The sequence below is a fragment of the Carassius auratus genome, chromosome 11 (genome assembly GCF_003368295.1).
Source record: "Carassius auratus strain Wakin chromosome 11, ASM336829v1, whole genome shotgun sequence".
NCBI classification, from domain to species: domain Eukaryota; kingdom Metazoa; phylum Chordata; class Actinopteri; order Cypriniformes; family Cyprinidae; genus Carassius; species Carassius auratus.
In genome coordinates, this window is record NC_039253.1 from 11,594,424 (window position 1) to 11,650,747 (window position 56,324).

General features: G+C 35.7%; 1 protein-coding gene across 1 annotated transcript; it reads right to left on the bottom strand.

Annotated features, from left to right (window-relative positions):
• Positions 1-2,366: 2,366 nt before the first annotated feature.
• Positions 2,367-47,155, bottom strand: LOC113111022 (succinate--CoA ligase [GDP-forming] subunit beta, mitochondrial-like). Its single transcript, XM_026275393.1, has 6 exons — positions 47,016-47,155; positions 29,632-29,773; positions 9,650-9,749; positions 6,333-6,423; positions 3,263-3,415; positions 2,367-2,502 (listed from the first exon to the last, which is right to left on the bottom strand). Exons 1-6 carry the CDS (start codon positions 47,097-47,099, stop codon positions 2,395-2,397), a joined length of 678 nt encoding a protein of 225 aa, XP_026131178.1. The 5' UTR covers positions 47,100-47,155; the 3' UTR covers positions 2,367-2,394.
• Positions 47,156-56,324: the final 9,169 nt, after the last annotated feature.

Sequence of the window (56,324 nt, forward strand, 5' to 3'; positions counted from 1 at the left end):
TTGGCTTTCTTAACTAAATTTTGCAGTGCCATCATATGTTAGTATTTGTAATAGTTTTGTAGATTCTGATATTTAATAATTTTGCAACACTTTTATGAAGATTATATAATGATTTATTCAGTACTTTGTAACACGTCTTACCGTTCCTGTAACAAATTCTAAATTTTAATAAAATGTGATTTTTCAAAATACATATTTGCTATATTTTCAGGTCTATTTCTTTGAACAACATTTTTTGAACAAATTACTTTTTTAAATCTGTGGTTTACTTATAGCGATGGACATGGTGGCTTTTATGCAATCAATCAACAACAATCAATCAATCAATTAATCTCTCTCTATCTCTCTCTCCCCCAAAATATAAAAAGTAAATGGTAAATGTTATTATTTGTAAAGCGTCAAATCTATTTATTTTTGTCATTCATTTCATTACTGAAGGTGGCATCTGGATCGGTTTACCACAGCTAAGGTTTGACGAGAGCTGAAGACAGGAAAGATAATCGACTGCTTATTGCTCTACACTTTGCTATATCATGTGCTTTCTGAAAGCATGTCATCCTAACAAATTCTACTTTCAAAAGCGCTTAAGAGCTCAAATGACATCTCCCTTTCCCGTAGCCAATGGAAGCGCTTTTGATAATGAGCGCATGCTGACAGAAAACATTGTAGCGCTGCTCTCATCAGCACGCAGAGGCGAGCGCCGGCTCTTTGTCATATCGCTGCACTTCAAAGTGCTGAAGCTGAGTTAACGCTATACTGCATCCCAAACATTCTAATTAGCATTGACTCAAATAGATGCTCGCAAAAGATGCACTGTGAAAGCATGACTTTAGAAGAGCCAAACTGACAAGCCAGACATTTAATAGTCATTTCCATAATGCCAAGCTTCTCCAGTGTCTGTACAGACAAAATCCTACATTTGTATACACAGATAAACAATGTTGAGAGATTCTATAAGTTAACATGATTTAATAATGGCATGAACTACTGCAGATCCCTTTAAACTGCTTTCATAACACTTACGAATCCTTTCATTAGATTCTTTTTAACAAGAACTGTCAAACAATTAATTGTGATTAATCACATCCAAAATAAAAGTTTATATTAAAATAATATGTGTGTTTACTGTATATATTTGTTATGAATAATATATAAATACACACAAATTAATGTGTATATTTAAGAAAAATGTAATGTCTATATATTAAATACATGTATATGTATATATATATATATATATATATATATATATATATATATATATATATATATACACACAAATGAAAATACAAATGATAATGAATATAACTATATACATTTATATATTTTCAAAATATATACTGTATGTGTTTGTATTTATATACAGCTAATAACTATAGCTAAAATTTGCACCACACATACATTATGTAAACAAAAACTTTAATAGTGATTCATCGTTTAATAGCACTATTTTAACATGTAATCATATTTTAACTTTCTGTAAAAAAGGTATAATAGTTGTCTTTTTGTAATACCTAGAATATAATTTTTGATACTTTAGTATTTCATAGTTTTGCAACACTTAATACAGTCATATTTCATAAATTTCATATTCTCGCAAAACCTTTGTAGATTAGGAAAAACAGTCTTTCATTAACGTTTTGTAGATTTCTCAGATATTTCATGTGTTTGTAATACTTCTGTATATTGTAATATTTTTTATGATTTCATAATGCTGTCACAAAAAAATCTAAATATTTCGACCTCCTGGAACAATTTAGTAGAGTTTGTAATGCTTTCATATTTCATACATTGGTAATACAAAAAATTTGTAATTCCTACTTTTGTAACACTTATAGAAGACTAGATAATGATTTATACAGTATTCATATTTTGACTTTCCGAATCATTTCCATAGATTTGCATGTTCTTAAATTCCCTCCTAAATTCCCAAATATATAAAGAGCAATGGGTAAATGTTAAGTGTCCATAAAAATGTGTACCCTCCATTTATAAATAAGAAAAAATGCACATTTTGTTAAAAAGAGGAAGCAGGAGTCACTCAGAGACCCTGTATGAGGCCTTGGTATAAATGTCATTAAATCTTACAGATTCAAACTTGTGCTTATCGTTTACGGTGAAGATAGTCACAGAAAATCTGCGACCGGTTTATAGGTGGCAGTTTATGTGAACGATGTACAAGCACGAACTGTTGACGACCGGTGATCTCTGCTGAGGCCTAAACGATACAAGAAATGTTTAATGACTGTATTGGCAGAGTCATCATGTCCATTACTCTCGCTTTGTCCATGAGGAAAAATGGAGACATAGAGGACGGTTGGGGGAGGTGATGTAAGTTGGGGGCCACTGTGCTTAACGACACCACTCTAATGGCAAAATCTCTTTGGCAGCGATTCAGTCCAAACCCATTACCTGTCTCTCCAACGGTCCTTTGAATCCCAAATTAGCTGCCATACGTAGTGCCTGGTCGTCTCGGACCCCCTCGCAAATATCTATGACTTCCTGAGGCAAGAGACGGGAGAGAGAAAGCAAGAGAAAAGCAACCATCAGCTAAAATTTGACACAAAGTGGATGATGTCTGTATTAAAATCAAGAGAGCTGCAACTAAGCGCTGGCATGCAGCCAGACTGAAACGAGGAAAAAAAAAACGAGAGCTGGAAAACAACGGCTTTGCAATTATAAGGCCATCTCGAAAAGATCACTCATATAACGAGATAGACACACGAGAGCGATAATGCATGAAACCAACATCAAAACACGTCTTAATATGAGTTTATCTGTAAAAGAAGTCCATCAAAGGGAAAAAAAACAGAATTGTGGTTCACTTTTAATGGTGGACAAGGCTACATTGTGAATATCTGTGTTTGCAATGTGTATTTCTTTTTTGAAAATGTATTGTAATGTGTTGAATATTATGTATTTATGATGCAGCGGGTCTCTAATCTAAGAACATTTCTCCCAAAATCTTAACCTACCTGTATATCAGAGACATTTATTATTGACATTAGCACAACTTTTAATATATGGCATTTCCATGCATTTTCCAGCTCAATTTAGCCATTCTTATAAGCTGACTTTTTAAACTGTACTAAAAAAAAATAAGTAAATACATACTTCTGCTTCTATATTTTGTTTGTAACAACTTATACATCTTATATTTATTGCTAGTTCATATCGAAACATAACAAAAAGAGACCCCTTTAACAGAAAATCACAAAGTAACTCACTCCTACACCTTTTCAATCAGAAACAACTGAGATACCTTGAAGATGAGCTCTGGCGTGGTGGCAGCCACTTCTTCTATGTCCACACCGCCCTGAGGACTGCCCACTATCACGGGTCCATTACAGGAACGGTCCATCAGGATGGCAAAATACGTTTCCCTGGAGATATCCAGAGCTTCAGCAACCATCACCTGCTCAGCACAAACACCAGGTGAGACGGGATTCATCATTACGTGTTATCTATTCATTATGGTGTATTAACAGACTTATTTCTGAAGCACAGGTTTACTGGCTGCAGGTCCTACAGCTACTTCTAAGACTGGATAATCAACCATCATGAAGCTCAATGAGACATGGCAAGTGGATAAAGACAGAACAACCAATAACTGGGCTGAAATAACAACTAATAAAAAGGTGATGGAAGAGAAGTCACACAAAAGAGGATGAGGGAAGGAACCAGGAAGAAAAGCAAGGGGAGACTAAGGTTTGGTGCCAGTGTTTGTGTACTTGACATGTTCCATAACACTCAATAGAGCCATAACAATCAACTGGATTGTGTAGGTTTGAATCTCGCCTGCAACATACCTCGATTCTATTTCTCTCCATTAGGTGTTAGTGTTCCATTTTCACTGACAAAAAAAAATGATACAAAGGCTACAAAACAAAACAAAACACACAAATAAGAAAAAAGAAAACAAAAATAAATATAAAAAAATAAAATAAAATAAAATAAAATAAATAAAACAAAACAAAAAAAACAAAACAAAACAAAAAATAAAGGCTAGGCCTATTTGTAAATTTTTAACATTCAATAACAGACTACTCTCCTCTCTTCAATGTAAACGAAAAACCTCAAAGCAAAATAAAACAAACAACACACACAAAAATAAGTCATAAATAAAATACCTCAAACAAAACACACAAACACAAATAAATCAATCAATACATAAAACAAAAACAATGAATATAAACACACACAAATACAATAAAATAAAAAGTAGGGGAGACCAGGTGTATCAGTAACATTTTTACATTCAATAACAGACTACTGTCCCCTCTTCACTGTTAAATAACACTCATGCATGCATACACACACACTCACAGATATATATGTACTACACACATGGATGGACGGATGGATAGAGCTATCAATTAGTAACAGTCTACATGAATCTGAAGTGTCATTCATATCTGTCATTCATGGTAACATTTAACCAACAAACTAGAAAATAAAATCATCATCAAAACTTATATTTTGGCAATTTTATATAAAATATATTTTTAGTTGAACATTTCACACCAAAAGGGGGAATCGCACTCAGGATGGAAAAGAATGCTACTGAACATGTGTTAAATAAGTGTCATCACTCTTGTTTAAGACTGAAGAAATGTAGAGTGTTTCAATTGCCCCGGTCTCACCTACACTCCAATCTCCAGCACCCGAGTCCATTCTTATCCCTTTCAGCTTGTGAAGAAAGCCAAACGTTTGCACCCCTGTTCATTCAATTTCCAGCATTGTCCTTCCATCTATTTTATCCTTTCCTCTATCTCCTCACTTCACAGTCTATTACAGCAGAAAAGAAAGAGAGAAGGCCAACGAGACAGACTGCGCTAACATAGTTGGGTAAAAAACGGCACATTAACGGCACACTGACAGCTCACAAGCAGCATTCCTCTCCGAGACTGACAACACAATTACATCCTTTTAACACCACTCATATTCAAACCCTCATCCATATTCAATCCCCTCTAGGGTTGAGGGCTATAAAGAGTACAAAATCAAATCTATTCAATACATATTTATGTATTTATTTCAACCGAACAGCCAACAGCCATTGACCTACATATAATTTTTACTTATAAAAAAAACAACAACAACAACAAAACAATTATTCATACACACGCTACCATTCTGAAGTTAGGAGGTGGTAAGATTTTATAATGTTTTTGAAGGATGGACTCTCATATGTTCACTTAGGATGCATTTATTTGCATACTGTTACACTGTACAGAAATATTATTTTTTTTACATTTATTTTAAATCGCAATTTGGTAAAGCTTAAGTTTTAGCATCATTCTATGTAAATTTTTCCACATGAACAATTTTTTGCTCATATATTATATGCATCATATATCCAGGTCAACATCTTCTGAAGGCTTAAAGGAGGACACGATTCCACAAAACATACTTTTCTTTTTTCCTCTCAATAAACCGATACTACTGTATATTCTGAATTCATGAGGAAAACCTCATTATACAATAACGCATCCATGTGCGAAGGAAACCAGAGGGCTCTTGAATAGCAAATGTGACACTCTCTCAAATGCAGCGTGAGAAGTTTGTGGGGAGATGCCACACGCTCGAGTTGGCATTTCTAAAGCATTTATTTATTTTCGCTTATATCCCACCACTGTTCCTCCTCACCACCTCCCTTTATGAAACCTTTATGAATATGCCCCCCCCCCAACCACCTCTCCCCGTAGCGGTTTCTCGAGCAGGAAAAAAATGACAAAAATCGGATGGCGTCATCTTGCAAAAAGTTTCGGGGCAGTCGCGTGAGGGGAAGCTGGCGGGAATAAAAGCGGATGATAATGTGGAGCTCTAGGCCGCATTTAAAGATGAGAGGACAAACACGAGCTAAGTGCAGGAAGCCATCATTACCTCCTGAGGGGGAGAGAGATAAACAGTGATAAACATACGGGGTGGATGTATGAGAATGGTGGTCTGTGTGGGAGTCAGACACAGAGAGAAGCACAGAAAGAGGGAGGAAAACCATAATTCGGCTTGTTAGTGACACATGGAAATGGCTGTTTACCAACATTCCCTGCACAATGAGGTCTGACTCACACGATGTATTCATCTCAATGACCTACGACACCTAACTCAGCTAACAGCAAAATAATATTTCTTAAAAAAAATGACAAAAGGAAAAAAAAAGCATTTTAAATGGTATTATACAGCTTTCTCCTGCAGCCAGGAAGATCGGGAGAATGGAGAGATAGAGAGAATGTAATTTCCAAGTGCGAAAGCGATTATTTATTCAAAGGAACGACATTAAAAAAAGAGAGATGATATGCCAGAGATAAACAAAGTGCTCTCTTTAATACCGTTTTCACTTTCACTCCTTCCTTAGGGGTCTGTTTGGTGGTCAGACTGAAGCCGAGCATCTTTCCGGCCAACTCTCCAACAACAGCAGGACTGAAAGAGAAACATATTTTTATGCTTTTCATTTATGGTGACTTTCAAATAACCAATTGCTTTACTAATATAGAAATTAATGTATGTCTCCCAAACTAAGATTCACTTAACAGTTGATCCAGTTGGATCATGATTTTTGTATAGAGTGTTTCTGCATTTTTTATTAATTATAGAATACTATTCATTTATACATCAAAACTCTGTTGTAAGTATGTATCTTTAATTACAGTAGCTTTAGTTGTCATATGAACAACTAACCTGTAACAAACTCACACAAACCTAAAATATACATCACAGTAAACAATCTCAGTTCATTTTAAATTGACTCGGCTCAGTGAGGCAGTCAGTTGTGAACTCAAAGGAATGAAAGAGGAATGATTTTAGTATACACTACATGACTTCATGCCTGATCTTTGCTCACTGACAGTTTTCTGGAGATCGCAGACACATAACTGATGATACGTGGTGTGAATTATCAAAGACAGGTATTGATGCCGGAGAAATATTCCCCAGGCTTAACATCTGAACGTGTCTGTGATGAGTTTTGACTGGAAACGACATCGGTGATGACATACAGCCAATGAGAGAGAACCATAGAAGATGGGAAATTTCAGGTGGAGGACTCGTAGTTTCACGAGTGTACCTTCATGATTTCTCGCGCATGCATTTTGTAAATGAAAAAATGTCAGGGATTCTTCCAAGGTAAATATTGTGCAATGTGACCCACAGTCACCGATCCATCCTGTAATGTGCAAACCACAGAAACTTCAAGATACCCAAAACAATCATTTAGTGTAATAGCGCAAGGGTTGCATAAATGAGTGAGTTTGTTTCTAATCGCTAACTCATGAACAAGCTTTACTGTTTTTGTGAATTCTTTTCGACCAGAAGTATCAATTCGTTGGAGTCATTTTTTTTTCCAGATCAGACAATGCGGCTCACGCTGTATATACTTTGTTGTGTACAGATAGGGCTGGGTGATAATATTATAGTTATTGCAATATAATTCTTTGATAAAATGATACCTTGAGTTTTATAAATGTGAAAAAAAAAGCGTTACGAAGAAGCACTACTCATTTGAACCACGCCACTAGGACCATTTATCGACTCAATTCAAAGTTTAAATGGCAGCGCAGCACGAGTTTACTAGAGCAGATGCGTTTACTTGCTGATAAGTAAATGCACTCGCTGTAAAATCCAGTGTGAAGCACTTGAATTTAGTGAACAACTCCCAAATGGCTCGATAATTTCAACTAATTTGAAGTCAGATGAAACAGCGCTGACAAACAGGAGAAACACTGTGTGCAACGATGAAGTCAGAAGACTTTTCAATCAAATCACCATCATTTACCATGAATTTACTGTAGTAACACTAACTGCACCATGGTATTATTGCAAAAATCTAGAATATTCATATAGAATTGTATTATATTATTAATGTAGACATGTATTAAAGGAGTAATGGAATATAGATATGTTTTGTGTATTTACACTGTACTAAGTGTACTGTACTAAGACTACTGTTTTTCATACAAATAACTAGAAACCATACAGTTGCATATTTAACATGGCATTGAGATGCTATATGTGTGCATTGGTAACATCGGTTATCATGATCTAAATGATGTTTTGGGAGTCCCCTACAACAGGTCGACATGCATGCAAGGTAAAATTTTCATTGTCTTAAAATATGCATTTATTTTTACCTTTTTTACTCAATGACTCTCAAACAATTCATTTTTCCAAACCCCTCATTTGCATGACTGTATTCTGCTGTGATTGGTCTGATTGGTCGAATAATGACTAATAAAGTGAACAACTAGGTGGCAGAAAATAAATGAGCATTTTAATTCAGGCCATTGCAAAAAAACCAACAAGTTGCTGGGCAATATGCTAATGTTTCATGTTGACGTCAACATGAAACAGCTTGGGATTAATTTTAAAAATAACTAACGTCAATGATTCCGTGTCAACTCTTTCTTTTTAGAGGCAATAACTTTATACACGGTGCACTTTCAGATTTAAAACTTTTCAGTTATTTTTTCCTTCACTTAGAGCTGTGTTACACACTGAATGAAAGGTAATGATCAAAAATCCATAATAGGGGCATTTTAAGATAGTTATTTTGTTAAAGAAATAATGACTGGAAAAAGTGTAAAGAATTCAAAAATATGAAGTGTTTGTCATGTTCTGATCATAAAGAGTAGTTTAAAACCATAAATAATTGTTTGGTGTCTACAACTTTCACTTCGGAGCAAAGATTCTGCCTTTAAACTTAAAAGAAATAAAGATTTGAAATGTATCGTGATAATTAACGATATCAACTGATATGAACATTTTTATCATGATATTTGTTTTGGCAACATCACCCAGCCCTATGTGCAAGAAACACTGATACAAGATGATACAGTACCTGATCAAACCGCGTGTGGACACAAGTTTTCCCAGACTATTGTGTATTTTTCACAACATGATTATTTTATTCATTTAATGCATGTGTGCTATAAAGAGCTGTGGAGCTAATACTAGTAATGCATGTTTAAATTGGGCAAATTTACTGATCACTTATTCCTCTCTCTCTCCCTTCCTCTATCTTACAAATAACAAGGCTGCAGGCAAATAACAACAAAAAATAAGTTTTAGTTTAAGAAACACATACTAGCAAACTCTCAGTATTCTCTGGCCGATTCTCTTCATCCCAAATGCCAAAGTACACTACGTGACAGTGATACAAGACGCAGGCATTCAGTCATAAATCAGCCCCTACTTGAGGAAAACTCGTGGGTTTTCTGCTAAAGTTTTCAGAGATTGCTATATTTGAGTATTATAACTATATATAGTTTCTGTAACACTTATAATTTGTTCATCTAATCCACCTTCAATACCACGACTGAAGTGCCCTTGAGTATAAATGGCTGCTCCGGGTGTATGTGTGTGTTCACGGTGTGTGTGTGGATGGGTTAAATGCAGAGCACGAATTCCAGGTATGGGTCAACGTAGTCAGCTGTATGTCACGTCACTTTCAATTTCACTTAAGGAATCCATCATTCCATATTACAAATGAGTTTTAAGGACATCACAAATGCTGAGGGGTAGCGAGATATTCTGCTCTATTTTCTTAGTGAGAAATACAAGGTGTCAATAATGACAGGGGTTTAAAGAGGAATGAAGGAACGGAAAACAGTCTCTATTCTTTCTCAGAAAATGGGTCTAGACAGGTACTCACTCTTTTGTTAAATGCACCCCTCCTTTCAGGCCGCTGTCGAACACTCCTTTGCCTCTTCCTCCCGCTAAAATCTGAGCTTTCAGGACAATCTCCTTCGCTTCTAAAGTGACAAAAAAATAAAAAATTAGTACCCCAAGACGCCAAGAAAAGAAGGTGCTCCAATGTAGCGCTTGGTGGGTGAGGCAGGTTCGAATCTGGCTTTAAGAGGCTCACACAGTACATAACCTCAACAAACACACAGATAAACAAGCCAGAGATCGGAAGAGGAGTTGGTGTTTTCAGCTGTAATTTGATTTTAAATATTACGCCGATCTCCACAGGCATGTTTCGTCGATGCGTCTTCCAAAGCGGTCGGCAATTTTGTCATTATTTCTTCCATCATGGAAACATCACTGAGATGGAAGCACAAGGCTGAGGAAATAATAGCTTGTCATGAGACACTGTGCTGAAACATTTGATCAATATTGGTGGTGTATGAATCATTTTATCCAATTTTGTGAAAAGGACCATATACTGCGACTGTAGACTGACTGACATTAAAAGAACGTCAGAAATTTTGCTTTATTACTCTACCAGGGTGTACAATTTATATACTGTATTCTCTATACTTGACATTTTTTTTACACACATTTTCCAAAAATCAAGCCAGAATAACTAACCGAAAAAAGTGCTGTTCCATATACCTAAAAAAATAAGAATAAAAATAAATCCTGAATATTTTTTTTTATTTCTAAAAACAAACAAATAACAGAATTAATTAATTAATAATTAAATACATTAAATTATGAGATTTTAATAATTTCAAAGTATCAAAAAAAAAATGAAAGAACGAAAGAAATAACTTTTTGTCTAGTTTCACCAATATTAACCCATAAGCACTCAGTTTGTTTAAATCATGTCTCATTTCCATGGCATCCAGCTTGACTTGGGGTTTGAACCACAACAATGAATTGGAACATGGAATAATGACTTCAAGTGATCATAAAAGTCTGAGAACTAAAAATGTATTCAAAGATGAACCGTAGTGTCCTGCAGGCATCTGGGAAATAAACAGGAAAGTCAGAAGTGACTGACAGGTGCTCTAAACCAGTTGAAGCACCTGGAAGACGAAAGAAGAGCGCTGTGATAAATTCACAAGATGATGAAGTACTCAGCTCCCTCATAAGTCATTCCTAAAGAGCCACGCCGCTCTTCATGACCCCCGGGGTGGACGTTAAGAGTTCTCACTCTTTAGGTGCTGATTAAGACTCGCTATCACCGCTGTGTCTCAACCAAACCACAACTCAGCCATTGACTGGAGCGCATGCATAATTTATCACTGCTACACAGAGCTGATAGCATTGATCATGTGTGCGACCGTAAGGGAGAAGAACACAGAAGCAGCAAAAACAGAGATACGGAAGCCGCTGGATCACTTCATCTAAATTAAGATAGATATAACAACTGAGGAGAGGCAGGCGAGGATGAAGATTTAGCAGAACACCTCTGTCCCGATAAGAGATCTGATAGTGTTACACAGGGAACTCCTCCACACCGGAATGTGATGAGCGCTACAGAGAGCCAGAGATGAGAGCGATATGGAATAAGTGAAAGAGATGGAAAAATTACAGACAGATTATCCACGAGTGTTTAGCAAAACAGAGTGAATAAATGATGACTGACTTTTCATTTTTAAATAAACTATCTCTTTTATTACCTGAAATGGTATGCATTGATGGTCTACTGTACGTGGAGAACAGCTTTACATTAAGCTTTCAGGCATGTACAGTAATAGGCTAGAAAAATGTAACGCAAAATGAAAAAAAAATAAAAGGAAATTATATAATTAGTTCACTGTATTTTAGACACGTGTGACTTTATGAACAGTCAAATAAATACATTGTTAGCAGGAAAATGCAGAAATCATAAACACCCCTGTGGATGTTGTGAATTTAGCTGCTAAGCTACTAGGCTAAGCTGTTAACTAGAGAAGCTCTTTTTTGGAGGTGAAATAGGAATTTTCATAAGCAATATTCATAAACACACACACACACACACACACAGTTTGTGTGAACAACAGATGTGCTTTAACAGAAGGGTTTATCCAGCCATTTTACATCATTTAATGGATTTTTGTGAGAAGACTTGAGATTAATAAACTAGCTCATTTAAATTCCCCCCATTACAACACCGTTATAGTTGCTAACATATTTTGTGAGAACAGTACAGCTTTTTCTGCTTATTTTATTTTAAATTATTTGATCAAAAATATAGTAAAAACAGTAATATTGTGAAGTGCATTTATGAACTGTTTTCTATTTGAATATATTTAAAAAGTAATTTACACCTTTGACAGAAAGCTACATTTTCAGCATCATCACCCCAGTCTTCAGTGTCAAAAAATCACTCTAATATGCTGATTTAGAGGTTGGTATTTATTATTATTATCTTAAAAATGGCTGTGTTGTTATATTATGTTAAAAACTGTTGTGCTGCTTGATATTTTTTTGTGGAAACAGTGAATTTTTTTCAGGATTCCTTAGTGAATAAAAAGTAAAGGATTTTCTTTAAATAGTAGGCTAACATTTACTGTCATTTTTAAATATTCATTTCTAATAGAAATATACATTTCTTTATATAAATAAATGAATAAAATGAATACTGAGTTGAGATTGTAAGTACTGTACAGTCCTCTATGTCTGCATGCATATCAATGAAATATATACATGTATATCATCATTATCTAATCAAGTACTGGATGGTATCCAGAATCTCAGTACATTACGTGCAATCCATCACTTCATGTCAATTATCTCTAATTAGCGAGTTCAGGAGTAATGCCCATGCCAAATGGTGTACTTTAACTCACAGCATCCTTATTTCTCATAGATTAATGATGTGAGCAGCAAATTAAAAAGTGGAGGAAGTACATGGCCCATGGCTTTATGGTTTTAAAATGAGTTTATATACATCATACAATTTATTTATTTATTTTTGCACCACAGTTCAACACTCATGCTGACAATTTAATTCAACCGTCACAAAGTGACACTTCAAATGCCTTCAAGAAAGAAAGCTGCCTTTTTGATTGTTTCACCTGAAGCTACACATCACGTTACATCTTAAGATGATATATGAAGTTAATGCAGACATTTGTCTCTCAAGGAACAGCCTGGAGCTCCAGGTGCGAGACCTACATTGTCTTCTCAAGATCAACAGACCACAAAAGCCTTAAAGGCAGGTTATTATTATTTGTTTCCACACAACAGTATTTATGTGCATTTTTTTGTGTATGCCTGATTTTGCTACTTTTGTGTACAATAGCATTTATATCAAAAGCTCTGTGAACGTTCTGTGGGCTGCGTGTCTGAGGCAGAGATGGGCAGAGTGATAACTAAGAGAAAACACATTTTGTCACCTATTTTTAGGAAAGTGTGGGTTGGTATATACTCACACTTTGTTGCAAAAATAAGACAGTTGGCAAAGTGTTCTGTATTGCAATGGCATTCTCATGTCTTAAAAAAAAACTAAACGGAGCTGTAAAATGTTTTTATCACATTATTTTTATTTTTAAGTTATTTGTTTTTGAACACACAATGTTTAACCGAATTAAGACCTTACGTGATATTTGTTATAATTTACTGTGCAACATTTATTTAATACAATAGAATAAAAGGGTTATTTATTAAATAGAAATTAATTAGTGAGGTTCATCAGGGAAACAGTGTAATTGCCTTGTCAATGTCATGTTCATGTTATTTTAGTATCATCGGGATACTATTATAGTTTTAATTCATATACTGAATCAGGTTTATTTTCAGAATATCTTTGTTTTTTAGTCATTTTGTTAGTTCTTGCCACACACACACACACACACACACACACACGTGTTTTAATTATTTTTCATTTCAGTTTTAATTACATTTTAGTTATTTCAGTACATAAATTAAACTCAGTTCAATTATTCTCTAGGCAAATAGCTGAAATGTATGGTTTCAGTTCTGCTTAGCTATAAGAACAATGTAATATCTAATCTCATTCAGATACACAACACAAAGTTTAAGATCTCAGAAAAAATGTTTACACTTTTTGTAATATTAAAGTTAAGATATTTTATCAAATAAAGAGAAATTAATGCTTTACGACTTATAGATGCCTTGTAACAATAATATATCTATATATTTAGTCCATATCCTTACTAGTCCACAGTTTATTAGAACATATTTAATTAAATATTTCATGAATCTTGTATCGTTACTAACATGTCATTGCGCCATACAGTACATCTAATGACATGAAAATACATTTTCTTGAAAGCCAGCATCATCTTTAAGTGTGCCAAATTATCAGAGGTCGACTTCACAAACAAAACGTCCAAGAGTGTGTTTGTTCAGTACACTGTTTGATTATCTCATTAATTAACTGAACTGAAGCTAAATTAACATACACTGTTAATTCAGGGTATAATTTGCATTACTGTCATTTCATAATTTGAGGGCAAAAAATGCCCAGGAGCAAGAGTTTAAAATAAACAAACTACTGCCTACTGAAGCTAATATTTTCTTGTCCTAACATACTATTAAGGAAAACAAAATTACATGTAGAAGCAAATATGTATGTACAGTTCACATGGCATGAGAAGTAACAGAAGTAACACAGACCCCCTCCCAGTTCCTCATTAATGAGTTCAAATGAACTTGAAGCTCGTGTACCAAAGACAGCAATCAGTAGTTCAGCGCTGGGATGCTGCTTCTGCTTCACTGTTTCTTATTTTCTGAGGCCCTAATGTCTCTATGGCTGTGGACATGACTGCAGGGTACAAGACACAGAGGTGTCCTGTTGTTTGATATTCAGCGAGAGCAATGGGGCTGTGGTAATGGGGTGTGGAGCAGGGTTCAGGGGAAACAGTGCGGTTTCAGACAGCCGAGAGAAAACAAGGGGAAGTCAAGATCCCTCATGTGTGTTTAAGGCCATAAAATGGGTCGAGAAAAAAAAAAACAAAAAAACATTCTAAACAGGAGGACTGAGTTGGGAGATGTACTGTTTACTGAAGATAATGTTTAACTATAGGGCAAATATAAGTAAATGAAACATCCCAAGATAATAGGGTCACAGGATCTGCCTTCTGTGTACATCACAGTCACTGCGATTACAGCAATTTACTGTATTAATTTTACACATGCAATGGGAAACATAATTAGCTCAGAAAAACCATCATCAAGAACATCAATATCACTATTTGGACAGAATTTGTTTTCTTAATGACGGTTTAAAAATCAAACCAACAACTATTATTTTGCCCCCAAAAAAGATTGCAAAAGGCTTTAAGTATACATATTTAGGGTTCACTAGATAGATAGATTAACTATTTATTTAACTTTGTATTTATGTTATGTGTTGAATTGCTGAAACAGCAAAGTGAGCACAACCCAACTACACAAAATGACACCCAAAATGAGAGAAAGCTGAACCCTACTGCCCACCTCGACCTGCCCCGCGTGAGCCCCTCTTCACACGGGATGCAGCGGTACCGAGGCAGCACCCATGCCACGGTCCCGCAGTGAGTGGATGTTACCACAAAAGCCCAAATGACGGCACACTTCAGCTTTGTACACCGAACCAGGAAAAGGGACAATTCTTTCATCCTCCATTACTAGCAGTGAATAGCGATAATAATAATGCTAGTATTTTCTGTTACTCTCACTGTCTTTCAGAGATGAAGACCATTTAGTGGTCGGGATGTAAACTCAAAAAGAAACAACTGCCATGAAATTTTTATTTTTTTTATTTTTTTGATATTCCGTTTTTGAGAATCAAATACAGTATCGCCAAACAAAATATTGGGATTCTCACGTGATAGATAGATAGATAGATAGATAGATAGATAGATAGATAGATAGATAGATAGATAGAAATTGTAATAATAATCACAATATAAAATGTTTACTGTATTGTTGTTCAAATAATAATAATACAGTTGAATGGAAACATGGAATGGAAACCTTGAGAGTCAGAATCGATTCCCAGGCCTACTTTAGAAACTACAAAAAACTTAAAGCAACATTTATTTATACCATAATGCATAAGTACTCTCTTTCTCCATCCTAATTTGTTGTTGGATGATAAACAGATCACAGCTCAGACTCGAGTGCTTGACCTGTGTGTGTCGTCGTGCTGCAGTGTTTTCCATCTCTAGACATCAGCATCTGCTCCTGCCTGCACAGGAACAATGATCTGGTGCTAACTCCTGTCTAATGATGCCTGTCTGCTTGGAAACAGAGCAGAGGTTGTACGAGAGGGCCACTTCTTCTGTCTCAAGTTTCATGTGTGTTATTTCAACTTCAGCTGTCACCACGTCACTGACAGCTGAGTTCTTGTTAAATTCATCCAGCTGCTCCTCATCACAATCCTTCATAATGATCTCCCACCTCCATTAGAGAGATGCAGCAAAGTAAAGAACCTGCCACAAAACCTTGCGTACCACCAGAACAGGCTGAAGAACAGGACAACTAGGTTACCTCAAGTCTCTTGAGGGTTTTCAAATTTTCAGATGATCACATTACAGAAAGTCACACAGTGCACAAGAAACTGAACACTTATGTGAATTTGTTTCATTTCACTATAGACTCATATACAGTAAATGTATCCGTAATTTGTCGTACACTAAATGGAAAATTAAGAAACCAAATTAAGAAAAACTTTGCTGTGCTCTTGCGCTGCAGCTAAAAAATCAAGCTTTTAAGATTAAAAAAAAACCCAGCATATTAAAGATTAATTTCCTGGAGTAAATACTAGGGCTTGGAAGGCTGCTAAGAAATACATATTAAGTTTAAGGTAATCTTAAGTTTTTAGGCTTTAAAGACTTAGCATGTGTCAGACATCTGTACAAGAATTAAAAGCACAGCACCACCATTACAGGGTAAAGGCTTAAAAAAATGAGAGAAATGTAAAAACATTTATTTAGTAGAGGACTAAAATTCTGTCAGTAAGACAGAGTTTAAAGGAAGTTACATTTAAATAAACATAAGTATATTTTTACCTAAATCTAAAGTTTAAGAAAAAAGGCTGAAATTACAAAAGAAATTCACCGTTGACTGATTTTGCAGAACATTTAGACTGATAACTTCCATGCCCATGATGCGGCATATTTGTCACAGGACGCGCGATAAGACAGTTGCGTCCGACAATATGTGAACAAGCTGTTTTAAAAAAAGGAATTTTTATATTTAACATTAGTTTATCAGTATGTTTGAAAATATATATTTTTCAATTTTTGGTAATTCCATATGCTCTCTCTTGCGCACCTGCGCGGTTTAAAACACTAAACAGTTATGCTATGATAAGAACAAAGAGTCTCTCTCTTGCTCCACCCATGCACGATAATAACGTGTCTCGTCTATCTCTCGGGCTGACGATATGATGATTTGAAAAATTACCATATAGCCCAACACTAGTGTGGAGTATATAAATATATATACAAAAAATATATTTAAAAAAATATGCTATAGGCTTTAATTACATCACAGCCATCAACTATGATGTGCTACTTACTAGTCATTGCTTTCTCATTCTAGACTGCATTTGATTGGATAAAAATCTGCATTGCAGGATGAGTCTTCAATTATTTTGGTCAGTTTTGGTCAGTAAGAAAAGACTAAATTGTATGCATATCGCATGTACAAAGCAGAAGAAAACAACTAAAGCCCTATTCGGATATAGTATATAGTTTTACAGGGGGTCGTTAGAGAAATCTGCGTTTCACAGACGTACTTGGTGATTTTAATCCCGTCCGAATCTGCCACGTCTGTGTTTTTCCTCACACAACCTCTGTGATAATTCCAGAGCAAATTACCTACCGTTTTTCAGCAAACTCAGTGATCCTCTGAGAAAACTAATCCTGTCCGAATGTGAATGTCTGTGATTGCCGGTGATATTTTATTTCACAACGCGTTTCCATGTGTGTTTTGGCCAACGTGAATTACCGCGCGGATGTTTGATATATTTGCTTAGCGGCAAATAAATAATAATAAAAAAAATAATACAAATAATAAAATCAAGAGCAAGATCCCGTAAACTGTTAATACCGGCTATTGTAATATCAGCATCAGGTAAGATTACTCACGTTCATTTATGTACTCAGTTACATAATGTTTTAATTACATTTAATAAAAAAAAAATTTAAAAAGGAAAACAAGTTAAACTAAAGGAACCACACATTAACATGGTTTTGCTATACTAGCCATTTAGTAATTATTGTGTAATAATATTAAGGCAATCATTCTGAATGAATGGAATGCACGCATACAGAGCGCGTGATCTCTGTGACGCCCAGATGCACAAATCAGACCCTCCCACCTCTGTAATAAACACGGAGATGTTAGTCCCGTCCGAATTGGTACATGAAAATCACAGACGTCAGGTGGTAAGAATCGAAACTCAAACGTAGTTTAGAAAACTAGTCCCGTCCGAATAGTGCTTAAGAATTTGCAGGAAAATCAATACAGTGCCGCTTTGCAAGCACTATAATTAATAGTTCAGAATAATTTGGATGAAAAGAACTTAACGGTTAAAGTTTCAGAAGAAACAGGAGCTATGGACCCATTAAAATTCCACCTTTTATCATATCCATTGGTCCACACAAATCCAGCAAGCACAGAATTGCAATTCTGCTTTCACAATTATCTCACACAGCCTCTAAAGAAAAATCTATATTTAGAATTCCAGACTCTATCTGTAAGCATTTTTTATACATTTTCAATATCTTCTCTCTTCTTATAGCCATCTCGTCCTCCATTCTCCGCATGTCTGCAACAACATCTGGCAGCGAGAACATTCTGCTGCTACAGGAAATGGCAAATCTGTTCACCATGCCCTTGAGAGCGGCACATTAACCTTACTTCAAATCTCACCCACCTACATCAGACATGGTGAATGGAAACACACCGGGTACGTGGCGTGCAAATAGTATTAAAGCTTTTCAGCATGCTTTTCTGTGAGGATAAGAGGTGAAATGAAATGAAAATTACACGTGACTTGATGTTGCATGGTGAAAATAATGAACTAGCATAAGAATGGTTGTTTTCCTCAGGGTTCCAGTTAGGCAATGATGGTAAGAACATTCCACACATCATCCATCTTTCGTGTATGACAGCATTGTGTGCTGAAATCCTGTCAGTCCTGATGCATTCTGGGAACTTATGCAGCGGTACAGCTTCATAGAATGATACCGCTGACTTGCCAAAATGTCAGCGACTTTGCTGAAGCTCATATTCACTCATATAACTTTAGCTGACTGACATTTTATTTCCAAAGTAGTTACCTCCAAAGCTTAGGTGATTTTTCACGTCTAGACGAACCAAACGGAAGCCTAATTAGTTTTTAGTACACTGCATAAACACCAACCGAACTAATTTAAGCACCAAAACTTTATAAAATCTTTGCCTTGAATGTAATGTTTTGAGTTAATTCTACAGATGATCAACTGCCAGTTTCACAAGCGCTAACAAGATACAGATTGGTTATACTCGGTTTGCTTGCATGGTAAACATCAATTTTGTGAGGGATTAATCCAAGAGAGATTGCACTGGCTCCAAAAAAGCATTTTTCAAGCTCACCAGAGGAGGCTGAAGTAATTAAGTGAGGAAAGTTTCCTCAGGGAAGCTGAGAGGCTTTCATTAGCCTTTCTGATTCATTGTCCAAGCACAATATCAAACAGAGGGGAAGAAGGGAGTGCAAGAGATTGCCGCCTTGCTTCTGAGGAAGGCAGGCTGGATGTGATTGAGTCCGAGCGAGTGTGTAAATTAGGGTGTGGTATCTGACCCCTGGCTGGCTCGCCGCTTTATTCCACTCGGGAACACTCCACAAGCTGTCAACATCCATGTTAATGTCAGTCAACATTGCTGTCTCGTCCCCAGTCTCTCTTCAGTTCCTTGTGAAAAGCAGAGCTACTGCTCAGATTTTACAGGCTCACGAAGTACGAGATATTGGCAAGAGACTGGGTGGATAACAGACACCCGGTCAAAACAAAATCAGAAAATTCAGCATCCAGAAGCACTATGGTAGACATTAAGAGTTATTTGGAAGGCTAGGGTGTAGAGATGGTTCATGATGGCTGACTAGTAATCCAACAACTGATATATATATCCAACAACTGATATATATATATATATATTAGTGCTGTCAAAATTAGCGCGTTAACGCATTCGATTAATTTGAAATATTTAACGCGTTAAAAAAAAATAACGCAATTAACGCGGTTGCAGTTTTTTTATCTCCAGTTGTGGCCTATGTGTGTTCAACGTGCACAGAAATATGGATAAGACCAAGGAAGGACTTTTAGACGGAAAGTTTCAGTATAAAACTCTGCCGGATTACTCTTCAGTCTGCCACAAGAAACATTACTCTTCATTCAGTCTGCCACAAGAAACAGCAACATTAAAATCATGAACTCAAATGTCATTGTTTAAAAAAAAAAAAAAAACAATGACTGTAACAGTGCGTAAATCAGACCTTTCTGTAACGCTAACGTTAATAAGCTTAAACGAAAATAATGAAATAATTGTGTAGCGGAGTATTTTTTGTACACAGTGCTGCGAACTGTCAATCACTCCTGTGCGCGTGCATCACTGTCCTCCTCGCAGCTGCAGCAACTTGCGCTCTCTCTCTTCATCAAGCTTTAAAACAAAAAGGGAACAAAAAGATCATATTGTCTTTGTGCATAGGCTATAGATTAATTAGATAAATGAATATCTAAATTTGTGCCTTGCCGTCTACGGTATTTTTTTAGAACTTAGAAAAAAGATGCTGCAGCCAATGAACAGCCAGCTGGGGCTGCAGGACGACTCAACCTCCGCAGACAGTTTTTAATGTTTATCAGACAATAAATACTCACGATTTTGCTTTAGTATAACTCACAACGAGTTTCACACACCTTCTCCAGCCACGTTGAGTTGCTGACACTTAACAGTGGGAAAAGCGACACATGCGCTATTCACTTGTATAACTTAAGGGTGAATTTGTAATGTAGTTTCTGCTCTGGGTGGGATGAATTAGGAAGCTTGCATTGTGAAGGGCGCTCTGAAAATCGGCAGTGCAGGTAAAAGATTAAAACCTTTATTAAAACAGATGTCCAAATGAGCGTACCGGTACGCTACAAGCACGTTCTGGGCGCACGGAGAGGTGGCGGTACGCTCAAGAGCTATATTTGGAAGTGGCGGTACTGAGTACTGGTGCGTACCGGCCCACTTAAAGCACTGGCAATGACTAGACAGCCCACTTAAAGCACTGGCAATGACTATACTTTGGAATTTTTTTGCAGTCCACTTAGAATTCAACATGGAAATCGTTTCTGTTTTTTTATTGGCATTGATTGTTTTGAAATTCAAATGGTACTTACATGCCCGTGTTTTTATTTCTGTAATAAATATGGCTTTCAAGCCAACAGTTAATTTGGAGGATATTGATGGTTTATTGCAGGTATGTTGTTTACATGAGAAAATCTGTGTTACAAGTTAAACATAAATTCCAATAAACAATCATATTTTGAATTTAAATAGTTTCTTTGTCTTGAGTTTACATTAATTATTTACATTTTACATTTACATATCCAAAAAGTTTCAGTCTTTTAATTGCGATTAATTGCGATTAATCGCGATTAATTTAAAAAAATTGTGCGATTAATTAGTTAATTTTTTTTAATCTATTGACAGCACTAATATATATATATATATATATATATATATATATATATATATATATATATATATATATATATATATATATATATATATATATATATATATAAGGTGGCAGTGTTAATTAGCATGCTAATTAAAGCACATATGCTACAAAGAAAGAAAGCCGGTTGACAAGCCAATTTTTATTTATTTTTTACTTAAAAAAAAAAAAAAAAAATCTCTATTAAACAATAACAAGAGTTTGATGCATGTTTGATAAAATGCATACAAACCAAAAGTGGAATGAAATAGAGCTACTCATTGGAACCGTGCCACATGGACCATTTATCCACTCATGAAAATGTGAAATGTGAAATGTTTGTCAGGTTCTGACCATAAAGAGTAGAACAAACCAAGAATTAACACTGCGCACCGGGGGCATGCTTCACACTTAAAGATATTTGATTTACATGCTCATTTGTAGTTACTTTAGGTTTATTATTATTATTATTATTATTATTATTATTATTATTATTATTATAACATTATATGTTCAAAACTACATTATTATTTTCATAATGTTTTATTATTATATTATTTTCAGATTTTTTAACATCTTGTTGCAACTTTTTACAAAAATCAAGATTAAATATATTTGGTCAAAACCAAATATTATAAAAGATTAAGTACTATGCAATGCTAAGTGTATTAAAGACAATATGGGATGATTAGATGGCAAGGCTGACCTAAAAGGCAAAAATATTTGCCCTCTCTCTTCAACATTACAAAATCTCAGACTCTAATACATAAAATAGACAAAGTTTTTGAATTAAAGTTTTGAAGTAAAGAATACTTTTCTAACTGAATAAAAAAATTATTGAATAAAAGAATTTGAAGACTACATTTTTAAGACTAGTCTACCAGTTTATGCAATATACTTTTGCAATATTTTGATAATAACTTTTGTGCTCAACAAAGAAAATAATAATAATAATAATTGCACAAGTTAATTCCAGTGTGTTTTGTCCGTATAAGAAAGGGCTGGTTTCCTGTTATCACACCTTTTAATTTCCCTTTTCACAGCAGTTGCACATGATCTCTACTTACACATTATAACATCATTTTTCAAAATACTTAAAAGATCATGATTTTACCTCAGCATCCAGATAACTGACAGAAAAATTAAACCTACAGCATACAGTCAGACAGAAAGGGAACGAAAAAAACTGCATTTCTTCTTCTAAATTTGGTGCTCAATGGACCACAGAATTCCTCTAATAAAACATGCAATTTAGAGTCCACATAACCAAAATAATGGTGTCGCACCTTCTGCTTGTAGAACGCTGGCAGCACTGTGAGGTCTGGAGGCGTGAGGTATGATAATGTGCCATGTGTAATATCAACGCAGCCGAGCCGTCAACAAAGCGAAATTACATTTTGATTTGTGAGCTCCCTCAAACGCAGCTTGTATTCCCTTTGTGTGTATTTGTACAATCATTTGAAAGGCATTTCTAACAGCCACTTCACAAATCATTTCTCCAATTACTATTCTTTATGATCCATATATGTTGAGCTTTCTGTATTATGGGAAGACTTTTTATTTCTTGGAAAATTGTGCAAAAAGTGGAAATATATGTAGCTGTATACAACAATCTAGTTGTGTTGCTGTTATTGAAAAGGTAGCATGCAAAAACTGGGCGCCCTTAGCACTGAATCTTTTTTAAAAAGGGGGAAAAAAACTACAAATCTCTTTTATCTCAGATCAGAGAAAACAACAAGACCAGCTGACCAACAGCTCTGTGCCAGAGACAACCTATCAAAGTGAATGACAATCAGAAAAATGTAAGGAAAAAGCTATCGTATGATAAAAAGAAACAAGAGGTAATCAACATGCAATTTTACCAATTTATCTATTATCATTAGGTTCAGCCCATACACATTATATTTATAGAATATATGTTATTATATTTACTTTACATACATTATATTTTGATTTGTAAAGTAATATGTTGCCCTGGACTACAAAACCAGTCATAAGGATATTTATTTTTTTAAAGATCTTAAATTAAGATGCATCATCTGAAAGCTGAAACAATAAGCTTTCCATTGATGTACAGTATGGTTTGTTAGGACATATTTGGCTGAGATACAATTATTTGAATATATATATATATAGTGGCAGAAATTGACAAAATTCTCTTGGGGGACTCTTGCTTGGAAAGGGGGAGGGGATGATAATTTTAGAGGACCTTTCAGGATGTATTTAATTATAAAACCCTTTACAATGTATAATCACATTTAACATTAATTCTTGGATATTAAGACTAGGGATGCTCATTTCGATTAATTTTAATTTAATTTTAATTTAATTTTAATCGATTATTAACCGTTAACTGATAAGATTATAATATTGAATTGGCATTAAATAAAAAATAAAAAAATTGACGCGTATCTGTGACCCTTTAAAAAAATACAAACAATTTTTTTTTCATCAAAGGGTTTATTTTAACGTGCAAAGTGCAAACAGCAGCATACAGAACAGAACAACAACAGAACCTGGATTCCGTTTAAATTTCCACGCACCTGCAGCATTTCTGACAGTGAGAGAAAAATAGAATAAAATAATACAAATTAAATACAAAATAGGCCTACACTAAATATATATATATATATTTAACTTAAATAATTAACAAATTAAGTTGACAAAAGGAAACACTGAATCCGTTTGAACGAAGCTTTCAAACCGGATTTTTTTCCCGTTAGATTAAGATTTTTCGTTAAATAAAAATAGCAGCCCTACCTCAAAACCTTGTCTAATTTTTATGTAAAAAAGCAACATATCAACGTGATGTGGGGTCAGTCTGGAGAGCAACCTGTTGACAGTTAGACCCGCGGCAGAAAACACCCTCTCCAATGGGACAGATACACAGGAATACACAGGTAACGTCTCGCTAGAGTGGCCAGTTTCGGGAAGCGCCTTTCATTTGTTTTCCACCAGTCAAGCGGATTAATATCCAGAGAAGGAGGATCGTCTCTCATGTAGATGTCAACATCTGCTTCTGGATAATCAGTGCGTTATCTCCTCAGATCGCCGTGCATCGCATCTTCTCCCTGATAACATGGCCCTTTATCACTCGAAGCTTGTGGGTGTTTGCTTCGTAAATGGTACTGCATCGTACTTGTGCTACTGCTGTATTTTAATACGGCGCCACATAAATTACAGGTAACTTCGTCGCCCTTTCTGTTAAAATAATCCCACACAGTGCTTCTTTTCGCTCGCTTCATTTTGCTTCCCTTGCTCAGAAAAAAAAAAAAATCTGCAGGCATGTGTCACGGGTGTGGTTGAGTGAGTTAATAAATAAGCTATATAGTAGCCTAGGCTATTCTATTTTCTAAACCATGCAGCAAACTAAACAAAAATAACCTAAAAAAAAAAAAAAAAAAACGTTTAAACCGTTTAACTGATAGTATTAATCGGTCAAAATTTTTACTTTCGGTTAACGGTTAAACGGTCAATATGAGCATCCCTAATTAAGACAGGCACCTCCAATTCTGGCCATATTAAAGATACATTGTGTGTGAATTTGCACATCATAAATGTAAGCATCATGAACCCTTGTGTTTAATAATAAAATAAAATAAAAAATTCAGTGAAATAAAATAATTCATTTAATTAAAAAATTAGAATGATTATTAATGGTCTACAATTGGCCTGTTTAGCTAAGCCCTCAAAATGCTTCTTATTTAGTGGTACAGTATTACATGATTTGTAGATAATTAATAGTTTATTTTATTTTATTTGTATTCTTTTTTTTATTAATAATGAACACAGTTTTTAAAAGGTAAATTTACATTCTTAAGGACTCTACGCCACTTACATTTTTTTTTTAGGGGCACTTGCGATCTGATCATAGACAGAAATCATTCTGAATCATTCATTCAATCAATTTGTTCAAATGGCTAATTCATTAGAAACGAAGCAAATGACTCTTTATATATGGGTCATTGAATTATTGACTCATTAGATTTGTTCGAGAACTCAGATTCATTCATAAACGAAACAGCGCTGTGTCTGTTCGGAACAGCTCAGCTGTGACTTTGGAACTATTATGTACACACACACACACACACATTTACATTTATATTTAGCAGACACTATTATTCAAAGCGACTTACAAATGAGGACAATGGAAGCAATCAAAAACAACAAAAGAGCAATGATATACAAGTGCTATAACAAGTGCTATATAGAAGTCTCACTTAGCTTAACGCAGTACACATGGCAAGGGCTTTTAAATAATATAATAAATAAAAACACAACTTTTTTTGTATCAAACAGAAATAAAATATTGGTGCATCCCTAAAAATTTTGGACAACATTTTGGACAGAACAAATATGTAAACACAAAGAGATATCTATTTAAAATCCTTTTTTTTCTCTCATTATACCTTGACACACACACACACACACACACACACACAGAGAGAGTCTTTATACCTCAAATATGGAGATATATCACATTATGGGATACTAGTCGGTTTCTAGTCAACACAAGCTGCGAGTGAAAAGGCTTTCGGAACGAGGGAAGACTCGGCAGATGGCGCGTATGTAGCAGAGTAGTGGGTCGGCGGAGAGACATATGGTGCGATGCCACTGATGAAGAGCCTGGAGAAGAGAAGTGTGAAAGCATCGATGCTCTGAGACCCTCTGAGATCCAAAGCTGCTGATCTCACCACAACTGGACACAATTAAATGTATTCATTTTTTTAAAATAATATTTAATCATTTATTTATAATAACTAATTTAACAATAAAAAGTGAATACTATTTACAGCTGTAAAATAATCCATATCCACTACTGAGAGGAACGTTTTATAACCTCATGTCTGCATGCAATAGTGTGCTGATAGAAAATGGAGCATAGGTGCAACAACCTTGAGCTTTCGTTTTATGATGTTAATAATTTCCATACTAAGATCAAAAGCAGTGGTCTTGATTGATAATGGCCTCACTCCAGATGATGTAAAAAGCTGTTAAGAAAATACAATTAGTGGCAAAACCTCAGCTAAATGAATAGCTTGAAAGTAACTTATGTCACCTTCATTAAATTTTCCTATAAGGCTACAATCAAAACCTTTTAGTCCAAAGCAGCCTTAACTAGTCAAATCAAGCTATATATGTGAAAGCACTCTGCATTATGCCATATACCTCTGCCTCTCTTCTCAGGGTTGTTGAATGTCAGGGTAATTCACCATACTGCTGTAGGTTGACATATGAAAGTCGCTGCCTCTCTAATAAGGACACATGAGATTTGACTGCCATGCATAAACCATTGCTGTTTACTTTGAATATTCATACCTCTGTCAAATGTATTAATACAACCCTCTCCTGTTAATTGTCAATCTAACGCTCCCTGTCATTTAAAACAAGCAAGAAAAGAAAAGTTAATGCAAGGAAAGAAAACATTTGCTTGGTTTTGTTGAACAAAAGTCTGTCTACGAATAAACCTTTCTCCATGTTTCAGCTTGGGTCTGAATAATGCCGACAGTGAGAAAACCATTCTGGAATAGGCCTATTCTAGCGGACAAATCCATCAACATTTACCCAGCAGATGCATCTGTCAACAGGACCTGCGGCGAAAACAAAACAGGCCAATATGATTCCGCGTTCTCATTGGCTGAGAAATATCTGTTTGTGAGTACCAGGATGGAAAGGCGGCGAAAGTAATGATTAACATTTATTTTCCTTTCATGTCAGAAGATGGTGTTCTGTGAAAAGGGGTTATACCAGTGTGATTCTGCGTATTTATTTTTACCTATAAGAAGGCGGATTCACTTTTGATTACAGGTATCTGCTCGTTTTCCAGCTAAAAATGAGGAACCGCTCCAATTCCCCAACCCTTCAATCTTGAGCAGATCTCTCCCTCTTAAATAGGACAAGAGCATGGTGGAGATAGTCTGAGAGAGTCTTTCTATGGTTGAGCTGTGCAACCGTTCTCACTTTGATTTATTGCTCCGTCTCAATTCGGCAGCAAAAAGTTCCCACCTTATCGTCCAATCAGAAGTCAGCGGAGGCATATTTTAGCTATGCTGTGTGACCCCGCTCTCAGTCTCTCTCTATCTCCTCCTGCTATATCTTTCTCACCCTCTTTCCACTCACTTTATCTTTCATCTTCTGTCGCACCGTGTGTGTGTTAATGTGCACATGTGTGTGTTTTGGCAGCAAGCAGAGCTGCATTATCGAGTGACGGTTGGTAACTGATGAAGGCAGCTTCAGACTTGCCTCTGTGACAGTCAGATTACTTAACGGCACAGGGGGTTATTTAAAATGGGCAGCCCCCCTGCCTCTGTGCCAAACACAGGCCCAACTTTAGAGACAGGTGTGGGATCATTAGTACCACGGCCTGCAGTCAGTCAACAAACAAAGCAAGAACGTCAACAAAGAATCTCACCACTCACCAAGCCCAGTCACTTGTCACTTGGATGAAACGGTATTATTCCATCATTCTTCCACAGAAGCTAGTATAATGAATTCTTCCTACTGTTTTTAAGGGATAGGTTACACAAAATTTGAAATTCCAATCATTGTTTCCTCAAAATAAGATGTTTAGTAGCATGTCCAGGCTGCTTTGGGATGCGGTGAATGAGTCATATGGGGTGGTGCTGGCGCAGTGGATAATACACATGCCATTGGTGTGAGAGACCCAGGTTCGAATCCACTGTGAGACACCAATGTGTCCCTGAGCAAGACACTTAACCCCTAGTTGCTCCAGAGGCGTACGACCTCTGACATATATAGCAATTGTAAGTCGCTTTGGATAAAAAAAGCGTCAGCTAAATGAATACATACATGTGGACTACTTTAACTATATTTTGTTGTGCTTGACAACTTTTGGTCCCCATTGTAATATCATTTTATGAAAGAAAGCAGGTTTAACATTCTGCTAGACATTTAGTTTTGTGTTTAAAAGGTAAAATATAGCCAAACGGGTTGTGGAACAACACAAATGTGATTAGATGAAAAACGTAAGATTTTTGTTTTTAAAGGAAACAAATTCAATTTGAAATGCTACCTTGGCAAATAACAAAATAAAGTTAAAGTTGATGTACTAGTATAAAAAAAAAAAAACTAAAAAGAAGGCTAAGTAAAAAAAATAAAAAAATAAAAAAATAAACTGAATTCAAATAAAAAAATTAAATTATAAAATATAAAAATAAAAGTTAATTCAAAATAAAAATAAATTCTACTCCACATATATATATTAGATCTGTATATAAATACAATTAATTTAATATAATAAAATATTTTAAATATAAAAATATATTTAAAAAAAACGTCGATGGTAAACAAGCCAAAACAGGAACTATGGATTTTTTTTTTAACATTTTAGTGAATTGAAAACAACAAAATAAATAAATAAATAACATTACTTCTTTTAAAGCATTGTTTTCTGTGGTTGAGGCACAGCAAACCGCAGAACTCGAATTGAGCTGTCAGCTGAATTGCCGCATGGGTAAGTGGGCCCAAGTGTGTGGCATCTCTGCACTGGGGAACAGCTCACTGAACTATCGCAGTCACTGAAATCCTTCATGTCTCGCTTGGTCGCCTTGTACATGTCGCCCGGGCCCAGGCGCAGGCCCTGCCCTATCCCACAGGAACCAGGCTAAAACACTCAATGTGCTGGACTGGAAATGCCATCTCGAAAGCACCTGGACAGCAGAATCAAACTCAAATGAACAACAAACCCCATCTGAAAGTAAATATTTAGTCACATTCAGTAAGGCGGAAGAGCTTGGAATGGAACGCTAAAGCCTGTTCTGTAGAGTAAGATAAGAAGATTACAGCTGTGAGCCTCTGAAAAACATCCATAGTCTCTCACACATATGAAACCGAATGAGGTTTGAAAACAGGCACTAACAGACATTAGTCCAACAAGAATGAGCCAGCATGGATAAAAACAGTGAAGGAGCAGCAACCCATGTAAACATAAGAGAAGCAGAAGAAATAAGAGACGATCTTCAGTCCTGTTGACCCTTGAAGGCATGTCCACCAGAATAAAAGCAAAAACATCAGCGCAATTTATGTGCTTCGTTCTCATTGGCTAATACTATCCCTCATGGCCCAGCTTGCTGCGTGGGAGGCCAGATCTCACCATACAAGCTCCAATCGAGTTAACAACTAAACATCACCTCATTAGCATGCTATCAATGAAGTGTTATTCATGTAAGCACACTGTCGACTCTTAAAGCTATTAGATCGACTTGAAAACAACGTCAAAGCATTTAAACACTTAACAGCGAGCAGTTTAAAACGAGAAGGACACTTACTGAGTCTCTTGGCAGCCTCCAGGGCTTCAGAGGCAGTGTCAGCCACAAAGAAGCGCTGGACTGTCACGCCGCTGTCCTGCATCAGCTTCTTGCTCTGGTACTCCTGCAGGTTCAGCCATCTTCTGGGACTTACCCTTGCTAACTAAAAACATAAAGATAAAAACAAAACGGTTTACTTAATAAATGTCATCAATCAAATACCGTATTTTCCGGACTATAAGTCACACTTTTTTTTCATAGTTTGGCTGGTCCTGCGACTTATAGTCAGGTGCGACTTATTTATCAAAAATAATTTGCCATGAACCAAGAGTAATGAACTAAGAGAAATGGACCAAAAGAAAACATTACCGTCTACAGCCACAAGAGGGCGCTCAGTGCTATGCTATGCTACTCCTGTAGTCTACACTGAAGACATAGAGCGCCCTCTCGCGGCTGTAGACGGTAATGTTTTCTCTTGGTTCTTGGTTCTAAATAAATGCGACTTATAGTCCAGTGCGACTTATATATGTTTTTTTCCTCATCATTACGTATTTTTGGACTGATGCGACTTATGCTCAGTTGCGACTTATAGTCCGAAAGATACGGTATATGATATGAACCTCTCTCATGCCTGCTCCAGTCTGTAGCCAGGAAGCAAATGTATGAAGGTTCAACAGAGAAAAGCTTTTGCAAAAATATTGCGCAACTGTGTATATTTGTCAATTTGTCATCCGGTAGAGATTCTGGACTATCGTCTTTATCACAGATATATGCTCACGCAACGTTGCTGTGCTGCGTGGTCATGAAAACATGTTTTTAAGCATTGCGGTTTAAAAACAAGTGATTTGACAATCAGCAGCGAAAAAGAGATCTCGTTTTGCTATATGCTCACGCACATGAAGACAGTGCTCATAGAGTGCAGGAGTAATTTTTGCAGCTTCATAGGCCTTGAACGGTTAAATACACACATTTGCATGCGTCAAAATGCCCGTTTTTTGCAAGGTTCCTTGTAAACACAGTAGTTTAGGTCTTGAGGGAAAGCAAACAGCTGAGAAAGAAAACTTGTAACAGCATATTGGATCTGGGAAGCTCTTAATGGGACAGCAGTTTAATATTCCTGCTGTCTGTCATTCATGTTAATCAACAAAAAAAGAGAGAAAATCTCCCACTGGTCTTGACTAAATCACTTTTGTAACTTTAATTAGAAGAAATATATCATATATCATTATGTAAGTGACAGTTCGGAGACTAGACCACATTTCAATTGTCACATTGACGCATCTCTAGTGTCATGACCGTCTGACATGCCGTCATACTGTTATGTCCTACCTACCATGAATACACAATGAGTTGGATTCATTTTTTCAGGCAGCTCTCTGAAGTCATTTCACAACAGACATCAACTGTAAAAACGTGATTTCAAGACCATTCACGTCTTGCCTTGCATTCAGGCTAAGATTCAAATCGTTGCAGCTCTTCACAAGGCTAATATTCACACACATTCATGATCACGTCATTTGATGAGCATTGAATGTGATAGTTAACAACCCATAAGACACTCATTAAATAGACATTTTCCTATTATTCACCACTATAGAATAAGAGTGAAACAGGTTATCAGAGCAGCACAGTACTAAATGAAGTTAAGCACCTTATTAAGTCATGCTTTTGAACAACTCTCTATGGCTTCTGCTAATTGAGTGTCTACGCGTCTCCATGGAGAATAATGAGTGCGACCACCAAAGTTGGCAGGCTGTGGAAGAGCACTGTGGAAGTGTATACTCAGAAGTGCATACTACCGAAGTGCACACATAATGAGGCGCATTTGATGCAGAACTGAACTGTGCCCAGTATGGTGACATTCAATGAAATACATATATACATAAAAAAGAAATGCACTCGATTATAGATTGCAAGTTTGTATACTGTAGAAGTATACACTCAAAATTCAATACTAAAGAAGTGTATATACACATGTAGAAGTGTATATTATGGGGACATACTATAAGACTTGTATTAAATGATTCAACTGATGTGGAATTAAAGACCCTAAAAGTTTGCAGTGCCAAAATATTTACTCAAAAATTTACACAGTTGTAGTGTACACTTTTAGCAGTGCATTCTACACTCAGAATTGCCAGCATGGAAAAGTACAAGTCCACATGCGCTTAAAAGCACACTTTTTAGTCTACAATGACAATCTGGACACTTCATTGCCTTGTGGATTTCACAAATGTGTGTATGAGCAAAGAGCACAAGACTTCAAGTCCACATAAAGTGCGCCAATTGGAACAGAACCAGAGAGCCAGAAACAGATAGTACAACAAAGAAAAGTTTGTATGTCTCCAATCTTCTCACTAACTTTATCATTTGCTCTTTGATGAGAGTCAGATGATGCACTATTCTCATTCTTGGCAATGTCCTTCTCTATGTCTGTGTTTTGACTGTGCTTGGCTACAGAGAATTAAATAAAATATGATTCATCATATCATTGAATTTGGTCCTCACAGCACATTTCTCATGAGAGAAAACCGATCACGAAAGGATTCGGTTGGTAAATTTAGCCAAAACTTTAATATTGCAATAACAATTTCCTGACATAGTATGCGTTGTGCAATAAATGTTCACTCTCTCACTAAGCTCAGAATATGACATCTGTAATAGACTTCAGATTATAAGGATAATGTGGAACCAATTTTCCAACTAATCACTTCTGTCTAGAAATGTGTACACTCAGAATTGCCTGCCTTGGAAAAGTACAGTCCATGTGGCCTTTGCTCATTCAAGTCCATGAAGTCCATAGGGGACACTTAAGAGCACACTTTCAAGTCTTAAATGACAATATGGACACTCCATCATCTTGTGGATTCAACAAATGTGTGTAAGCAAAGAGCTCGAGATGTCAAGTCCACATGAAGTGTGCCATTTGGAACAGAATCTATCTATCTATCTAATCTATAAACATACATGCATAATATTTAACTTACATATATAATAAATAATTATACATGCATGACATATAACAATATATACTGTAGGCTACAGTTATACATAATTATTGTATATACATATTTTTATATACATTATGTACATATTTATATTTAACTTAACATAATTGACATTTTATATTAACTAATAACAATTTAATTTAAATATTTAATCACTGACTAATTACTGTTAATCTTGGTTGACATACTTTACTATATCTCACATATTAACAATGAAAAACAATTATTGAATTTATTATCTATGCTTAGGTGCTATATATAAATATACAAGGCATCAACAATCAGCATAGCACCTATTAAGTACACAATACCATTGTCAGCTATTAAACACAGAAAGGTATTATTTTCATGGTTAGCATCTGCTGAGCTCTCTGAGGGTCATTCCTAATGGCCGTGGTGTAACATTCGATGTATATTTTTACCTCTGTATGGGGGTGGATACTGTCATATTTAATACTGAAAACAGCTCCCTGTTGTTCAAGCTAGCTGTTGTTATCATAGCTACTTATGAAAGGTTCAAAGGAAGAACACTAGCTAATAAAGCTGCCTCAAACATCAAACTAAGCATGCCATGTGTTTTAGTACTTATATATATAAAGTTGCCGATAACCTTAAAAGTTCTGATACTCTGCAACATGCGTGCACGGACAGACTCCAGAACAACATTTACCTTCAGTCAGCCACACAGCTGAAGGTTTTTATTTAGATTTCACATAGGAGGGTTTATTTTCTGACTGTCTTGGGCACAATGGGCTTACGGTTCATAGATTTTTATTAATTCATATGGGAAATAAGTGCTCTTTTCTCAACAGATTATGCTTCAGTGCATCAGGCAATAAACATAAAGTGTGCTTTACATGAATAAACTTCCCAAAACAAATATTAATAAAGAGATATGCGAGACGAAGAGCGAGACAATCCTAGAAGGGTGGATTGTTCTTTCAGGAGAAAAAGAAAACATGTGAGGGGAAACACAAATAACTTGAAACTTGAAAACTGAATTAGCGATACTATGCATTCAATAAAAAAGTGTTTTTTTTAATTATGAAGCATGTAACCTTTTAGCATTATGTTAAGCTAATAAACCAAGCTGTTTCCCGCCTCATGTCATGCGTGATTTGCGATCACAAATCAGTCTGAATGAACAATATAATAGCATTAGTGGGAAGATTCATTTAATGGAGCAAACAACTCACACTTAAACATAAGAAGACAATAGAAGCCATCAAAACCAGTGGTGGACAGTAACGGAGTAGCTTTACTTCATTACTGTACTTAAGTAAATTTTTCAAGTATCTGTACTTTACTGGAGTAGTTTTATTTTGAGTAACGTTTACTTTTACTTCACTACATTCCAAAGCATAAGATCGTACTTTTAACTTCACTACATTTCATAAAACATATCGTTACTCCCTCTAATATATCACGTGCTCTGAGACGCAGAAGCGGTGTCTGATTCATCATGAACGAACTGAGTCTTTTCAAAATAAACTTTTAAATCGGATCGCAAATCGCACCAAATGATTAGTTTACGAATTAGAATTATCCTATTGCAGCTGTTCTGGAGTCGACCACTCACTGATTCAAATGAACCTAACAAACGCTAACAAACTTTAAACAAACGCTAACAAACTTCAAAATACTTTTTTCTTACTGGTGAAAATCAGATGGTCAACTCTGCTCGGGTTAATCACAGTGTAAGCTTCACACTGTGAACATTACTCTCGTCAACGTAGTCCATATTCACAACAAAAATATATCTTGACTCCATAGTGGTAATACTTGGGGAAAAAAACAAGTATTTTGAGCAGTAGGATTATAAAAAAATATATGTGCTAATATAAAATTAAATTAAGTAGCCTATATACAATTGCAAACATATATCTTTCAGTACTTTTTTACTTAAGTACATAATAAATTGAGTACTTTTACTTTTACTGGAGTAATATTTTACTATACGTATCTGTACTTTTACTCAAGTACTTGATTTGTGTACTTCGTCCACCACTGATCAAAACCGACAAAACTGCAATAATATGCAAGTGTTATAATAGTACAAAGAAAACGTACAGCATTTTGTCCAATCAATAATAAAATGACACATCTAATTTATAATTTGTCATAAATCTCAGTTTGTAAAAAAAATAATAATAAATAAATAAAAGTGAATCTAATCGAATTGTGATTTGAGTGAATCATTACATCCCTACTGATAAACAATAACAACTTTGACAGCCAATCAAAATGCCCAAATATTTAAGGCGGCCACAAATTTCTAGAATTTTCTAATTGGGCATAAAAAAAAAGCAACCACCAAAAGATGCCTCCTAAACCATCCTCAGATTCACGACCCTGTCATCCAGTCATCCAAACCAGCAACCAGGAAAGCAAAACCAGCATCAGATAGCAGGTGTCAGGTGTATGAACCTCTAAATGGAAGTTTAAAAATATCAACATAAGTCTTGATCTGAGGTGATGATATATGCCTAACAGTTATATTTTTGTGTTTCTGCCTGTCAGGTGTTATCGGCATTCCTAGTTCCGGCTCCGCTTGATTAACCGGACTGTGAAAGTGCTAAAAGAGCTCCTTGGCAACCTCTTTGCAAATCTTAGTGGTAATTGTTTCCTTTTCCCCCTTCTCGCTAAATTTAGCGGGAGCCCACTTTGTAGCTGTACAGGTTATTAGTTCACTCAAGGGCAAAGAGAGGTAGAGGTGCATCCGAAGCAGGAGGTGGGCGTCAGGGGCGCGAGTGCTGGTGAGAGGGGGACGGCAGGTGTCTGATCTCCCCTGAGACTCAACAGTAATTATCTTCATCAGCACTCTGGAGACACCACCAGTTAAATACCAACACACACACACACACACAGCTGTTGAAAGCTCAAAAAAAAAAAAACATGCATATACATACAAACAGAGTTAAAGCAAATGATGCACTGATGCACTCACATAAAAGACGAATAAACAAACTAATAATAGTAAATAAGTAAGTAAAGGAGTAAATAAATAGTTTGTGGATACTCAACAATAATGTCTACAGATGCGTAAAAAACAAAAACTCAAATTGTAATTATACGACAAAATGTTAAAATCATTAGGCAAACTGTTGAAATTATGACAGTGAAAATATAGATTAAAAAGTCATAAATATAGAATTTTTTATACTCTAATTATGACGTATCTAAACTCAATTATAACTTACGATAATTGTTTTTATATCATAGATTTTTTCTCATTTCATGTCATGATTATGACTTTTTATGTTAATTAAAGCATTATTTTTTTTTTCTTATGTAGCGGAAATAGACTTCCACATTATAATGTGACTAAGTTATTGTATGTGTGATATTCAACATTTTTAAACATCAACTGACAGCAAAATCCAAATTACACACAGCTTCAATGGAGGGACTGAGAGCTCTCGGACTAAATCTAAAATATCTTAAACTGTGTTCCGAAGATAAACGGAGGTCTCATGGGTTTGAAACAATATGAGGGTAAGTTATTAACTACATAAATTTGTTATCTGGGTGAACTAACCCTTTAATATCTTGCCTGGTTTTATTTTATGGTCTTCTTTTCAGGCTGCTTCCCAAACCCAAAAAAGGACATGCTCTTGTTATGTACCACGTTCAGTTTGTACCTGGCACAAGCAGTTCTGCAATGCTTTTACCATGACCTGAAGGGGAAAAAAATTAATATATGTATGACGCCCTTATGAATTGTGAAATTACATTGTGATTTTTCAGATCAACAACTAGGTCAACAAACAAGATAGATTGCAGTCTCCTCATAAAAGCTGGGAAGTGCGTAAAGAGCCCTAAACATTGATTGAATGATTCAGAGTCGAGACACTTAACAATCCATCAGTTAGCCTAGTAAGTCTACTAAGCAATTTCTACACAGTCAATGGTTTCAGAAGCAACCAATGGGAAAACAGACATGAACCCTCACCCCAAAATGCAAAAAAATATTAAAACATGTCCACAAAGTAGAGGTCAACTGGTTCCAATGGATAAAAACACTTCAAAATATCTTCTTTTGTGTTCCACAGGAGAGTTAAGCAACAACAGTTTCATAATTATATTAAGGTGAGTAAATGATGGCAGAGTTTTCATTTATGGGTGTACTAACTCTTTAAGCTTTATCCAGTAGGTCGCACTACTTGGGGAACATCTGAGCCACATAGACGTGGACTAACTCCACAGTCCTAAAACGACCTTATTCTCACTTGACCTAAACAGATACATTTGCTTTTCTTTCAAGTTTGTACCCTTTATTAGCATTGAAAGAAACAGCTTCTCTGGATCCTCTGGGAGGCCAGATGTCTCTTAAGGACATGGTGGCCCACAGCAGATCTTGACTTATTGTTGTTCTCTCACAAAGGTGAAAGGACGAAGAAAAGCTGTGGCAGCAGTTGCATCAAATTCCACAAGATAGCAGATGCTCTGTAAGGCCCCCACATCAACTTTAGAAAGTCAGGCATAGAGTTAAGGTTGTAGAGCCTCGTCTGCATCATTTATTTGATAAAAGTGATGAAGAGTATGGTATGCAATCAGAGATCTGACTTTGTTTTGATGCATTTTTTTAAATTAGCTCCTAGTGAAAAGTGTGATGAAATTACATTTGTGCATTTGTCTTGGTGCGTTTTCCATGTGCATGAGGAACACAGATCGACTTTACTCTACGGGCCACTGCACTGCAGCGATGACGAGGTCTATGCTAATCCAGCTGGATATATGAAGGTAATACGCACACACTTCAAACAGAGGGGAAAAAACACTCCAAGGTGCTGGAGAGGGTCTGCTGCTCTTGAATGTAATAGACTCCTGGCTCAGTCATTGCTCTTATAACCCTATTCTGATACATTCACTGCTTCTTATTAACTGTGACATAAGAAAAAAAATAGCATTTTGAATTGTTTGGGTGGTGTGTCTGCATAAAATGTGGAGAGGGGAGAAAGTAAACAGTGAGTTTGAAATGCCACCGTATGTTAATGACAAACAACATTTGCAACATTTAACTTCAATAATGTAACATTTTCAAGTTAAACAAGATGTTTAGTTCGAAACCAAAATTATTATTTAATATTTAGGGATGCATATACCAAATATTAAAATTCTAGTTGGGCGTGTCATTACTTATTGTCCGATAACCAACAAATGGTCAATATATTACAATTATAAACTGTTTTAAATTAATAACAAAACACTTAAATTAAAAATCTAAATTTTAAGAAATAGTACAGCCATAAAATGAAGATTTGTTATAAAGCACTCACCCTCAAGCCATCTAAGATACAGGGGAGTAGAACAGATTTGGGGAAATTTAGCATTACAGCACTTTCTTACCATGGATCTTCTGCAGTGGATGGGTGCCGTCAGAAAAGAATCTAAACATCTGATAAAAACATCACAATAATCCAAATCACAACTCCATCAGAAAACATCTTGTGAAGAGAAAAGCTGTGTTTGTAATAAACAAATCATTAGTTAAAACACCTTACAAATACAAACACAGTTTTTCCACTTAAAAAAGGTTTTTAACTATATATTAATGTTGTCTGTCTGGACTATAATTCTTACGGCACCCATTCACTGCAAAATCAATATTTTGAATCCCTATTAATTTTAAATTTTCTCCACCTGCATGGACTTACATCAAAAGTAAAACTGTTTCAGATGTAGAAAAGTTGATTAGTTTAGTTTGACAGTAAAAAAAACTATGCTTTATAAGCCTGAACATGGATTATGGAAGTTAATATGATCCATTTTGATTAAATGTCATCTTTTACTAACATGATTAGTTTGCCTGACCATATGCACCATTATAAAAGCACAACAAACTAAAAGCAAGCAACTGCTTAGAGATCCGATCTCATAGCTTCTTGCCAGGCAGACAGGAAGTGATAGAGTAACTCAGGAGGACATGCTTAAGCATCTAGCTGATGGATGAGACACAATCACTATGCAAAAGAAAACAAGAAGGAAATAAATCAACATTCGACCTTACAAAACCACAAGGGAGAGTCACATGTGCTCACTCATCCGTTAAAAATGAAATCTGGGGGTTTTGCAGATTTTACAAACTGATTCAGATATTACAGAATTACTCAATGTGCCAAAGACCCAGACTGTGCAGGCAAGTCAATGGAGACTACATTTAGTACACTATTAGTCTGCCCACAACATTAGCATGACTTGAACATTAGACTGCTCCATCAGCCAGACAGAGAGAATGGAAATCTCAAGTCGATGAAGAATTGATTCCTGAAAGAGTTCTTGCAGGAAGACAAAAAGCAAAGAAAATTAAGCAACACAACTGCTGTCCTCACTGGGGAAAATGAGTTTTTACATTTACATATTCATGAGGGGGTATTTACAAATCTGTATTGACCAATCCAATTCTTCCGAGAGAAGGAAGAGGAGCTTAAAAGCTCAAACAAGGAAATATTCTGGGGACATCCTTACGGGAGCTTTTCTTGAGGTCTTTCAGAGGGCAATGCTGTTTCATTGTGCATAATAAAAATAAAAAAAAAAACATTAACCCAGAGATCATTTTTCACACACTTCCATGTAAAAAATTTAAAATGCATACATCGTTTGTATAATCACCCCAAAATTTACATTTACTGTATTCCCATTTTTCCCTGGGTAAAAGAAACTCCTGCATAAGTACATAGAAATAAAAATTGTTAATATAAGATAAACATCAGTGAACAGTAAATATCCGTGCTGTTGCTAATGAATACTAATGAATACTATAAAAAAATATTTGTAATAATAATTTCAAAAACACATAAAATATATAATAAAATAAATAAAAGCACATAATAAAATAAATAATAAATAACTGAAAATATCAAAAAACAAAAGGTCATTTAGAATAACATCATAATGCTAAAATAACACTGATAAATATCAGACAATTATCAGACAATTCTCTTTTACGATAATTCAGTGACTTTAAAAACAGAACAGGACTTTCAAAACTATTCAAAGAATGCATGAGAAACCTGCACACACACACACACACACACAAAAAGTACAAATACACATTAAAATGCTTCAAATTATTACCTCTACATGCTTCTCGATCTCTACCTGTCTCTTACACATTTCTAGTCACACAGCAATCCACATGAACCGGCTGCATTTTATGTTAAATATTTCCTTGATTATCAACATCTAATACTTCCAAACAGAAAGGAAGTCTGAAAAAGTATAAAATATACAATAAAGTTACAAAAGGAATAAAAAAACTATAATAAGTTGGTAGAAAAAATAAGATATCAGAATATAACCAGGTTCCTACCTGTTACACATTTCTAGTCACGGAGTAAACCACCGCACCTACTCTGTTATATGTTAATTCTTTCCCTAATTATCAGCATCCGATTCTTCGACAAACAGTGTTTAAGGAGCGGCCCAGTCAGCTGTATCAGATCCTTCATAGTGCAGTCACAGGCCAGCAGTCTCCAGGGGTTAAAATCCTCATTACTAGTCACAGCTCTGCCCTAAACCCTTTGAAATGACTCTTCCTAATTAGCACCTCCAAATGGCCTCACATTTAATTAACTTGCGGAATCCTTGAGGGGCGTTTTGATTTAAGAAATTAACACATTTCCCCATTCCTGATTGTAACTAATTGGTTTACTTTATTCAGAAATGATAGCTGCCATTTATCATGAATAATACAATACCAATGTTAAAACAATGGAGCTAATAAAGTGCTGTTGAAAGTTCAGGGCTCATTACGATAAGACTATAGAGACACTTTAAAGATTTAATAAGTTGTGTTTACACAGTTTTAGCATTTGCACACGCTAATTAGAGATCAAATGGTGAAACTATTTTAATTTGGAACATCAATTTTCCTTCGAAGTCACAATGTTGGATAACGAAGCAATGAGTTAATTAGCTTGTGCTGGGGGGAAAAAACAAATAAAGTCATTTGTGGCATCTGAATGCACTCTTTTTTCATAGTCTGATTTTAACTATGACTTCCGTTGAGCGAGGTCAGGTGGGCATTGGATGAGCAGCAGCCTTTGACAAGTTGACAAGAGAGCTCCGTTAGGCCGTGACGCGTGTGAGTTAGCGGAGTTGAGTTATGGGGAGTCAGCAGAGCATGCCAAAGGATTTAGATCGCAGAGATTTGCATCATGGGATACGCTTTTGCCTTAATCTCCTAAAGACAGACACGGGCTGAAGGTGAAGGCAACTCTCTGCAGATATGAATTTAGCAATTAGCATAGTTAATAAGGAACATCATTCAGAGGAGAGAGGTCTGGAGGAGTGAGGTCAAGTCTGAACAAAATGGAAGTGGGCGAAGAAACTGAATAGTTCAGAAAAAGAGATTTCACTCATGGACCAGCTTCACTTTGGTTCCAAACCCATTTTTACATCTCTGGAACATGCTCTTTCTAAGCAATTAGTAAACGTTCAAAGATCTGCAGATTTCAAGCTTCATAAAGGATGCAGAAGTTCTATAAAAGTGGTTTTATTACCCAAGTGCTACAAGCACACTATTGGTTAAACGATTTCTTGTAAAAAGAACTCTGTCACCAAGTCTGTATTTATTTGATCAACAATACAGTTAAAAAAAAAAGAATTAATAATAATAATAATGATATAACTGGTTTCCATTTTAATATATTTACATTTGAACATTTTCAGTATCATTACTCCAGTTACAGTGTCACATGATCTTTCAGAAATCATTCTAATATACTGATCTGCTGTTTAAGGAACATTTTTATTATCAACACTAAAAACTGCTGTGCTCCTTAATATTTTGTGGACACTGTGATCCCCAAAACTTTGAATAGTAAAGTAAGATTATATATATAAAAAAAGGGGAAAGCAAAGAAAGACAAAGAAATACTTTTATGTAGCAAGAACGCATTAAATTTATCAGAAGTGACCTTTAAAATATATTTTTTTTTAAGTCAGTTTAAAATATATGGTGTTCATTGAACTTTACATGGTTCATATTACACAGCAAAATGTTTTTAACTCTGATTATAAGAATAAGAAGATGAAGAAGAAACATTATTAATATTGGAGCACCAAATCAGCATATCAAAATGACTTCTGAAGGATCATGTGCTACAGTTTTGTGTGTGAGAAGCAAGCTGCAATTAAAATTATTTACTGATAAATTCAGTTTTGACTAACCGGGTTCGCAATAATACTTTTATGGTGGTTGCTTGACCTTTTTTGAAGCTTGAAAGTTCCCACTGTTACCATTCCTAGTAACTGCATAAAGTAGAGCGACCCACACAGTTTAAGAATTTCTCCTTTTCTGTTCAACAGAAGAAGAAAGTGATACAAGTTTGGAACAACATAAGAGTTTTGACGGAACTGTGATATTTAGTGAACTATTCCTTTAATAAGCAATGTTTAAAATGCTCCTCTGCATTTAACAACGAGCCTTTGGACATCCATGAGAACACAAACCAACCGAGCAAATATCAAGATAGACAGACTTTCAAAGTTTTTCACAACTTTCAATGGCACAGCAGTTACGTTACAACAACTTTTAACTTGCTATAACACGAAATACTGTCTCATCACAATCATTACAGAAAAATTATTCCAAATGGACTGCAATACAAGTCCCACAGGAGCGTTCAAAAGAGGCACCTCTCCTTCAAAAGACAGACTGCCAACAGAACTCTAAATGATTGCCGCCTTCCTGAATTATTGAAAAAGCCTAAACAGCCCTCATGAGCAACAGAAATGGCTATTAACCTTGGCGAAACGATATTCAAATCCGGTTACAGCAAACTTGCTCTACTGTATCCCTGGCGGCCAGGAAATGTAAATGTGTTCTCGCTGTGGACAGATGGGAGAGACGCCTGCTGTTTGAAGTTCTTGCACCAGAGGAGTCGCACCCTCCCACCCCTCGTTTAAAATATTCAGCACGCAGCCTCATCCAGCAGACTCCCCTGGTCCTGTTTCAACACTCCAGTCGAGCTTTTCAAGCTGCTGCAGCCTTGTGAGGCGAATTAGCTTTGACGTCTTCAATCTTTGCTTAAAGATTTTTCACCACCCGAAAGAACGATCGCAGCGGCAAATGTTCCCTTAAGTTTGGAGATGCGGCCGTGGGTTGTGCTGGGGACAACAGCTCTGGGATTATCTCTAGGTCCAGACAGGAATTTCTGAGGCGGCGTTGGCGTTATCAGCCACCGCCTGTCTTCAATCCATCGCTCTTTTTTGGGGGCATTGTCATTGACAAGCCATCTCTAATTTTCGAGCTGTCATAAAAGATGGGAGTGAATTGCTGTGATGCATACCTGGCAGACACGGCTCCTGAGCGCCACTACAGCGGACTGGCAGCTGGCTAATCACTGCCTCTTATCTCAGTGCTAAAAGTCCAAAATAACAGATTCTGTAAAACCTCAGGCACTCAGCTCGGGGGTTGGGGGACTTGAGTGCGCAGTTTGTGCATTATGCGATGAATCCAATCTGATTCTAGTTGAACAGATTCTGAATAATCTGGGTATAGTTCATGTCTACTATGATTACCTTTGAAAAGTATGTAAAAGTAATTGGGTCATTCTGTCAAATAAACCAAATTTCAAAAACTCCCCCGGCTCAAATGTTTGATTATGTTGCGCATATATATATATATATTAGGGCCAGGATTTTAACGCGTTAATTGAGATTAATTAATTACACAAAAAATGACGCGTTAACTAAGATTAATTAATTACAGAAAAAAAATTCCCGCATTTTGAATAACTTATTTTTGCACCGCGGAACGTTTCTCACTGGATGAGTTTCGGCGGACCGATTATACTGGAGCACCAACTAGCGTTCGCATATCACCGCAGCGCATGGCCAAGTTTATTGAGAGTTGGACTTTGTATGTTATGGCCTCTGAAGCAACAGAGAGATGTTTTCTAACAGTCAGTGTTTCCAATGTTCTGAATGTAATTGACAGTATTGTGTTTTACTTTAAAAAAAAAAAAAACACTTTACAGAAGGTTCCAGCACCTATAAGCTACCTGAATTTCTGAAATGTACTTTTTCTAAATTGTTTCTAAATACGCTATTGCTACACTTCATGGCAAAACATGCACTGGTCTGCTAGACTTGGTTGAACAAAGATAAACAATATTTTGTTGCTTAAGGTTATGTATTCAGTCATTATTCAATGGTATACTATAAATCCATGTGAAAAAAAATTACTTCTCACTGTTCTCAGGTCAAATATTTATATGCGATTAAAATGCGATTAATTTCGATTAATTAATTACAAAGCCTCTAATTAATTCGATTAATTTTTTTAATCGAGTCCCGGCCCTAATATATATATATATAGTGATGAAAAGCCAGAATATTAATTCACAGCATTTAATTCACTAAAAATAACCCGTTCATGAGGGTTCATGAATTAGGTTACACTAGTTATGCTGTTTGTTATTGTGTGTGGTCTGTGAGCAAACCTCAAAAGCGAGACATATCTTCTTGTAATTATTTGGCAGCACACGTTCTTTTTTTATCTAATCACTTTTAATTCTGATTGCAAACTGTACTGTATATTTGCTGACACTGAAAAGCGGTAACACTGGCATAGTAAAAAAGATTTCCACAATCGATTTCGTGATCGCTAAAGCGAAGATCACGATTAATCGGGAAATGGATATTTTTACCCAGCACTAGTGCAAACGTCAAAGTATGCAGCCACTGATGAATAAAAACTGCTCATTGATCGTCGTCAGGAACTGGCTGACAGCCAGATCCCTAAGGAGACGGTGAAACATGGATTTGATCCAAACATGAGAAGTCAAAACTGAGAGAAAAATGGAAAAAGCTGCTCTAATCTGCATCTTGTTAGTGTCTGCATCAAATCTTGATATTAGTGCTTTTAAAATCTAACACTGATCCTCATATATCTATATTTCTTTATAATTTTTACAAATAGCTGATATAAACCTAGGCATTAAAGTCTATTACCATAAAAATGTCACTTCTCTCTTATACCAAACAAGACTTAAATAACTAATTTCATTAAAAATACTATAACTGCAGTTGGCACTATGTAATTTCTCATTAGAGCAGGACCTCTCTCAGATGGATGAGGCTTGTACCCTGTTGCAGCGGGTTGCATCTCATTATACGACAGAAATGAAAATATATGCTAGCTTAGCACTTTGCATGCACTACTAAACCACATCTTATGGCAGCAGAGTGGACTGCACAGAGTAATGAAGTGATGCCTTATACACTAAATTGGTGTTGATCCAATGCCATTTTCCAGCACAGAACCTCTCTATATAACTTTGAAACTCCAGCTCAGGGACAAAATAATAATATTAAGGTCGAAAAAGCAGCAAATATAAGAAAAATGTGTTTATTTAATGATTTAGTCACTTAATTAAAAATGAATTTAAACTGAAAAGCAGATTTCATGATGACTTCAATGCTGCATTCTGCGAGCTGAATCAATAAATCGACTGCATCAAGAAGCAAAATCAGGTCAGACTTTGCTTACTAAAGTCACTGAAAGATGCTTTTTTAGGCAGAACGTCCAATGTTTAACGTCCTTGCTCTGTGTACAAACTGGCATAAAGATTTATGAGATGCCGTGCCTTCCGTGTGAAGCAATTTCAAAATAAAATTGTTTTAAGACAATATTGATGTCTGAAGGAAGCAGACGCGACATCTGTAGTGTTCAAAGGGGTTTATTGTGAAGCCAGTAATGCGTTAACAGAATTTTGCTATTAAATTATGGCTGCTGTTATTATCAGATGCCTGTAGGTGGCTGATATTTTAGTATGAACGCATTACAACATACCTGATAATTTATGGCGGCTTGAATAAACTACATTTCCAGGGCTCTATAAAACAGCTCTTTACAGGGAAACTATATTTGTGCATGGCTTATTCCACTGATTCCAGTGTAGTTATGGGACAAAAACAACCATTCTTAAAGAAATAGTTCACCCAAATGTGAAAAAAATTACTAAAAATCTACTCCCAATCCATATAAGTTGGTTTCTTTATCAAAGAAGATGTTTAGAAATGTAGCATTACGAGCAGAACGAGATTTCAAAAACCTAAAAAAAAGTCACTAATATATATATATATATATATATAAAAAGTCACTAATATATATATATTAGTGACTTTTTTTTAGGTTTTTGAAATCTCGTTCTGACGGCACCCATTGACTGCAGAGGATCTATTGGTGAGCAACTGATGTAATGCCAAACTGAAGGTGTTGGTAACTTTTCAGCAAATTTCATTTTTGTGTGAACTGTTTCTTTAAAGACGGCAAGCCTCTTTTCTCTCACAACCAACACATTTGTTTTATGTGCCAACAGCCACTGAACTATTTAGGGATATCAGTCAGGATTAAAACAGAATGGAAGGCATAGCTCAGATCTATTCAATGACCTACTTGAAACTTTTCTTCCAAGTTTTGTTCTATAATGTCAAAATATAGCCTCTCACTTTCCATAAGACTGAATATCCATTGAAACTGCACTGTTGATCTACTTAGTCTACACCCAAAATAAGGAAACATTAAAAATGTCTTTATGTTGCAAGACCAAAAAAGGAACTCAAGTCAATCGCCCCAAAATTCAAGAATTATGAAAGCAGGGAAATCTGCTATACCTAAGATAAATATAAAAAATGACCTTTGAACTGCTGCCGAAGACTGACAGCAAATTGCTATTGGCCAGCTCAGCAGAAAAGGTTTCATCACTGATGGGTCAAAGTTTGATATAGATGGACCTGATTCTGGCCTATTGCTCACTGTCTGAATGAATAGAGGACAAACCTGAAGGTGAAACGATCCTTTCTAGCCTTATGGAAGTAGGGGAAAAAAAGAGCAAAAAAGCCATCAAAACACTCAAACATTATTAAAAAGTATCACCTTTAGGAATCAGTATTCCGGGAAACATAAACATAACTTAGCTAATGTTTAAACGCACTTATTTAAGACTCTACTTCTTGGCTAGAATCCTTAAAACAACATTTTCGGACTAGATTTTCAGATTTTGAAACCATAATCTTTCGAAAAGAATCTCTGTCTAAATTAATTGCAAATCATCAGACCGCATGATCTGCTCATGCAATGTGTTTTATGAACATTTATATGCTGACGTCAGTTACAGTATCAAGCACCTTATATACCTACAGTTTGAACAGTAAATGAATAATAAGACCGTCCATGTGTCATTCTAGAAAAACATATGTTCCAATCGCTAGTTAAATGAACAAGCGAAGCCAGGTTAAATTAGAATTTGTACATGTATTCATAACTTTGTGCAGAATGAATCCATCATTATCAGGCGCTGTAAGCAGCTGCGTCACGCACACTACGCTCATCTGCTGATCACATCACGCACTGGAGGAGAAACGTAGAGATCTGCGATCTGTTACCTGGTTTCGGCTCCCAAGCAGTTGTTTACTGCTGGCTGCTCGGAGTCCTCTCAAAGCTGCCTGACATGCCATGGATGCCGCCATGTTGAACCGGAAGTGAGTCCTGTAGTGCTGACACGTGTGTGAGGAGTGACAGTGAGCGTTGGCTGAGGTCTTCAGAAACCCGTAAGTAAACCAAAGAACGGGATTGGACTATTCGCACTGCAGCATTAGATTATTAACCTCCCCTGAGGGACAAAAGTTCAAAAATCTGATTGTATACAGACGTGTTCTTAAAATATGATACAGTAATATTGTATTATATAAATACAGATAATTACGTAAATGCAGACATGAAAACGACAATATATGTAAATATTGTTACAGATGTGTATTTGAATAGCTGTTGAATAATTTATTTTGTGTGTAATATATAATGTATTACAATAATAAAAATACGTCCCCTCCCATCAAAGGACAGCCTATAAATATCGGCCAGTAATTCTAAAAAATAATAAAATAATAGTTTGTCATATTTTTTTCATAAATAGTTAGTTTGTCATATTTTTTTTCTGTTTACTAATTAAGGACAAAATACTTTTTTCTTTTATTGCCAAAAGTCTACATTATTTTGATGGATGAACATTTGAAAAGCTTTAATAGATTTATATTAAGTTTAAAAAAAAAACCTATTAAATATATTATGATTTACATATATTATATCTAAAAGTGTGTTCTTTTAGTTTGTTTTTGTTCATTTAATATAAACATAAAGATAACATCTAGATACTTTTGCAAGTTATTTAGGCTATTTCTTTACGTATTTTGAGTAGCTTTGAATACTATTCAGACTTTTTGTGTGTTTAGGTTATTTGTATACTGTTTAATCATGTCAGCACTGATTTCATCATATCAGCACTAATCAAATGATATTTCAAACAATAGAGCAGATAAAGAAGATCAACATAAAGGCAGGATCGTTTTGTGGATGCCATGATGTTTGATGGGTTGGATTGGCTGCATATCAGGTTCCCAAACTTGGTGGTGTGTTTCTTTAACATTGATCGAAGGGAGGAGGTTTGATCCTCTCTCACACATACACAGAACCTATCTATCTTTTCTCACTCTCTTTTCTACTCTCTAAAAGCACTCATTACTCTCTGACATTGTGAAAGGGCAGAAAGGGCAAAATGATCATAAAAAGCTGTGATTATGACAGAGAGACATTTGCTTCTAACTGATGTGTGTCAGCAGAAACCTATTCAGAGAGGATGATGAACCACCCTCGGAGAACATGCGAGCGTCTCTCCTTTTTTTTCACAATATGGTCACATAAACAAGCCTCTGCCCCTTTAATGCATTTAAACCAAAACATGCAGATTAGCACATACTGACATTTTGCAATGGCAGAAGACACACTATTGTGTGCTTCCAAGCAAGTTTACTAAACCAGAAAAGCAGTACATATGCAGCTCAAAAATCTAAATGTATTAATTTAGAAATGTTAAAACCACTTTAATTTGGAACTGAACAAGAAAACATATTTTAGTATCTTTTTGTGAAAAGGTATGAACGTTTCAGCTGGAAAATGCAGGGAATTGGACAAGTGGGTATGTTTTTGTACTTTTTCAAAGATTCAGGTATAGGCACGTTTTCCAATGAGCTTGGGTTGATTTATTTCACAAAATACCTGATTTATTTTTATTTTATTTTTTATTTTGTACTGGCCTATTCTTTTCCAGCTAGTTTTTAATGGGAAGAGATCCATATTTTCATTGTGGGGTGTATTCTTTACCTCTCTCACCTTTTTTAAATCCAGCCGTCATTCACAAACAAATCTTGCACACTACGCACAATATTCTCAATCTGTTGACCAAGCTGTCTTTTTGAGGGAGGATGTTTGTTTCATGGTATAAGAGCTCTGTATTATGGTAATGAAGCTGACCTGAACTTAGATGTTTAATAAAAGACGAGGATTCTCCTCAGCCCACCGAACAAAGCTTTTTGCTTCTCATACCACATTGATATGCAGCGCTTATTCAAACATTTATGCTGCGGTCTCATTTTCCACTGAAGCATTTTGTATTTAAATTTGAAAGTGTTTCGACTGCAAACTTTTCCAATACAGCGGTCGGACCTCATGAATGCCATTTATCATTTCAGGCTATCATTCCCGATCCCATGCCGTTGTTAGACTGCGGTGGAACACCACAGTTCCTGTTTCAAATATCCCCCAGTCTTTTTCATGTTTCGAAAGCCATCCAAGAATCACCCAGCTTCTTTCTTTCTGTAGAGAAAGTGTTTCATGGCCAACTTCCTGCAGTGAAAACCCCAGATGTTGCGCTGCAGTGATAACACCTCCTCTGCTTTCAACGCTGTGAGGGTGCAAGAGCTTGTGAATTCGTTCATAAGTAATAGATTCTGCTTTAATGTCTTCTCAGTGTCTCCTCGGTTGGGCCTAAGAGCGTCAGATATCCAAAGCCAATGCCTGTCTGAGGACGGTGTGGCCCGTTCCATCCTTTCTCATACAAGCATCCCAGTTGGAGGCTATGAAGCTTTCCTGCGTGAGCTTTAGATCTCAAAGCTGCCTCTCTGCATGATCAATGTGTTTAACCCCTGCATGCAGGTAGCTTTATGGATCCGCACTGTGAAAGCAAAAACATCTGGCCCCCTCATTGGACGTCAGTGTGACTCTAGGACAGCTAGGATCTATTGGCCTCATTAGCTAAAGAAGAAAGAGGGAAAGAGCGAGGGACGCCTAATTTCCCTTTCTTTCACAGTCTGGTTCTCCAAACACTGAAGCCCTGAAGCACGCTAAGCCTCTTACCTCTCTCCGTCTCTCTCTTTTTCCTTCTCAAACCGGTTCTGAAGTCTTTTCTGCTCCCCTTCACCCTAACCCACTTTAAAAGCTATTCTCCTCCAGCTCAATGCAAATAAGGCCATTTCATTTTACTATGCTGGCAGTACGTCTCCCACTAAAAGGAATGGGAAGCGGTGGCACACTCCATCTGTGCGCGGGATGTGGTACCTTTTAATGCCGTGGCTATTTTTCTTTTTGAGTATTACCACACTGAGCACTGAGGACTGTGAATATTTCCGAGGTACCGCTAGTGTATAAAACGTAGTTATAATCTGCAAATGGCCTTGAGTTCACATTCAATTTCATCTCCAGTTTGTGTGGCTTTAGAGGGTCGTAAGAAAGTCTTGGTTTTTTTACCAGTGAAAAGAAAATACGATGCAAAGAACCGAATGAGTGCATGGAACTGCTTAGTCGACAGCTGAGTACTAGAAAGCATCTGAGGGAAAAATCGAATCCATCCCCTGTCCTTATATTTGTTCAATATTCTATCACAAATTAATTTTAGTAATGTAATCATTTTTAATATGAGGTAGTATGATATAATTCAGTTTTTTGTGTGTGTGTATTTAGTAGATGCTTTTATCCAAAGCAACTTAAAGTGCATTCAGGCTAACATTTTTGTTTTACCTAACATGTGCTCCCTGGGAATCGAACCCACAACCTTGCGCTGCTAACGCAATGCTCTACCACTTGAGCCAAATATTATAGGCATATATTAATGCCTTATTCTGTCTAGATCCCTTGACCCAATACCTAAACTTAACAACTACCTTAATCACTATTAATAAGCAGCAAATTAGGAGATTAATTAATGAAAACTTTTAATTAATAATGAATACGTGTTCACTGCGTTCTAAAGTATTACCATGATTTTTTTAAATTGTACATATTTTTATGAATATGATATAAATTGTAATCCATTTTAAATGCTATACATTTTACTCAGATAAGAATAAATAACTAATTTAAAATAATGGGCAAAATGATGACAACCCGTGATAGACTAATTTGAAAATAAATTAGAACTTTTTAAACATTTCAGACATTAAAAAGTTGAGTAAACATTTATTAATTTAAATGTGTATCAAGCTTATAAAATATTAATTAACATATCCTTGGTGTGAAAATCTGAGCACCTGCAATAATAATATCATATAATGAGTATACTAAATTTGTTGAGAATTCAGCATGCTTTAGAAATTAATAATTTATGCAGCCCAATCTCATGAGAGGATTTTAATTTAAAAACAAGATGAAAAAAAATGTATATTTCATTGCTTTTGCATTCACTAACAAAACTTTAGCTTTCTCGCAAAAGTGTGTGGTTTTCCTAATAAAAACTATGCATTTGCTTGCAAAAAGTTTTGTGTTTTTAGAATCAAATAAGATGGCAAATCCACCCATAAACCCAAATGTCAGTGGACCGTAAACAGATCTCGTGCATCTAAAGTTCTGCACCAATTTGCTAAACTGAAAAACAGTTCTGAGCTGCTTTAGAGAATGTTAAGAGTATTGCATTCCACACCTGACTATAAATCTGATCAAGTGATCCGATCACAGAAAACACAGGTTTAAATGGGCCCTTTGCCAAAAGACATTAGATCAGTAGTTCCATTGACATGATCAACACTGATTTGAGATTCCAAGCATGGATAAAAGTCCTTTAATTCCGCTTCCTCTGAGTGACAGGTGATGTACATTCTGAGAGGACAAAAAGAATGTGAGCCACTGATGTTGAATGCAGTGACGATGTCACACCTTCATTAATCTCCAGTGCCAGATCTTTGAGAAGTGCATGCTAAATCACTCTCATTGCCACCAGGGCATTGATTTCAAACTCATGTTCAGCCACTAGATGTGATTTAATATGGCAGTGTACACGTATGCAAGAGCAGCGTGCATTTATATTCAACACCGATGGTTCAACCAGCTGCATAGCCCTATTATAGCCCTGCCAATCCATGTAAACAAATTCAAGCTTTACCATGGCAGAGCTGCTAAACACAAATCCACAGGAGAATTCAAAAGGCACAGTGTGCAGAATGGGTATATTGCTTTTTGTTGATGTGTCTCAGACATGCTGCTCAACATCCAATTTCTTGTATCCATTTAGTCTTGCATAGCCTTTTGACTACAAAAAAAGTATGGGTCAAATACGAAGATAAGTTTTCAAGCATCAAGCATTTTAAACATACATTAGAATGTGTCCTGTTTAATATTATTTTTCAGAGCAAAAATGCTGGGCTAAATACAACCCAGCACTAGACAAACCCAGCGATGGGGTTGTTTTAACCCAGCAGCTGGGTTACTGCCCAGAAGGTTGGGTTAAACGTTTAACCCAACTGTTGATTGAAAATAACACAATGCTGGGTTTGTCTGTATTTTACACAGCGCTGGGTTGTATTCAACCCATCATTTCTTAGAGTGAAAATGACTACAGTATCATACATTTTTACAGTGATCTACAGAAGATATCCAAAATGTCATTCATTGTAACAGTTTAAATCAAAAAAATCTTATTAGGCTCATATTTAGAACAAGGATCGTTAGATGACATTAAAAGACGTTATTTAAGGATCATCGTTTAGCCACCAAAAATAATTTAACTCATTATTTTAAACATGAAAACCATGGTAACTTAGGATTCTTTGATGAATAAAAAGTTCATTGAATGGAATTTACTTGAAATGGCTATCTTTTGTAACATTATAAATGTATTTACTGACACATTTGATCAGTTTGAAATAAAAGTAATAATTTATTTCAAAATAATAACAAAAAAGCTTACTTATCCCAAACGTTTGAATAGTAGTGAGATGATAATTAAATGGCTTTTTATATTTAAGGATGAGTAATGTAGATGAGTAATGTAGCCATGGTCACACTTTTCAAAATTGCTTTATGTCTGAATCAAATGAATTCTAACAACATCTCTGTAGCTGCAGTAAACACAATCATTTCATTTATTGGAACAATACTAAAATCATAGACTTCAAAGCGGCTACAGAGCAAATCACCTGCTGGCTTGGTACATTCCCCTGCATTCAAGCACAAAAGAAGGCTTAGAAGTGTATATGAGGGATCCAACAATATACCTGCTTTTCCACACTTTTCCACACTTACCTGCTTTTATCTTTAAGTGACAGGTCACACTTGAAAATTCTGCCCCTTTCTCCTCTCCTCCTTCCATCTTTCCTTCACCTGTTAGTAGTTCACTATCAGTTTAGCAGCAGCACATCAGCATGTGACAGTGAATGATCATCTTAGATTTTTTTTTTTCGTAGCACCCAGAATCTTTGGTTAAATTCAAACACTAATCTTGAATCTTAAAGAGGAAGAGGAGTATCTGGGCATGTTGTTTACTCAAGGCTCCTGTGCTGTACATGCATAATAAACATGACGAGGGGCTAAAAACTCCCACTTGTGCCTCATATTCTTAGCTTTATCATTAGAATAATGACTCTCATACATGTACTCCTCGGGCATAGAGTAATAATACTGACCGTAATGTTTAAAGGATTGAGGAAAGCCTCAATAAGATATATAAAAGGAGTCATATTGTGAGATCATAAACAGAGAGATAAAATCAAACTTTTCAAAATCATACTAGACGAAAGGTCATGTGACCTTCACCGACGGTATACATTAAGGAATAGTCGCTTAAAATCGCCTGAAATGGATTTAATGTTATATGAAAAATATAATTATATAAAAATATGTAAACTTTATAATTGTAATGTGTGTGAGTGTGTGTATGAGACGTCAAAGGAGAGATGTCCCATTTTGGTGTATGCATCAAATTTAATTTACAAAAGTGATTTAAAACTAATGGTTTAAAAAGATAATGTCGGTTTTCAATTACAAAAAAATAAATATGCTTTTTATAAGAACTACACTAAATGACAGACTGGTAATATACACACATATATATATATTATATATATATATATAAATAAACCTTTTCATTTTGACACTCAAATCATTATAAGGTACAAGTGGGTACCTAATAACTACATAATAACGGCTTTTTTCTTCATTATGATATATACATTTTTATTTCATAAATAGCAAGATAGAAGAGGTATATTCAAGTCCTTGCAGTTTTGTCTTGTATTACTGTAGACTTGAAACGAACGTCACATCACTGACCCAAATGAATAATCTTTTGTTTTCTTTGTTCTGAGCATATAATTCACCTTGCTTAGTCGAAGAACAGCTGCTTGAGGAACAGACTGCACATTGAGTAAAAGAACATTGAGAAAATCATCTGTTTCAAAAACAGATGTGGCTCTCGCTATAGAGTAGAACCTGCTGCTTTAGTGTTTGAGAACGAAGCAAAAGAGCATGATTATTTATGATCGTACATCTCAAAGTAACTTAATGGCTGGTGTGGCATTGGGATATAATTGCATGGAGTTCCCAGGCTCAGCAGGCTGACAAAGTGGGCAGTTTTGCAGATTGGCATGGATGAAAGATATGAGAGACCCATTAACCTTGTTATGTCGCTATGAGCCGAGGAACCTCTTTCACTATCTTAAGCTCTCATCACTTACAGGCCCTCGGGGAACCTGCAACTAATTAACCTTGTGGAGACAGGCTCTGTTGTAGTGGGCTAAGGAGAGAATATTAAGAAATCTTTCAGAGGGCCATTAGCAATGAGATTAACATATCCAACTTTCAAGTGGATTTTTGACACAAAACCAATATTTGTTCGAACACACACCACAAGCGATCCCCCTTCTCTGAATTCAAAGTGACACAACGGTTTAGAGAAAAGCAGCACTCTTGGGGGCAGCTGTTTGGAAAGCTCCGCCACAGTATATATATATATATATATATATATATATATATATATATATATATATATATATATATATATATATATAAACTTAATATGAAATATTTTAGCTTAGACACCAATGTGTGATCATTTATTTTTAAATCATGAATTTCTGAAGGCAGTGTTTAGTATTTGAATAAATTACAAATGTGAAGGCTGGCCAGTTATTGAATAAAATTGTGGATAGTTTGATGACTGCTCTCTATAAATCCTGATAACAGACTGAAAGCAGTTATTTTTGTCAAGTAAAAGTTGCTGCTTTAAACGTTTGTTAGAAACACAACAAACCATTTTTTTGGTTTTTAGACATGGTTTTAGGGTTTATTTTAGTGTCCTGGTTACACATATCTTCTTAAAGAGGTAATAACAGTGAACTATGCATAATAATGTGCAACTAAACCTAAAGCAAACCCAAATCCTTACTATACCCCTATAGTAGGTACATCTTGTTATACTACTTAGTTCTTGAATATATAACAACACTGTACCAAGGAAACTTTAAAATAAAGTGTAAGGCCATGTTTTTTTTTTTAGCAATATATTTATGTACTGTATTTTGGGACATATACAATATTGAATATGTGCTACTTTTTTGAATATGGTAAATGGTATAATCATGGTCTTTTAAATGTGCATCGGTAATATGGTGTATTAGTGGTTATATAGACATACAACTAGATTGTGTACATATTTATTTATATGTAATGGAAATTAGTCTTGTATTTTTATGTACTTTTTCATTCTAATACTGTTATTGATATAGTAAATACCTTTTTTTCTGAGTCTGAGTTAACCAAGTAAATTGCTTCACTATGATGAGAATGGTGGTGGTGGGTAACAAATCTTTTTTTAAGGGACAGCTGTGACATTGTGTGAAGGTTGGGCAGAGGGGTGACAGGATGGAGCATGTTCACAGACCTTCTGGGGCTCATGCATAATGCTCTTTGTGTTTAAGGCACAGGTTGGCCAGGCGGAGGAGAGTGGCGGAAAGATGGAGGTGATGGCAGGGGCGACTCCTCCAGAATCTCAAGCAGCTTCCTCTTCCCCTTCCCTCTCTTTTTGGAAACGGCCAAGTTCGTAAATGTACCCTGTTTTCTGTGGCAGCAGAATAGAGGCGAACGAACGTCTCCCCTGGGCGCTATTTTAGCTCATGTTCATTTCGCTGTCTTTTCCCTCCGCTCACTGTTGTCGAGTCTGATGCATTAACTTGCAATCTTCTGAAAGCGAGGCTGAAAAAAAAATGACTGTTTTGACACAATCTTAATAGTCATTTTCACGCAAGATTACATTCTCTGCGTATTGTGAGTCGCTGTGTCAAAAGAGCAGACTATAAAATAGGAAAACTAATAAATCTGTGTACGATTCAGCAAATTCTAATTCATTTTTGCTCATCTAGACCCAAAAACAATTATATTCTAATTAAGGTTTCGTACAGTACATTTTTTCCGCAATGATTATATAGAGCCAGGACAGACGGAAATAAAGAAATTCATGTGGTGCAATCATTCTGAAATTCATCATCGGTTTCTGGCATGTATAATGGACTATAAAATATTCTTAAAACATAATTATAGTATTTTATTATATAATGTCACGTAGGCCATTAGCCTGTGCTCCTACATTTATAACC

Excerpts from the sequence above, each read along its gene's own strand:
- LOC113111022 (XM_026275393.1), bottom strand. The coding sequence starts at position 47,099 with ATGGCGGCATCCATGGCATGTCAGGCAGCTTTGAGAGGACTCCGAGCA. Across the intron at positions 9,750-29,631 it reads GGAGGCTGCCAAGAGACTCA|AAGCGAAGGAGATTGTCCTG; the intron begins GTAAGTGTCCTT and ends TTGTCACTTTAG. Across the intron at positions 2,503-3,262 it reads CGCCAGAGCTCATCTTCAAG|GAAGTCATAGATATTTGCGA; the intron begins GTATCTCAGTTG and ends CTCTTGCCTCAG.